Source organism: Agelaius phoeniceus, chromosome 37 (assembly GCF_051311805.1).
Source record: "Agelaius phoeniceus isolate bAgePho1 chromosome 37, bAgePho1.hap1, whole genome shotgun sequence".
Lineage (NCBI taxonomy): Eukaryota > Metazoa > Chordata > Aves > Passeriformes > Icteridae > Agelaius > Agelaius phoeniceus.
In genome coordinates this window covers 1,685,146-1,752,694 of record NC_135302.1, presented here as the reverse complement: position 1 = coordinate 1,752,694, position 67,549 = coordinate 1,685,146, and the positions used below count along the sequence as shown (strand labels likewise).

The window sequence follows — 67,549 nt, the reverse complement described above, 5'->3', positions numbered from 1 at the left end:
GCCCAGAGTGACCTGGGACCCCAAAACGGCTCAGAGTGAGCCCAGAGTGACCCCAAAAACGGCACAGAGTGGCCCAAAAGTGACCCCAAAACCGGCCCAGAGTGACCCAAAAATGGCACAGAGTGAGCCAAAAGTGACCCAAAACAGCCCAGAGTGAGCCTAAAGTGACCTGGGACCCCAAAAACGGCCAAGAGGGACCCCAAAACTGGCTCAGAGTGACCCAAAAGTGAGCCCAAAACCAGCCCAGAGTGAGCCAAAAATGGCCCAGAGTGAGCCCAAAGTGACCCCAAAACCAGCCCAGAGTGACCCAAAACCGGCCCAGAGTGACCCAAAACTGGCCCAGAGTGACCCAAAAATGGCCAAGGTGAGCCCAAAACCAGCCCAGAATGACCCCAAAACCAGCCCAGAGTGACCCAAAAATGGCCCAGAGTGACCCAAAACAGCCCAGAGTGACCCAAGAGTGACCCCAAAACAGCCCAGAGTGACCTGGGACCCCAAAAATGGCCCAGAGTGACCCAAAAGTGACCCCAAAACCGGCCCAGAGTGACCCAAAAATGGCCAAGGTGAGCCCAAAACCAGCCCAGAATGACCCCAAAACCAGCCCAGAGTGAGCCAAAAATGGCCCAGAGTGACTCAAAAGTGACCCCAGAAGAGCCCAGAGTGACCCAAAACCGGCCCAGAGCGAGCCAAAAGTGACCCCAAAACCGGCCCAGAGTGACCCAAAAACCCCAAAACGCCCCAGATTTCCCCGTTGTTGTCACCTCATGACCTCGATGTAGCCCTTGGCGGCCGCCACGTGCAGGGCGCTGGCCCCGGTGGGGACAGACCCCAAAAACCCTCAAAAAATCCTCAAAAATCCCGGAAAAAAATCCAAAAAAATTATATAAAATACCAACACCCTCAACAGCCCCAAAACGCCCCAAATTTTCCCAATTTTTGTCACCTCATGACCTCGATGTAGCCCTTGGCGGCCGCCACGTGCAGTGCGCTGGCCCCGGTGGGGACAGACCCCAAAAACCCCCCAAAAACCCCCAAAACATCCCGGAAAAAAATCCCAAAAAATTCCTAAAAAATCCCAGAACACCCAAAATCCCCCAAAACGCCCCAAATTTGCCCGTTTTTGTCACCTCATGACCTCGATGTAGCCCTTGGCGGCCGCCACGTGCAGCGCGCTGGCCCCGGTGGCCGGGTGGGGACAATCCCGGAGCTGCCCCGAGTCCAACCAGAGCCGCGTGTCCCGCAGCATCCGCTCCTCCTCGGCCCGCTTGGCTGCTGCCACCTCCACACCTGGGCAGGGAGAGCACAGGTAACACACCTGGGCACAGCTGGACACACCTGGGTACACCCTGAGTACACCTGGGTACACCTGGGTACAGCCTGACCCTGCCCAGGTACACCTGACCCCAACCAGAGCCGCGTGTCCCGCAGCATCCGCTCCTCCTCGGCCCTTTTAGCTGCTGCCACCTCCACACCTGGGCAGGGAGAGCACAGGTAACAACAGCTGACACACCTGGGCACAGCTGGACACACCTGGATGTACCCTGAGTACACCTGGATATACCCTGAGTACACCTGGATATACCCTGAGTACACCTGACCCCACCCAGAGCCGCGTGTCCCGCAGCATCCGCTCCTCCTCGGCCCTTTTGGCTGCTGCCACCTCCACACCTGGGCACAGGTAACACACCTGAGCACAGCTGGGCACACCTGGATGTACCCTGGGTACACCTGGATATACCCTGGGTACACCTGACCCCAACCAGAGCCGCGTGTCCCGCAGCATCCGCTCCTCCTCTGCCCTTTTGGCTGCGGCCACCTCCGCACCTGGGCACAGGTAACACACCTGACACACCTGGGCACAGCTGGACACACCTGGATATACCCTGAGTACACCTGAGTACACCTGACCCCAACCAGAGCCGCGTGTCCCGCAGCATCCGCTCCTCCTCGGCCCTTTTAGCTGCTGCCACCTCCACACCTGGGCACAGGTAACAACAGGTGACACACCTGGGCACACCTGGGCACACCTGGATATACCCTGAGTACACCTGGATACACCCTGGGTACACCTGACCCCAACCAGAGCCGCGTGTCCCGCAGCATCCGCTCCTCCTCAGCTTGTTTGGCTGCTGCCACCTCCACACCTGGGCAGGGAGAGCACAGGTAACAACAGGTGACACACCTGGGCACACCTGGGCACACCTGGGCACACCTGGATGTACCCTGAGTACACCTGGATATACCCTGGGTACAGCCAGAGCCGCGTGTCCCGCAGCATCCGCTCCTCCTCGGCTCGTTTGGCTGCTGCCACCTCCACACCTGGGCACAGGTAACAACAGGTGACACACCTGGGCACACCTGGGTACACCCTGAGTACACCTGGGTACAGCCTGACCCTGCCCAGATACACCTGGGCACACCCAGACACACCCTGAGCACACCCAGATACACCTTGAGCACACCTGGGCACATCTGGGTACACCTGGGCACACCCTGACCACATCCAGATACACCCTGAGCACACCTGACACACCTGGGCACACCTGGATGTACCCTGAACACACCTGGACACACCTGAACACACCCGAACACACCTGAACATGCCTGAACACGCCACCTCCACACCTGGGCATAGGGGGAGGGCACCTGAGCACACCCAGACACACCTTGAGTACACCTGGGCATGCCTGGACACGCCCTGAGCACACCTGAGCATGGAGAGCACACCTGAGCACAGGTAACACATCTGGGCACACCTGACCACACCCTGACCACACCCAGATACACCTGGACACACCCTGAGTACACCTGGGCATGCCTGGACACGCCCTGAGCACACTTGAGCACACCTGGGCATGGAGAGCACACCTGAGCACAGGTAACACATCTGGGCACACCCTGACCACACCCAGACACACCCTGAGCACACCCAGATACACCTGAGCACACCTGGACACGCCCTGAGCACACCTGGGCACACCTGGACACACCCTGACCACACCCAGATAGACCTGAGCACACCTGGACATGCCCTGAGCACACCTGGGCACACCTGGACACGCCCTGACCACACCCAGCCACGCCCACTTGCAGACCACACCTCAACCAACCCTAACCCCAACCCATGGCCCCGCCCACCCCAAACCACGCCCCCAACCCTATGCCCCGCCCACCACTGTGAGGCCCCACCTTCCCCAAATGAGGCCCCGCCCACCCCTGCACTGTAGCTCCGCCCTCAGCAGCCCCGCCCACCCCTGAGGCCCCGCCCACCCCTGCGCTTTAGCTCCGCCCTCAGCAGCCCCACCCACCCCGGTAAGCCCCGCCCACCCCTGCGCTGTAGCTCCGCCCTCAGCAGCTCCTCCAGGGCCTCGTCCTCGGCCACCTCCAGCGGCAGCTCCAGGTCACAGGTGACAGCGGCAGCGTCTGCGCCGTGATCCAGCAGGTACCTGGGGACAGGTGAGGGGCACAGGTGAGGGGGACAGGGAGGGACAGGGGAGGGACAGGTGAGAGGGACAGGGAGGGACAGGTGAGCACAGGTGAGGGACGGGGGGACAGGGGGGTCACAGGTGACAGCGGCGGCATCGGCACCGTGATCCAACAGGTACCTGGGGACAGGTGGGGACAGGTGAGGGACAGGGAGGGACAGGTGACCTTGGGGGGGGACAGGTGAGGGACAGGGGAGGGGGACAGGTGACCTTGGGGAAGGACACAGGGGGGTCACAGGGGGGTTTGGGGGTCACAGGTGACAGCGGCAGCGTCTGCGCCGTGATCCAACAGGTACCTGGGGACAGGTGGGGACAGGTGAGAGGGACAGGGGGGACAGAGGAGGGACAGGTGAGAGGGACAGGGGGATTTGGGGTCACAGGTGAGCACAGGTGAGGGACAGGTGAGGGACAGGGAGGGACAGGGGAGGGGAGGGACAGGTGAGCAAAGGTGAGGGACAGGGGGGTTTGGGGTCACAGGGAGGGACAGGGAGGGACAGGTGAGGGACAGGGGGGTCACACAGGGGGGTTTGGGGTCACAGGTGAGCACAGGTGAGGGACAGGGGAGGGACAGGGGGGTCACAGGGGGGCACAGGTGAGGGACAGGGAGGGACAGGGGGGTCACAGGTGACCTTGGGGGGTCACACAGGGGGGTTTGGGGGTCACAGGTGAGGGACAGGTGAGCACAGGTGAGGGACAGGGAGGGACAGGTGAGGGACAGGGGGGTCACAGGTGACCTTGGGGGGGTCACACAGGGGGGTTTGGGGTCACAGGTGACCTTGGGGGGGTCACAGGTGACCTTGGGGGGGCACACAGGGGGGTTTGGGGGTCACAGGTGGGGCTGGGGGGGTTCCAGGTGAGTCTCCAGTGATTCCGGGGGGGTTTCAGGTGTTCTGAGCTGGTTTCGGGGGTTTTTGGGTGTGTTTTGGGTGGTTTTGGGTGTTTTTTGGGGTGGTTTTATGGGTGTTTTTTGGGGTTTTTTTGGGTGGTTTTGGGGTGTTTTTTGGGGGTTTTTTTGGGTGTTTTTTGGGTGTTTTTGGGGGTGTGTTTAGAGTCATTTTGGGGTATTTTTGGGGACGTTTTCAGAAAATTTTGGGGTGTTTTACAGGGTATTTTGGGGATATATTTGGGATATTTCCAGGATATTTTGGGGGATGATTCAGGGATATTTTGGGGATATTTGGGGGATATTTCGGGGATATTTGGGGGATATTTCAGGGATATTTTGGGTGTATTTCGGAGCTATTTGGGGCTCTCACTGGGTGATGTGCCGGCAGCCGCAGGCCGCAGCCACGTGCAGGGGTGGGGGATTTTGGGGATATTTTGGGGGATTTTGGGAACATTTCCAGGATATTTTGGGGGATATTTTGGTGGATATTTTGGGAATATTTCCAGGATATTTTGGGGACATTTCCAGGCTATTTTGGGGGGTATTTTGGGGATATTTTGGGGGATATTTCGGGGGATATTTTGGTGGATATTTTGGGGGATATTTTGGGGGTATTTGGGGGATATTTTGGGGGATGTTTCAGGGATATTTTGGGGGATATTTCCAGGCTATTTTGGGGATATTTTGGTGGATGTTTCAGGGATATTTGGGGGATATTTCAGGGATATTTTGGGTGTATTTCGGAGCTATTTGGGGCTCTCACTGGGTGATGTGCCGGCAGCCGCAGGCCGCAGCCACGTGCAGGGGTGGGGGATTTTGGGGATATTTTGGGGGATTTTGGGAACATTTCCAGGATATTTTGGGGGATATTTTGGTGGATATTTTGGGAATATTTCCAGGATATTTTGGGGACATTTCCAGACTATTTTGGGGGGTATTTTGGGGATATTTTGGGGGATATTTTGGGGGATATTTTGGGGGTATTTGGGGGATATTTTGGTGGAAGTTTCAGGGATATTTTGGGGGATATTTTGGGGCTATTTTGGGGATATTTTGGGGATATTTCAGGGATATTTGGGGGATATTTGGGGGGATATTTGGGGGATGTTTTGGGGATATTTGGGGGATATTTGGGGCTCACTGGGCGATGTGCCGGCAGCCGCAGGCCGCAGCCACGTGCAGGGGTGGGGGATTTTGGGCATATTTTGGGCATATTTTGGGGGATGTTTTGGGGATATTTTGGGGATATTTTGGGGATATTTTGGGGATATTTTGGGTGCATTTCAGGGGTATTTGGGGCTCACTGGGCGATGTGCCGGCAGCCGCAGGCCGCAGCCACGTGCAGGGGTGGGGGATATTTCCAGGATATTTTGGGGATATTTTGGGGATATTTTGGGTGCATTTCGGGGGTATTTGGGGCTCACTGGGCGATGTGCCGGCAGCCGCAGGCCGCAGCCACGTGCAGGGGTGGGGGATATTTCCAGGATATTTTGGGGATATTTTGGGGGTTATTTTGGGTGTATTTCAGGGCTATTTGGGGCTCACTGGGCGATGTGCCGGCAGCCGCAGGCCGCAGCCACGTGCAGGGGGGTCCAGCCCTCGTTGTCGGCCTGGTTGACGTCGGCGCCGCTCTCGACCAGGAACTGCACGACCTCCATGTTCTCATCTATGCAGGCCTGGGGACATTGGGGACACCATTGGGGACAATGGGGACACCTCTGGGGACACCCCCAGGAACTGCACGACCTCCATGTTCTCATCGATGCAGGCCTGGGGACAATGGGGACATCATTGGGGACACCATTGGGGACAATGGGGACATCAGGGACACCCCCAGGGACAGCCCCAGGAACTGCACGACCTCCATGTTCTCATCTATGCACGCCTGGGGACAATGGGGACACCATTGGGGACATCAATGGGGACACCCCCAGGAACTGCACGACCTCCATGTTCTCATCTATGCAGGCCTGGGGACACCATTGGGGACAATGGGGACATTGGGGACACCATTGGGGACATTGGGGACATCAATGGGGACAATGGGGACACCCCCAGGGACAGCCCCAAACCCCCCCAGGAACTGCACGACCTCCATGTTCTCATCGATGCAGGCCTGGGGACACCATTGGGGACATTGGGGACACCATTGGGGACAGTGGGGACATCATTGGGGACAGTGGGGACACCCCCAGGGACAGCCCCAGGAACTGCACGACCTCCATGTTCTCATTGATGCAGGCCTGGGGACATTGGGGACATTGGGGACATTGGGGACATCAATGGGGACAATGGGGACACCCCCAGGGACAGCCCCAGGGACTGCACGGCCTCCATGTTCTCATCAATGCAGGCCTGGGGACAATGGGGACAATGGGGACATTGGGGACACCATTGGGGACAATGGGGACAGTCCTGGGGCCATCATTGGGGACACTGGGGACACCCTTGGGGACCTTTAGGACCTTGGGGACGCCCCCAAGGCCCCCCCAGGCCTACCCATGGACCGCCCAAAGCTCCGCCCACTCCACCTCAAGCCCCTCCCACTCCTGGCAGAGCTGTCGCTCACACAGAAGCCACGCCCCAGCAGCTTGGAGACCACGCCCACCCACACGGTGCCCGCTGTGGAACCACGCCCCATTTAGACCACGCCCACCAAACACATTGGAAGTGTTGTGACCTCAATAACCACGCCCCTTTTCTCGGACCACGCCCCAATTTTACCCATGCTCCGCCCCTTTTACAGGCCCTGCCCACCAAGCAGACAACACTTCCCCGTGACCACGCCCCCTTTGCAACAAGCCACGCCTTTTTCTAACCAAGCCCCGCCTCTTTCAACATGCCCCACCCCCAATACAGACGGCGGTCCCTTTAAATCTAACCACGCCCCTTCTCCAAACTCCGCCCACCTTATGCAGAAGCCTGTTGTATTGCCCCGCCCCTCTCCATTTTAGCCCCGCCCACCTGGTGCGGCGCGCTGAACCCATCCGCGTTAGCTCCGCCCGTTCGCTTTAGCCCCGCCCCTCTCCCCTTTAGCCCCGCCCACCTGGTGCAGCGCGCTGATCCCGTCCGCGTTGTCCCCGCCCTTTCGCTTTAGCCCCGCCCCTCTCCCCTTTAGCCCCGCCCACCTGGTGCAGCGCGCTGATCCCGTCCGCGTTGTCCCCGCCCGTTCCCTTCAGCCCCGCCCCTCTCCCTTTTAAGCCCCGCCCACCTGGTGCGGCGCGCTGATCCCGTCCGCGTTGTCCCCGCCCGTTCCCTTTTAGCCCCGCCCCTCTCCCCTTTAGCCCCGCCCACCTGGTGCAGCGCGCTGATCCCGTCCGCGTTGGCCCCGCCCAGCAGCGCGCGCCCCCCGCCCTCGGGCGCCATGACCATGGCGCGCGCCTCGGCCAGCTCCGCGCCTGCGCAGACCGCTCGGAACTCGGCCTGGCGCTCGAAGCGCACCCGGGGCGGGCCCGGCCTCGCCGCCGCCTCCCCCGCGCCCGGCGCCGCCGCCGCCGCCTCCTCCCAGCGCCGCAGCTGCTCCCGACGCCGCTCCCGGGCCGCCGCCGCCGCCGCCGCCGCCGCCGCCGCCGCCATGGCGGGGCCGGGGCCGCCGCTCCGGGAGGGGGCGGGGCCGGAAGCGGCGGGGGCGGGGTCGCCATGGCAACGGCGCGCGCGCGCGCGGGGGGCGACGGGAAAGGGAGGAGCGGAAGTGACGCGGAGACCGGTGCGAGTGACGTAATGGTTTTTATTGGCGTGACGCGCTGGGTGACGCGGCGTGACGTCACGAGGGGCGGGGTCACTTCCAGCGCCCGCCCACGCGGCCCTTGGCGACCTTCTTGCTGTGGGGGAGGGGCGGGCCGCGGTCAGCCGGGGACGGAGGCCGAAAAACCCCAAAAATACCCCAAAAACCGCCCCAAAACAGCTGAAACACCCCAACCCCCCCCCCAAAATACCCCAAAATACCCCCAAAACAGCTCAAACACTTCCAAATCACCCAAAATACCCCAAAAATACCCCAAAAACAGCCCCAAAACAGCTAAAACACCCCGAAACCACCCAAAACCACCCCAGAATACCCCAAAACCACCCCCAAAACAGCTCAAACACCCCAAAACCACCCAAAATACCCCAAAATACCCCCAAAACAGCCCCAAAACAGCTAAAACCACCCAAAACCCCCCAAAATACCCCCAAAACAGCTAAAACACCCCAAAACCACCCAAAATACCCCAAAAATACCCCAAAACCAGCCCCAGAACAGCTAAAACACCCCGAAACCACCCAAAATACCTCAAAAATACCCCCAAAACAGCCCCAAAACAGCTAAAACACCCCAAAACCCCCCCAAAATACCCAAAACCAGCCCCAAAACAGCTGAAACACCCTAAAACCACCCAAAATACCCCAAAATACCCAAAACAGCTCAAACACCCCAAAACCACCCAAAATACCCCAAAAATACCCCCAAAGCAGCTAAAACACCCGAAAATATCCAAAACCCCCCCAAATCCGCCAAAAACTTCAAAAGCCACCCAAAAAACCCAAATTCCCCCCCAAAAAACCCAAATTCCCCCCCAAAAATCCCAAGGACCCTCCATGACCAAAAAAACCCCAAATTCCCCCCAAAAATTCCCTGAGACCCCCCCCAAAAAAACCCAAATTCCCCCCCCAAAAAAGCCCTCGAGAACCCCCCCCCCAAAAAAACCCCAGAACCTCCAAAATCCCCAAATCCGCCCCAAAAGCCCCAAATCCACCCCAAAATCCCCAAATCCGCCCCAAAATCCCCAAATCCGCCCAAAATGCCCCAAATTTACAATTTCTGGGCGTGGCTGATCCGGTTGTACAGGACGTTGATCTGGGGGGAGGGGCGGGGTCAGTGCGGGGGGACCCCAAAATTTGGGACCCCAAAATGCCCCCAAAAACCCAAAAATTGGGGAATTGGGACCCCAAAATCCACCCCAAAAACCCCAAAAAATGGGAAATGGGGACCCCGAAATTCGGGACCCCAAAATCCCCCCCAAAAACCCCAAAAACCCCAAAAATGGGGACCCCAAAATCCACCCCAAAAACCCCAAAAATAGGAAATGGGGACCCCGAAATTTGGGACCCCAAAAACCCCAAAAATGGGGACCCCAAAATCCCCCCCAAAAATGGGAAATGGAGACCCCGAAATTTGGGACCCCAAAAACCCCAAAAATGGGAAATGGGGACCCCAAAATCCACCCCAAAAACCCCAAAAATGGGAAATGGGAACCTGAGAATTCAGGACCCCAAAAACCCCAAAAATGGGGACCCCAAAATCCACCCCAAAAACCCCAAAAATGGGAAATGGGGACCCCGAAATTCGGGACCCCAAAAACCCCAAAACTGGGAAATGGGAACCCTGAAATTCGGGTCCCCAAAATCCACCCCAAAAACCCCAAAAATGGGAAATGGGGACCCCAAAATCCACCCCAAAAAAACCCAAAAATGGGAAATGGGGACCTGAGAATTTGGGACCCCAAAATCCATCGGGGACCCCCAAAAATGGGAACCAGGAAATTCGGGGCCCCCCAAAAATGGGAAATGGGGACCCGGAAATTCGGGACCCCAAAATCCCCCCAAAAAACCCCAAAAACCCCAAAAATGGGGACCCCAAAATCCACCCCAAAAACCCCAAAAACGGGAAATGGGGACCCCAGAATTCGGGACCCCAAAAACCCCAAAAACCCCAAAAACGGGAAATGGGGACCCCAAAATTCGGGACCCCAAAATTCGGGACCCCAAAAACCCCAAAAATGGGAAATGGAGACCCCAAAATTCCCCCCAAAAACCCCAAAAATGGGGACCCCAAAATCCACCCCAAAAACCCCAAAAATGGGAAATGGGGACCCCGAAATTTGGGACCCCAAAAACCCCAAAAATGGGAACAGAAGCCCCAAACTGGGACCCCCAAATTTGGGGCTGGGGGATTTGGGGTCCCAAAGTTTGGGGTTTTGGGGCCTCAGAATTTCGGGTTTGGGGTCCCATTTTTGGGGTTTTTTGGGGGTCAATTTTTGGGGATTTGAGGTCCCAAATTTTGGGGATTTTTTGGGGTCCCATTTTCGGGGTTTTGGGGTCCATTTTTGGGGATTTGGGGTCCCATTTTTGGGGTTTTTTTGGGTTTTTTGAGCTCCCATTTCTGGGGTTTTTTGGGTCCCATTTTTGGGGTTTTTTTGGGTTTTTTGAGCTCCCATTTTAGGGGATTTGGGGTCCCATTTTCGGGGTTTTTTAGGGTCCCATTTTTGGGGTTTTTTGGGGTCCATTTTCGGGGATTTAGGGTCCCATTCTTGGGGTGTTTTTGGGGTTTTTTTGGTCCCATTTTAGGGGATTTAGGGCTCCCATTTCTGGGGTTTTTGGGGTCCCATTTTTGGGAATTTGAGATCCCATTTTTGAGGTTTTTCGGGTCCCATTTTTGGGGATTTTTTGGGTCCCATTTTAGGGGATTTGGGGTCCCATTTTAAGGGATTTGGGGCCCTATTTTTGGTGTTTTTAGGGTCCCATTTTTGGGGATTTTGGGTCCCATTTTGGGGTTTTTTGGGTCCCATTTTTGGGGTCCCATTTTTGGGGATTTGGGGTCCATTTTTGGGGTGGTTTTGGGGTTTTGGGATTTTTTGGGGTCCCATTTTAGGGGTGTTTTGGGGTCACATTTTGGGTTTTTTTGGGGTCTTTTGGGTCCCATTTTTGGGGTGTTTTTGGGGTTTTTTTGGTCCCATTTTAGGGGATTTAGAGTCCCATTTTGGGGTTTTTTGGGGTCCCATTTTGGGTTTTTTGAGCTCCCATTTTTGGGGATTTGGGGTCCCATTTTTGGGGTTTTTTGGGTCCCTTTTTTGGGGTTTTTTGGGTTTTTTGAGCTCCCATTTTTGGGGTTTTCTGGGTCCCATTTTTGGGGTTTTTTGGGATCCATTTTCGGGGATTTAGGGTCCCATTTTGGGGTGTTTTTGGGGTTTTTTTGGTCCCATATTAGGGGTGTTTTGGGGCCCCATTTTCGGGTTTTTTGGGGTCCCATTTTAGGGGATTTGGGGTCCCATTTTTGGGGTTTTCTGGGTCCCATTTTAGGGGATTTAGGGTCCCATTTCTGGGGTTTTTTGGGTCCCATTTTAGGGGTTTTTGGGGTCCCATTTTTGGGGTTTTTTGAGGGCCAATTTTTGGGGGTTTTTTTGGGTTTTTTTAGGGTCCCAATTTGGGTTTTTCTGGGGTATTTTTGGGGTGTTTTTGGGGTTTTTTTGGGGTCCCATTTCGGTTTTTTTGGGGGGTTTTTTGGGTCTCATTTCTGGGGTTTTTAGGGTCCCATTTTTGGGGTTTTTTGGGGTCCCATTTTAGGGGATTTAGGGTCCCATTTCTGGGGTTTTTAGGGTCCCATTTTGGGTTTTTTTTGGGGTGTTTTTGGGGTTTTTTGGGGGTTTTTTGGGGTCCCATTTTAGGGGATTTGGGTGCCATTTTTGGGGTTTCTAGGGTCCCATTTTAGGGGTTTTTGGGGTCCCATTTTTGGGGTTTTTTGAGCTCCCATTTTGGGGTTTTTTGGGCTCCCATTTTAGGGATTTAGTGTCCCATTTTTGGGGTATTTTTGGGGTTTTTCTGGGGTATTTTTGGGGTGTATTTTGTCCCCACCTCGTAGCGCTGCCGCCGCAGTTTCTCGGTCAGGTCGAATTTCTCGGACTCGAGCTGCTGGATCCAAGCGTGGAGCTCCTCAGCCTTGGCCCTAAAAAATGGGGATTTTGGGGCTTTTATGGCATTTTGGGGTTTTTCTGAAATTTTGGGTTTTTTTGGAGTTTTTTGGGGTTTTAATTGGGTTTTTATGGGGTTTTAATTGGGTTTTAATTGGGGTTTATGGGGCACTGGAGCTGCTGGATCCAAGCGTGCAGCTCCTCAGCCTTGGCCCTAAAAACGGGAATTTTGGGGCTTTTATGGCATTTTATGGGGTTTTTATGGGATTTTTCTGAAATTTTGGGGTTTTTTGGGTTTTTTTGGGGTTTTTTTTGGGTTTTTTGTAGGATTTTATGGGGTTTTATTGGGTTTTAATTGGGTTTATGGGCACTGGAGCTGCTGGATCCAAGCGTGGAGCTCCTCAGCCTTGGCCCTAAAAACGGAATTTTGGGGCTTTTATGGCATTTTGGGGATTTTATGGGGTTTTCTGAAATTTTGGGGATTTTTGGGTTTTTATAGGATTTTATGGGGTTTTAATTGGGTTTTAATTGGGTTTTAATTGGGGTTTATGGGCACTGGAGCTGCTGGATCCAAGCGTGGAGCTCCTCAGCCTTGGCCCTAAAAACCGGAATTTGGGGTTTTTATGGCATTTTGGGCATTTTATGGGATTTTATGGGATTTTTCTGAGATTTTGGGGTTTTTTGGGGGTTTTTATTGGGTTTTAATTGGGTTTTAATTGGGGTTTATGGGCACTGGAGCTGCTGGATCCAAGCATGGAGCTCCTCAGCCTTGGCCCTAAAAACGGGGATTTTGGGGCTTTTATGGCATTTTGGGGATTTTATGGGATTTTATGGATTTTAGGGATTTTATGGGATTTTTATGGGATTTTTCTGAGATTTTGGTTTTTTTGGGGTTTTTGTGATTTTTTATGGGGTTTTAATTGGATTTTATGGCGTTCTGGGGTTGATTTGGTGGGGATTTTTGGGCTCTTTTGGGGCGGTTTTTAAAGGGATTTTTTGGGCTATTTTTGGGGTGAATTTGGGCTATTTTGGGGCTGTTTTTGAGGGATTTTTGGGGATTTTTTGGGCTATTTTTGGGGTGAATTTGGGCTCTTTTGGGCTGTTTTTAAGGGGATTTTTCTGATATTTTGGGATATTTTGGGGCAGTTTTTAAGGGGATTTTGGGGATATTTTCGGGCTATTTTTGGGTGAATTTGGGCTATTTTGGGGCGGTTTTCGAGGGGATTTTGGGGATGTTTCTGAGATATTTTTGGGCTCTTTTGGGGCAGTTTTCGAGGGGATTTTTTAGGGATTTTTTGGGATGAATTTGGGCTATTTTGGGGCTGTTTTTAAGGGGATTTTTGGAGGGCTGTTTCTGAGATATTTTTGGGATATTTTGGGGCAGTTTTTGAAGGGATTTTTTGGGGGATGTTTCGGGATATTTTTGGGATATTTTTGGGATATTTTGGGGCGGTTTTTGAGGGGATTTTTGGGGGATATTTTGGGGCGGTTTTTGAGGGGATATTTGGGCTGAATTTGGGCTCTTTTGGGGTGGTTTTTAAGGGGATTTTTTGGTCTATTTTTGGTCTATTTTTGGGGATATTTTTGGGCTATTTTGGGGCTGTTTTTGAGGGGATTTTTGGGGATATTTTGGTCTCTTTTGGGCCATTTTCAGCCCCACCTGAGCCCGTCCTCGCGGAGCCCCTCGATCTCCAGCAGGGGGATTTTTTGGGTTATTTTTGGGGATATTTTTGGGATGTTTTTGGGGATATTTTGGGCTATTTTGGGGCTGTTTTTAAGGGGATTTTTGGGGCTATTTTAGGGCATTTCCAGCCCCACCTGAGCCCGTCCTCCCGGAGCCCCTCGATGTCCAGCAGGGGAATTTTTGGGTTATTTTTGGGCTATTTTGGGGCTGTTTTTGAGGGGATTTTTTGGGGATTTTTTCAGGTTATTTTTGGGGATATTTTGGTCTCTTTGGGCCGTTTTCAGCCCCACCTGAGCCCGTCCTCGCGGAGCCCCTCGATGTCCAGCAGGGGAAATTTTTGGGCGATTTTTTGGGTTATTTTTGGTCTCTTTGGGGCTGTTTTTTGAGGGATTTTTTTGGGATTTTTTCAGGTTATTTTTTGGGGTGAATCTGGTCTCTTTTGGGGCTGTTTTAAGGGGATTTTTGGGGATATTTTGGTCTATTTTTGGGGGTAATTTTTTGGCTATTTTTGGGGTGAATTTGGTCTCTTTTGGGGCCGTTTTCAGCCCCACCTGAGCCCATCCTCCCGGAGCCCCTCGATGTCCAGCAGGGGGATTTTTGGGCTATTTTGGGTGAATCTGGGCTATTTTGGGGCTGTTTTTAAGGGGATTTTTTGGGCTATTTTTGGGGATGTTTTTGGGGTGAATTTGGGGTATTTTGGGCCGTTTCCAGCCCCACCTGAGCCCGTCCTCGCGGAGCCCCTCGATGTCCAGCGGGCGCCGTCTCTCGGCCAGGATCCGCAGCTTCATCTCCCGCCCCGTCTGGCGCCGGCCCCGGCGCTGCTCGGCCTGGGCCCGTTTGGGGGAAATTGGGGGGATTTGGGGAAATTTGGGGGGAATTTGGGGGAAATTCGGGGGAATTTTGGGGGAATTGGGGCCAAATCAGGGGGATTTGGGGCATTTGGGGGAATTCAGGCATTTTGGGGGGAATTGGGGTGAAATTGGGGGAATTTGGGGCATTTGGGGGGAATTTGGGGGAATTGGGGCCAAATCGGGGGGATTTGGGCATTTGGGGGGAATTCGGGAAATTCAGGGCATTTTGGGGGAATTGGGGTGAAATCGGGGGGAATTTGGGGCATTTGGGGGGGAAATCAGGGGGAATTTGGGGCATTTGGGGGAAATTTGGGGGAATTTGGGGGAAATCGGGGGAATTTGGGCATTTGGGGGAATTTGGGGGAATTGGGCCTTTTGGGGGGAAATCAGGGGGATTTGGGACATTTGGGGAACTTTGGGGGAATTCAGGGCATTTTGGGGGGAATTTGGGGCATTTTGGGGGAATTCAGGGCATTTTGGGGGAATTTGGGGGGATTTGGTGGGAATTGGGGCCAAATCGGGGGATTTGGGGCATTGTGGGGGAAATTCAGGGCATTTTGGGGAAAATTGGGGCAAAATCGGGGGAATTTGGGGCATTTGGGGGAATTTGGGGGAAATTTGGGGCATTTTGGGGCATTTGGGGAAATTCAGGGCATTTTGGGGGGATTGGGGAGAAATCGGGGAGATTTGGGGCATTTTGGGGGGAATTTGGGGAATTCAGGGCATTTTGGGGTGAAATCGGGGGAATTTGGGGCATTTTGGGGAAATTCAGGGAATTTGGGGGGAATTGGGGCGAAATCGGGGGAATTTGGGGCATTTTGGGGGAATTTGGGGGGAATTGGGGCCTTTTGGGGAGAAAATTGGGGGATTTGGGGGAAATCAGGGGGATTTGGGCATTTGGAGGGAATTCAGGGAAGCTCTGTGGGGCCCCCATGGGGTTCATGGGGTCTGTGGGGTTTCTATGGGGTCTGTGGGGTTTCTATGGCGTCTATGGGGTCCCTATGGGGTTTTGGGGGTTTCTATGGGGTTTTTGGGGTTTTTGGGTCCCACCTTGGCCAGGTACCCCCCGAAATGGGGCATTGCTGACAGAACCCTCTATGGGGTTTATAGGATTTCTATGGGGTTTCTATGGGGTCTATGGGGTTTTTAGGGTCCCTATAGGGTTTCTCTGGGGTTTTTGGGGTTTTGGGGCCCCACCTTGGCCAGGTACCCCCCCGAAATGGGGCATTGCTGACAGAACTTTCTGTGGGGTTTCTATGGGATCTATGGGGTTTCTATGGGGATTATAGGATTTCCATGGGGTTTCTATGGGGTTTTTGGGTTTTTGGGTCCCACCTTGGCCAGGTACCCCCCGAAATGGGGCATTGCTGACAGAACTTTCTGTGGGGTTTCTATGGGGTTTCTATGGGTTTCTATGGGATCTATGGGGTTTCTATGGGGATTATAGGATTTCCATGGGGTTTCTATGGGGTTTTTGGGGTTTTTGGGTCCCACCTTGGCCAGGTACCCCCGAAATGGGGCATTGCTGACAGAACTTTCTTTTTCTTGGCGTCGTCCTCCGCTCTCTTCTTGGCCTCCTCCTCCTCCTTGCGCAGCTTCTCCTCCTGGGCCGGGAATTGGGGAAATTGGGGAAATTTGGGGGAAATTTGGGGGAAATTTGGGAATTTTGGGGAAATTGGGGGAAATTTGGGGGAAATTGGGAGAAATTGGGGGGAAATTCAGGAAATTTGGGGGAAATTCAGGGAAATTTGGGTTGGATTCGGGGTTGGATTTTTGGTGGATTTGGGGTTGGATTTGGGGTGGGTTTAGGGCCAGTTTTGGGGTGGGTTTTGGGGCCGGATTTTTGGTGGATTTAGGGTCAGATTTGGGGTGAGATTTGGGGTGGGTTTTGGTGGATTTGGGGCCGGATTTGGGGTCAGATTTGGGGTTGGATTTGGGGTTGGATTTGGGGTCAGATTTGGGGTGGTTTTTGGTGGATTTGGGGTGGGTTTAGGGTCAGATTTGGGGTGAGATTTGGGGCCTGTTTAGGGCCAGTTTTGGGGTGGGTTTTGGTGGATTTGGGGCCAAATTTGGGGCCGGATTTTTGGTGGATTTGGGGTTGGATTTGGGGCCGGATTCGGGGTGGATTTGGGGCCTGTTTAGGGCCAGATTTGGGGTGGCTTTTGGTGGATTTGGGGTTGGATTTGGGGTGAATTTTGGGGTGAGTTTTGGTGGATTTGGGGTCAGATTTGGGGTGAATTTTGGGGTGGGTTTTGGTGGATTTGGGGTTTCTGGTGGTGATTTCAGAGTCCCAGGGGATTCAGGGGCACCGAGCGGGATTTTGGGTGGATTTGGGGGATTTTGGGCAGATCCAGGAGGGGATTTTGAGGCAGATCCCAGCCGTTATTTTGGGGTAAATCCAGGTGGTTTTGGGGCAGATCCAGGAGGGGATTTTGGGGCGGCTCCCAGGTGTTATTTTGGGGTAAATCCGGGCATTTTTGGGGCAGATCCAGGAGGGGATTTTGGGGTGAATCCGGGCAGTTTTGGGGCAGCTCCCAGGTGTTATTTTGGGGTGAATCCGGGCGGTTTTGGGGCAGATCCCAGGTGTTATTTTGGGGTGGATCCCAGGTGTTATTTTGGGGTGGATCCCAGGTGTTATTTTTGGGGTGGATTTGGGGGATTTTGAGGCAGATCCCAGTCGTTATTTTGGGGTAAATCCCAGGCGTTATTTTGGGGTGGCTCCAGGAGGGGATTTTGGGGCGGATCTGGGGGATTTTGGGGCGGTTCCCAGGTGTTATTTTGGGGTAAATCCAGGTGGTTTTGGGGCAGATCCAGGAGGGGATTTTGGGGTGAATCCAGCCGTTATTTTGGGGTGAATCCAGGCATTTTTGGGGTGAATCCCAGTCGTTATTTTGGGGTAAATCTGGGCAGTTTTGGGGCGGATCCCAGGTGTTATTTTGGGGTAAATCCGGCGGTTTTGGGGCAGATCCAGGAGGGGATTTTGGGGTAAATCCGGGCAGTTTTGGGCAGCTCCCAGGTGTGATTTTGGGGTGAATCCGGGCATTTTTGGGGCAGATCCCAGGTGTGATTTTGGGGTAAATCCAGGCAGTTTTGGGGTAAATCCCAGGTGTGATTTTGGGTAAATCCAGGCATTTTTGTAGTAAATCCCAGCCATTATTTTGGGGTGAATCCAGGCAGTTTTGGGGTGAATCCCAGTCGTTATTTTGGGGTAAATCCAGGGCATTTTTGGGGTGCTCCAGGAGGGGATTTTGGGGTGAATCCCAGCCATTATTTTGGGGTGAATCCGGGCATTTTTGGGGCAGATCCCAGGTGTTATTTTGGGGTAAATCCGGGCAGTTTGGGGTAGATCCCAGGTGTTATTTTGGGTAAATCCGGGCATTTTGGGCAGATCCAGGAGGGGATTTTGGGGTGAATCCCAGCCGTTATTTTGGGGTGAATCCTGGCAGTTTTGGGGCACATCCCAGCCGTTATTTTGGGGGTAAATCCTGGCATTTTTGGGGTGAATCCCAGGCGTTATTTTGGGTGAATCCGGGCATTTTTGGTGCTCACCGCCAGCCGCGCCTGCCGCTCCCCGCTCCTTCTCGGTGCGGCTCCGCAGTTGCTCATTGCGCTCGGCACGGCGCCGCTCCTGGGGGCAAAAACACCCAAAAACGCCCAAAATCAACCCAAAACCGACCCCAAAATTAACACAAAATCAACCCCAAAATCGACCCCAAAATCCACCCAAAATAGACCCCAAAAACTGCCCCAAAATCGACCCAAAAACGCCCAAAATCAACCCCAAATTAACACAAATCAACCCAAAATAGACCCCAAAACTGCCCCAAAATCAACCCCCAAAATTAACACAAAATCGACCCAAAAATTAACCCCAAAAACTGCCCCCAAAATCGACCCCAAATTAACCCAAAATTAACCCCAAAACTACCCCAAAATCAACCCCAAAACTGCACCAAATCAACCCAAATCAACTCAAAATTAACCCCAAAACCGCCTCAAATCAACCCCAAATCGACCCAAAATTAACCCAAAATCAACCCCAAAACTGCCCTCAAAATCAACCCCAAATTAACCCCAAAACTACCCCAAAATCAACCCCAAAACTGCACCAAAATCACCGAAAATCAACCCCAAAATCGGCCCAAAATCAACCCCAAAACCACCCAAAATCGACCCCAAAACTGCCCCAAATTAACCCCAAAATTAACCCCAAAAACTGCCACAAAATCAACCCCAAAACTGCCTCAAAATCGACCCAAAATAACCCCAAAACTGCCCCAAAATCACCCCAAAAATCCCCCAAATCCCCCCAAAATTGCCTGAAATGATCCCCAAACTCCCCCTAGAAGAACCCAAAACCCCCCAAATTACATCTCCAGACCCCAAAAAAACCCCCCCAAAAAAACACCCAAAAAAACCCCAAAAAACCCCCAAAACGCCCCCAAAAACCCCCAAATTTGCCCAAATTGCCCAAAATGCCGGGAATTGCCCCAAAAGCGCCCACGATTCTCTCCATGAGCCCCTGCAGCTCCTCCTCCTCGCGGCGCCGCTGCTCAAAGTGGGCGTCAATGAGGGTCGCAGCTCCAGCAGTCCTTCTCCATCCGCTTCCGTGGATGATCCTGCCCCAAAAGGACCCAAAATAGCCTAAATTTACCCCAAAAAATCACCTCGAAAAAACCCCACCCAAAAAACCCCCAAAAAATCCCAAAAAAATCAAAAAAAACCCCAAAAAAACCCCAAAAAAACCCCCAAAAATCCCAACCCAGCAGGTCCTTCTCCATCCGCTTCCGGTGGATGTCCTGGCCCAAAAGGACCCAAAACAGCCCAAATTTACCCCAAAAAATCACCTCGAAAAAACCCCACCCAAAAAACCCCAAAAAATCCCAAAAAAATCCAAATAATCCTCAAATAATCCCTCCCATAGGGACCCTTCTCCATGCGCTTCCGGTGGATGTCCTGCCCAAAAGGACCCAAAATATCCTAAATTTACCCCAAAAATCCCAAAAGAATCACCTTGAAAAAACCCGACCCAAAAAACCCCAAATAAACCCAAAAAAATCCCAAATAATCCCAAAAAAACCCCAAAAATCCCTCCCAAAGGGACCTTCTCCATCCGCTTCCGGTGATGTCCTGCCCCAAAAGGACCCAAAATATCCCAAATTTACCCCAAAAAATCACCTCGGAAAAACCCGACCCAAAACACCCAAAATAAACCCAAAATAAACCCAAAAAATCCCAATAACCCCAAAAAACCTCCAAATAGGGACCCTTCTCCATGCGCTTCCGTGGATGTCCTGGCCCAAAAGACCCAAAATATCCCAAATTTACCCCAAAAAATCACCTTGAAAAAACCCCACCCAAAAAACCCAAAAAATCCCCAAAAAACCCCAAATTCTCCCCAAAATCCCACCTCAAAAATCCCCCCAAAAAAACCCATAAAAACCCCCAAAAAACCCCAAAAATTCCCCCAAAAAAACCCCAAATTCTCCCCAAACTCCCACCTCAAAATCCCCCCCCAAAATCCCCCCCAAAAACCCCATAAATCCCACCCAAAAAAACCCATAAAAACCCCAAATAAACCCAAAATCCCACCCCCAAAACCCCCCCCCAAAAAACCCATAAAAACCCCCAAAAACCCCAAAAACCCCCCAAAAAACCCTCAAAACCCCCCCTCAAAAAAACCCCAAAAACCCCCAAAATCCCCCCCAAAAAACCCATAAAACCACAAATTCTCCCCATAATCCCACCTCAAAATCCCCCTAAAAAAACCCAAAAAACCCACCAAAAAACCCATCAAAACCTCCCCAAAATCCCCCCCAAAACCCGCAAATTCTCCCCAAATTCCCACCTCAAATCCCCCCAAAAACCCTCAAAATTTCCCCAAAAAACCCCCAAAAATCCCCCCAAAAAACCCCAAAAAAACCCCCAAATTCTCCCCAAAATCCCCACCTCAAAATGCCCCCAAACCCCCCCAAAACAACCCCATAAAAACCCCAAATTCTCCCCAAAACCCCCTCAAAAAAAACCACCCAAAAAACCAAAAAACCCCCAAAATCCCCCCAAAAACCCCCCCAACCCCCCCCAAAAAACCCCCATAAAACCCCAAAATCTCCCCGAAACCCCCCAAAACCCCCCTCAAAAAAACCCCAAAAAACCCAAAAAACCCCAAAAAACCCCAAAATCCCCCCAAAAAGCCCAAACCCCCCAAATTCCCCCCCAAAATCCCCAAACCCCGCCGTGCTCACATCGAAGTCCACGCGCTCTCGCCCTCGGGGATTTTGGGGGGCGCCAGCTGGGACAGCATCGGCCTGGGGGAGGGGCGGGGTCAGCACCCCAAAAATGCACGAAATGTACCCCAAAATACACAAAAACACCCCAAAATCACCCCAAATACACCCCAAAATACACCCCAAAATACACGAAATACACCCCCAAAATACACCCCAAAATACACGAAATCCACCCCAAAATACACAAAATACACCCCAAAAATACACAAAATACACCCCAAAATACACGAAATTCACCCCAAAATACACCAAAAATGCACAAAATACACCCCAAAATATACACCCAAAATACACGAAATTCACCCCAAAATCCACCCAAAATACACGAAATACACCCCAAAAATCCACCCCAAATCCACCCAAAATACACAACATCTACCCAAAACCCACCCCAAAATCCATTCCAAAATCCACCCAAATCCACCCAAAATACACAACAATGTACCCAAAACCCACCCCAAAACCCACCCCAAAACCCACCCCAAAATACACCAAAATACACAAAATATACCCCAAAATCCATCCCAAAATGCACGAAATGTACCCCAAAATCCACCCCAAAATCCATCCCAAATCCACCCAAAATACACAAACTTCACCCCAAAATGTACCCCAAAATCCACGAAATGTACCCCAAAATCCAGCCCAAAATCTACCCCAAAATATCCCCCAAAATACACGAAATACACCCCAAAATATACACCCAAAATACACAAAATGTACCCCAAAATCCATCCCCAAATCCACCCCAAAATCCACCCCAAAATCCATCCCAAATACACTAAATACACCCCAAAATCCACCCTAATCCATCCCAAAATACACGAAATCCACCCCAAAATCCACCCCAAAATACACAAAATACACCCCAAAAATCCATCCCAAATCCACCCCAAATACACAAAATGTACCCCAAAATCCACCCCAAAATCCATCCCAAATACACAAAATGTACCCCAAAATCCACCCCAAAAATCCATCCCAAATACACAAAATGTACCCCAAAATACACCCCAAATCCACCCCAAAATCCATCCCAAAATCCACCCCAAAATCCACGAAATGTACCCCAAAATCCACCCCAAAATCCAAAAAATTCCACCCAAAATCCACCCCAAAATACACATCCAAAATACACGAAATGTACCCCAAAATCCAGCCCAAAATCCCCCAAAATCCCCCAAAACCCCCAAAATCCACCCAAAACCCACCCCAAATACATGAAATCCACCCCAAAATCCCCCCCAGAAACCCTCCCAAAATACCCCAAAAAAAACCCCCAAAACCCCAAAATCTCCCCCAAAATCCTCCCCAAATTCCGCAGAATTCCCCAAATTCCCAAAATTCCCCAAATTCCCCCAAATTCTGCTCACCGGGGCCGGGGCCCGCTCCTCCTCTGGGGGAGAGAAAATGGGGAAATTTGGGGAATTTGGGGATTTTGGGGTTTTTGGGGAATTTGGGGAATTTGGGGGATTTGGGGATTTTGGGGAATTTGGGGAGAATTTGGGATTTGGGGGAAATTGGGAATTTGGGGAATTTTGGGGATTTGGGGGAAATTTGGGGGATTTGGGGGAATTTGGGGATTTGGGGAAATTTGGGGAATTTTGAGGATTTGGGGGAAATTTGGGGGATTTGGGGGATTTTGGGAATTTGGGGGGATTTTGGGGGCATTTGGGGGAAATTTGGGGAAATTGGGGGAAATTTGGGGGATTTGGGGGGGATTTGGGGGAAATTGGGGATTTGGGGAATTTTGGGGAAATTGGGGGAAATTTGGGGGAAATTTGGGGGATTTCGGGGATTTGGGGGAAATTTGGGAAATTTGGGTTTTGGGGGGGATTTGGGGGTCCCAGGGCTGTTTTTGGGTATTTTGGGGCGGTTTTGGGAGTTCCAGGGGGATTTTTTGGGGTCCCAGGGGATTTTTGGGGTTAATTTTGGGGTATTTTGGGGCAGTTTTGGGCTATTTTGGGGCAGTTTTGGGGGTATTTTGGGGCAGTTTTGGGGTTATTTTTGGGGCTCTTTTAGGGCAGTTTTTGGGGCGTTTTGGGGCAGTTTTTGGGTCATTTTTGGGGTATTTTTGTGCAGTTTTTGGGTTATTTCGGGGCAGTTTTTGGGTGATTTTCGGGCAGTTTTGGGGTTATTTTTGGGGTATTTTGGGGCAGTTTTTGGGGCAGTTTTTAGGGTTATTTTTGGGGTCATATTGGGGGTGTTTTTGGGCGTTTTGGGTCATTTTTGGGTCATTTTTGGGTCATTTTTGGGTGATTTTGGGTCATTTTTGGGTCATTTTCAGGGCAGTTTTTGGGTCATTTTGGGCTGTTTTTGGGTCATTTTTGGGCCATTTTTGGGTGATTTTGGGTCATTTTTGGGTCCCTACCTGGCTCCTCCGGGGCTTTGGCGGCTCCGAGGCTGCGGGGGAGGAACAGGGAGGGGTCAGAACTGGGGCTTTTGGGGCAAATTCCCAAATTTGGGGTTTTTTGGGTTAATCCCCCAAATTTTAGGGGGTTCTGAGGGAATTTCCCCAAATTTTGGGGTTTTTTGGGGGGAAAATTCCCCAAATTTTGGGATTTTTGGTGGAATTTTCCCCAAATTTTGGGGGTTTTGGGGGATTTGGCTTCCCCCCAAAATTTGGGTTTTTTTGTGGTAGGATCCCCCAAATTTTGGGTTTTTGAGGGAAATTCCCAAAATTTTGAGGGAAATTCCAAATTTGGGAATTTTTTTTTGTGTATTTCTCCCAAATTTTGGGATATTTTGGGGACAATCCCCCAAAATTTTGGGATTTTTTTGAGGGAATTCCCTCCAAATTTTGGGGTTTTTGAGGGGAATTACCCAAATTTGGGATTTTTGAAGGAATTTCCTCCAAATTTTAGGGTTTTTTGGGGGAAAATTCCCCAAATTTTGGGGATAATTTTGGGGAGAATCTCCCAGATTTTGGGGTTCTTTTTGTGAATCTCTCCCAGATTTTGGGGTTTTTGAGGGGAATTCCCCCAAATTTGGGATTTTTTGAAGGAATTCCCCCCCAGATTTTGGGATTTTTTTTTTAATTTTTGGGGATTTTTTTGGGATTTTTTGGGGATTTTTTTGTGGATTTTTTTGGGATTTTTCTTGGATTTATTTGCGGATTTTTTGCGGATTTTTTGGGATTTTTTTGGGATTTTTTTTTCGATTTTTTGGGGATTTTTTTTGGATTTTTTGGGGGGATTTTTTTGGAATTTTTTTTTTTTTTTTTTTTTTTGATTTTGTTTTTTTGGGGGGATTTTTTTTTGGTTTTTTTTTTTGATTTTTTTTGGATTTTTTTGGATTTTTTTGTGGTTTTTTTGAATTTTTTTTGGGATTTTTTTTGATTTTTTTGGATTTTTTTGGGTTTTATTTGGGTTTTTTTGGGTTTTTCCTTCCTCACCTTCCTCCTCCTCCTCCTCCTCCTCCGGCTCCGCCTCCTCTGGGGGGGGAATTGGGGGAGGGGCGGCAGCGCCCCGCCCCCCGCGCTAATTAGCATACGGAGTATGCTAATGAACCCTAATTATGCTAATTAACCCAGTAATTATGCTAATTACACCCGGTAATTATGCTAATTACACCCATTATTTATGCTAGTCAGCCCGGTGAATATGTCAATTAGCCGATAATTATACTAATTAGCCCGTTAATTATGCTAATTGCACCCCGTAATTATGCTAATCAGCCCTTAATTACACTAAGTAGTCCGGTGATTATGCTAATTAGCCGATAATCATGCTAATTATCCCAGTAATTATGCTAATCACGCCTGGTAATTACACTAACTAGCCCGTTAATTATGCTAATTAGCTGATAATCACGCTAATTCTCCAGGTAATTATGCTAATTACACCCGTTAATTATGTCAATTAGCCGATACTTATACTAATTAGCCCGTTGAATATGCTAATTAGGCGATATTTAGCCAATCAAGCTAATTAGCATTAGTATCGGCTAATTAGCCCATTAAGCATGCTAATTATCTTGGTAATTATGCTAAGCACACCTGTTAATTATGCTAATCAGCCCGTTAATTACACTAATTAGCCCATTAATTATGCCAATTAGCCAAGAACCATGCCATATAGCCATCTAATTGCGCTAATTAGCATGATTATCGGCTAATTAGTCCGTTAATTATGCTAATTAGAAGATAATCATGCTAATTAGCCAGCTAATCATACTAATTAGTCATATAATTATGCTAATTAGCCCATTTAGCCACGCTAATTAGCCCGGTGATTATGCTAATTACACGCATTAATTATGCTAATTAGCCGATATTCATGCTGATCTACCAGCTAATCAACCAGTTAATTATGCTAATTAGTCGGTTAAATATGTTAATTAACCGATTATTATGCTAATGAGCCGCACCCCAGGCCTTTCCATTCGGGCTCCAGGGGAATTTTGATGTCAATTAATTAAGGATTAATTAAGGATTAATTAACGGGGTTGGGTTAATCATGGCGATTTTAAGTTCTAGAAGGGTTTAATGGTAATGAATTAATTACTAATTAACGGCTTGGGGTTAATTAAGGGGATTTCACGTTCTATAGAGGGTTAAGTGTTAATTAGCCCATTATTAATTAACGATTTGGGGTTAATTAATGGGGTTTCACCTTCTGGAGAAGGTTTAATGTTAATTAACCCGTGACTAATTAATGCTTTGGGGTTAGTTAAAGGGGCTTCAGGTCCTGTGGGTGGGATTAATGTTAATTAACCCGTTATTAATTAACGGTTTGGGGTTAATTAGGAGGGTTTGGGGGCAGTTTTGGGGCATTTTGGGGCAGTTTTGGGGGCTGGCTGGGGTTAATCAGCGTTCATGAGCATTAACGATCGTTAATTAGCATTAATTAGCGTTAATGATGGTTAATTAGCATTAATGATGGTTAATGATGTTAATTAGCATTAATTAGCATTAATGATGGTTAACGATGGTTAATTAGCATTAATGATCGTTAACGACGGTTAATTAGCATTAATGATCGTTAATGATGGTTAATTAGCATTAATGATGGTTAATGATGGTTAACGATGGTTAATTAGCATTAATGACGGTTAATTAGCATTAATTAGCATTAATGATGGTTAATTAGCATTAATGATCGTTAACGATGGTTAATTAGCATTAATGATGGTTAATGATGTTAATTAGCGCTAATGATGGTTAACGATGGTTAATTAGCACTAATTAGCGTTAATGACGGTTAATTAGCGCTAATTAGCATTAATGATCGTTAATTAGCATTAATTAGCGTTAATGATGGTTAATTAGCGCTAATTAGGGTTAATGATCGTTAATTAGCATTAATTAGCAGTAATGACCGTTAATGACGGTTCATTAGCATTAATTAGCGTCAATGACGGTTAATGAGCATTAATGATCATTAATTATCGCTAATTAGCATTAACGCTGGTTAATTATCGCTGATTGTTGGCGCTGCTCAGGGTCCCCGGCTCTCTCACCCTCCTGGGGTTCCCTGCAAGGGAGAACGGGCTGAGGGGGATTGGGGAATTTGGGGGGAATTTTGGGGAATTTTGGGGGATTTGGGCATTTTGGGGGATTTGGGGGGGATTTGGGGAATTTGGGGGGAATTTGGGGGATTTTGGGGCATTTTGGGGGAATTTGGGCATTTTGGGGGAATTTGGGGGATTTTTGGGGGAATTTGGGGGAATTTGGGGCATTTTGGGGGATTTTGGGGGAATTTGGGGGAAATTTGGGGGAATTTGGGAAGGGGAATTTAGGGCATTTTGGGGAAATTTGGGGCATTTTGGGGCAGATTTGGGGCATTTTCGGGGAATTTTGGGGAATTTGGGGGATTTTGGGGAATTTTGGGGAGATTTTGGGGAGGATTTGGGGGGATTTTAGGGGATGGGCATTTTGGGGAATTTTGGGGAATTTGGGGCATTTGGGGAAATTTGGGGCATTTGGGGGAATTTGGGGGAATTTGGGGCATTTTGGGGCATTTTGGGGAATTTGGGGAATTTGGGGAATTTGGGGGGAATTTGGGGGAATTTGGGGAGAATTTGGGGGGATTTGGGGCATTTTGGGGCATTTTGGGGAATTTGGGGAGATTTGGGGGCATTTGGGGCATTTGGGGGAATTTGGAGAATTTTGGGGGATTTGGGGAATTTTGGGGGTCCCAGGGAATTTGGGGCATTTTGGGGGATTTGGGGAGGATTTGGGAATCCCAGGGGGATTTGGGGGGATTTTGGGTCATTTTGGGGCATTTGGGAGGATTTGGGGGAATTTGGGGAATTTGGGGAGGATTTTGGGCATTTTGGGTGGGTTTGGGGCATTTTGGGGCAGATTTGGGGCATTTTGGGGAATTTTGGGGAATTTTGGGGGAATTTGGGGCATTTTGGGCATTTTGGGGGATTTTGGGAGGATTTGGGAATCCCAGGGGAATTTGGTGGATTTGGGGGTTCCAGGGGGATTTTGGGGGGTCCTGGTTGGATTTTGGGGAGGTTTTGGGGCATTTTGGGGAATTTTGGGGGAATTTGGGGAGGATTTTGGGGCAGGTTTGGGGCATTTTGGGGGTCCCAGATGAATTTGGGGAGGATTTTGGGGAGGTTTTCAGGAATTTCGGGTTTTTTTTGGGGTGGGTTTGGGGAATTTTGGGGTCCCAGGGGGATTTTGGGGAGGTTTTGGGATCCCGGGTGAATTTTGGGTCAGTTTTGGGGGATTTTGGGGGTCCTGGTTGGATTTTGGGGAGGTTTTGGGGAATTTTGGGGGAATTTGGGGAATTTGGGGTGGATTTTGGGGGTCCCGGGTGAATTTGGGGGGTATTTTGGGGAATTTTGGGGTTTTTTGGGGTGGATTTTGGGGCGGTTTTTGGGGTCCCAGGGGGATTTTGGGTCGGTTTTGGGGCATTTTGGGTTTTTTTGGGGTGGATTTTGGGGATCCCGGGTGAATTTTGGGGAAGTTTTGGGGGTCCCAGGGGGATTTTGGGGAGGTTTTGGGGGATTTTGGGGAGGTTTAGGGGGTCCCAGGTGAATCTGGGGAGGTTTTGGGGGTCCCGGAGGATTTTGGGGAGGTTTTAGGGAATTTTGGGTTTTTTCAGGGTGGATTTTGGGGGTCCCGGGGGGATTTAGGGAGGTTTTTGGGGGTCCCAGATGATTTTGGGGCAGTTTTGGGGCATTTTGGGGCCGTTTTGGGGTATTTTGGGCCATTTTGGGGCAATTTTGGGGGATTTTGGGCCATTTTGGGGCAGTTTTGGGCCATTTTGGGGCAGTTTTGGGGCCATTTTGGGGCAGTTTTGGGGGATTTTGGGGCCATTTTGGGGCCGTTTTTGGGCAGTTTGGGGCATTTTTGGGGGATTTTGGGGCAGTTTTGGGCCGTTTTGGGCATTTTGGGGCCATTTCGGGGCAGTTTTGGGGCATTTTGGGCCATTTTGGGGCATTTTGGGGCAGTTTTTGGGGGATTTTGGGGCAGTTTTGGGCCGTTTTGGGGCATTTTTGGGCCATTTTGGGGTCACTCACTCGATCTCCTCCTCGGGCTCTGCCATGGCTGCGATTTGGGGGCTCCTGGGGGGGGGGTCGGGGTCTCAATCCCCCCCAAAAAACCCCAAAAAACCCCCAAATTTCCCCCCAAAAAAACCCAAAATCTCCAATCCCCCCATCCAAAAACCCCAAAATCCCCCCCAAAAAACCCCAACTCATCCCAAAAAACCCCAAATTCACCCAAAACCCCCCAAAAAAACCCAAAATTCTCCAAACCTGCCCCCAGGAACCCCAAAATCCCCCAACCCCCCCCCCAAAACCCTAAAAATAGAAAATCTACCCCAAATTCCCCCCAAAAACCCCAAATTCCCCCCAAACTTTCCCCAAAATCCAAATTCCCCCCAAATTCCCCCCAAAAAACCCCAAAATTCCCCCAAATCCCCCCAAAATTTCCCCAAATTCCCCCCAAATTCACCCAAATCCCCCAAATTCCCCACCCAAAACCACCCCCAAAACCTCAAATTCACCCCAAATTTTCCCTAAAAATCCCAATTCACCCCAAATCTCCCCCCAAAACCCCCAAATTTCCCCCCCAAAAACCCAAATTCCCCCCAAATCGCCCCCAAATCTCCCCAAATCTCCCCAAATTTCCCCAAATCCCCCCAACCCCCCCCCCAAATTCCCCAAATTTCCCCCCCCAAATTTCCCGCTCCCCTCCCCCACCGCTCTCCTCTCCCGGGTCCCTCTCTCGCCCCTCCCCCCCCTTGGGGTCCCTTTATCCCCCCCCGCCCCTCCCCCCGCCGGTGACGTCACCGCCCATTGTCCCCGGCTCTGTCGCGACATCCGACACCGCCCCTCCCCCCCCCCCGGGGCCTTTTTGGGGTGAAAAAGACAAAAGGGGGTGGGGGAGGGGCGCGCGGTGACGTCACGGAGCCGCCCCTCCCCCACCCCGCACCTGTCGCGGCTTTTTTGGGACCCCCCCAAAAAATGACAAAAGGTGGGGGAGGGGAAGGGGGGGAGGGGAAAGGGGGGGAGGGGGGGGAGGGGTCACCTTCACCCATCCCCCACCCCCACCCCGAAGCCTCCGCAGCCGCTTTTGGGTCCAAATTTCTTTATTTTGGTACAAAAAGGGCCCCGAAATTCCCCTCCCCCCCACACAAAAAAAATAAAAATAAAAATAAAAATAAAAATAAAAATAAAAATAAAAAATAAAAATATAAAATAAAAATAAAAAAAAAAAAAATAAATAAAAATGAAAATAAAAATAAAAAATAAAAATAAAAATAAAAATAAAAATAAAAATTAAAAATAAAAATAAAAATAAAATAAAAATAAAAATAAAAAATAAAAATAAAAAAAAAAATAAAATAAAAATAAAAATAAAATAAAAATAAAAATTAAAATAAAAAATAAAAATAAAAATAAAAAATAAAAGTAAAAATAAAAAATAAAAATAAAAATAAAAAATAAAAATAAAAATAAAAATAAAAAATAAAAATAAGAAATAAAAATAAAAATAAAAAATAAAAATAAAAAATAAAAATTAAAAATTAAAAATAAAAATAAAAATTAAAAATAAAAAATAAAATTAAAAAATAAAAATAAAAATTAAAAATAAAAATAAAAATAAAAATAAAAATAAAAATAAAAAATAAAAAAAGCACCAGGGACCGACCCCTCCCCCACCCCCAGCCCCTCCCCCACGCCCTCCCCAAAATGGAACCGGGGGGGGGAGGGGAAAGGGGGGAGGGGATCAGCTCCAAAATTGGGGTCCGGAGAACAAAAATTGGGGGAAAAACCCCAAAAATTGGGGGAAAAACCCCAAAAATTGGGGTGAAAATCCCAAAATTCGGATCCAGAGAACAAAAATTGGGGTGAAAACCTCAAAATTCGGGTCCAGACCCCAAAAATGGCGGGTCCGACCCCAAAAATTGGGGTGAAAATCACAAAATTTGGGTCCAGAGCCCAAAAATTGGGGTGAAACCCCCAAAATTCGGATCCAGACCCCAAAATTTGGATTCAAATGCCAAAAATTGGGGTGAAACCCCCAAAAATCGGGTCCAGACCTCAAAAATTGGGGTCCAACCCCAAAATTCGGGTCCAGACCCCAAAAATTGGGGTGAAACCCCCAAAATTCAGATCCAACTCCCCAAAATTCGGGTCCAGACTCCAAAACCGGGGGGTTTAACCCCAAAAATTTGGGTTTGTTCCCAAAACCGGGGGGTTTAACCCCAAAATTCAGGCCCAGACCCCAAACCTGGAGATCCAACCCCAAAAATTCGGGTCCAGACCCTAAAATCAGGGTTCTAACCCCAAAAATTTAGATCAAGACCCCAAAACCGGGGGGTTTAACCCCAAAAATTTGGGTTTGTTCCCAATACCGGGGGGTTTGACCCCAAAATTCGGGCCCAGACCCCAAAACTGGAGATCCAACCCCAAAAATTCGGGTCCAGACCCTAAAATCAGGGTTCTAACCCCAAAAATTCGGGTACAGACCCCAAAACCAGGGGGTTTAACCCCAAAAATTCCCATTGGACCCCAAAACCCGGGGTTTAACCCCAAAAATCCGGGTTTAACCCCCCAAAATCTGGGTCTAACCCCAAAATCCGTGTCCAGACCCCAAAATCCGGGTTTAACCCCCCAAAATCCACCTCTAACCCCCCAAAATCCAACTCTAATGCCCCAAAATCCGGGTCTAACCCCAAAATCTGGGTTTAACCCCCCAAAATCCAGGTTTAACCCGCCCAAAAATCCAGGTCTAACCCCAAAATTCAGGTACAGACTCCAAAATCTGTGTTTAACCCCAAAATCTGTGTTTAACCCCCCAAAATCCAGGTTTAACCCCAAAATCCAGGTCCAGACCCCCAAAATCCAGGTTTAACCCCCCAAAATCCAACTCTAATGCCCCAAAATCTGGGTCTAACCCCAAAATCCGGGTTTAACCCACTAAAATCCAGGTTTAACCCCCCAAAATCCAGGTTTAGACCCCCAAAATCCGGGTTTAATCCCAAAATTCAGGTACAGACCCCAAAATCCAGGTTTAACCCCCCAAAATCCAACTCTAATGCCCCAAAATCCAGGTCTAACCCCAAAATCTGGGTTTAACCCCCAAAATCCGGGTTTAGCCCCCCAAATCCAGACCCTTCCCCAAACCAGGGGGGTTCCCCCTCCCCAAAATCCATCCCTGCCCCCCGCCCAGAGGGATCCAGCCCCCCAAAATGTCCCCAAAATTCCCCCAAATTTGGGGCGCTCACAGCTGGGCGGGGTTTGGGGGGCAGTGCCAGCTCCAGCCCCCCAAATTCCCCCCAAATTCCCCCCAAAATTCCCCAAATTTGGGGCACTCATGGCTCGATGTGGGCAGGGGGCAATGCCAGCTCCAGCCCCCCAAATTCCCCCAAATTCCCCCCAAAATTCCCCAAAATTTGGGGAATTCGGCTGGGTAGGGTTTGGGGGGCAATGCCAGCTCCAGCCCCCCCAAATTCCCCTAAAATTCCCCCCAAAATTCCCCCAAATTTGGGGCACTCATGGTTCGGTGTGGGCGGGGGGCAGCGCCAGCTCCAGCCCCCCAAATCCCCCCCAAAATTCCCCCAAATTCCCCCCCAGTTTTGGGTCTGGGGGCTCCGCCGGGGGCCGCGGCCGCTTTGGGGGCGGCCCTGGGGGGCTCGGGGCGGCTCCGCAGCCGCACCACGGGGACCCCGGCCCGCAGCTTGCAGCGCCCCCCGCAGGACACGCAGTCGTGCAGGGACACGCGGGGCTGCGCCGCAGGGGGGCGCCCGGCTCCCGGCGAGGGGGCGCCGCTTCCGGTTCCGGTCGCGCTTCCGGTTCCGGGGGCGCCGTTTCCGGTCAGGGGTCCCGGACTGGCCAGGCCCCGCCCCCCGGCGCATGCGCACCTCGGTCTCGCGCAGTTCGTATTTGGGGGGGGGGGTCCTGAGGGGGGGGGAGGGGGAGGGGGCGGCTTGGCCCCTCCCCCCCCCGCGGCCACGGAAGGCGCCCTTGCCGAGCCTGGGGGGAGGGGACGGGAATCAGGGACCCCAGACCCAAATTGGGGACCCCAGACCCAGATTGGGGGAGGGGATGGGGAATGAGGGACCCCAGACCCAAATTGGGGGACCCCAGACCCAAATTGGGTTACCCCAGACCCAAACTGGGGGGGGAACGGGAATTAGGGACCCCAGACCCAAATTGGGGGACCCCAGACCCAAATTGGGGGGGGGAACGGGAATTGGGGACCCCAGACCCAAATTGGGGGGGAGAACAGGAATTGGGGACCCCAGACTAAAATTGGGGGGGGGGACAGGAATTGGGGACCCCAGACCCAAATTAGGGGGGGGACGGGAATCAGGGACCTCAGACTCAAATTGGGGACCCCAGACCCAAACTGGGGGGGGGGGGGACGGGAATTGGGGACCCCAGACCCAAATTGGGGACCCCAGACTCAAATTGGGGACCCCAGACCCAAATGGGGGGGCGGGGACGGGAATTGGGGGACCCCAGACCCAAATTGGGGACCCCAGACCCAAACTGGGGACCCCAGACCCAAATTGGGGGGGGGGGGTGGGAACAGGAATCAGGGACCCCAGGCCCAAACTGGGGACCCCCCACCTTGGAATTAGGGATACCAACCCCAAATTAGGGACCCCAGACCCAAATTGGGAGCAGAAATCGGGAATGAGGGACCCCAGACCCAAACTGGGGGGGGATGAACGGGGATGAGGGACCCCAGACCCAAATTGGGGACCCCAGACCCAAATTGGGAGGGAGGGAACGGGAATGAGGGACCCCAGACCCAAATTGGGGATCCCCACACAAAACTGGGGACCCCCACCCAGAATTGAGGAGCCTCACCCTGAACTGGGGACCCCCACCCAAAATTTTGGGGTCCCTCTGAGGTTTTTAGGGTCAGGATTCTGGGATCCCCGTGGGTATTTTGGGGATTTTGGGGTCCCTCTGGGATTTTGGGGGGTCAGGTTTTTGGGGTCCCCGTGGGTATTTTGGGGTCCCCGTGGGTAATTTCGGGGTCCCCGTGGGGTTTTTGGGGTACCTCTCGCAGGTGCGGCACTCGCAGCCGCGGTTGCCCTCTCCGAAGAAGCCGTCGCCATAGAAACAGGTGATTTCTGCCCGGGGGGGGATGTCCCGCAGCGCCTGCACCCGCGCCCCCGCCCGGCGCCGACACGAACTGCGCCCCAAAACGGGAGAGAAACGGTGAGGCCGAAAATGGGACCCCAAAAAATGGGACCCCGAAAAGGGGAGAGAGACGTGAGACCGAAAACGGGACCCCAAAAATGGGAGAGACCCGAAAACGGGACCCTGAAAACGGGACCCCAAAAATAGGAGAGAAACAGTGAGGCTGAAAACGGACCCCGAAAATGGGACCCCCAAAAATGGAGAGACCCGAAAACGGGACCCCGAAAATGGGAGAGAAACAGTGAGGCTGAAAACGGGACCCCGAAAATGGGAGAGACCCAAAAACGGGACCCTGAAAATGGGGAGAGAAACGTGAGACCGAAAACGGGACCCCAAAAACGGGGACCCCGAAAATGGGAGAGACACAGTGAGGCCAAAAATGGGACCCCCAAAAACGGGACCCCAAAAACGGGACCCCGAAAATGGGAGAGACACAGTGAGGCCAAAAATGGGAAACCAAAAACGGGACCCCAAAAATGGGAGAAACCCAAAAACGGGATCCCGAAAATGGGAGAGACACGGTGAGACCAAATACGGGACCCCAAAAACGGGAGAGACACGGTGAGACTGAAAATGGGAAACCAAAAACGGGACCCCGAAAATGGGAGAGACCCAAAAATGGGAGAGAAACAGTGAGGCTACGGACCCCAAACGGAGAGACCCAAAACTGGGAGAGACCCGAAAACGGGAGAGACCCGGAAAATGGGAGAGACACGGTGAGACCAAAAATGGGAACCCAAAAATGGACCCCAGAAAACGGTGAGACCGAAAATGATCCTGAGAAGACCTGAAAATGGGAAACCCGAAAACTGGGATCCTGAAACTGGAGAGACCGAAAACAGGAGACCGAGAGACGTAGAGACCAGAAACCAGGAAAACGGAACCAAAACGGAGAGAAATGTGAGACCAAGAAAATAGGGACCCCGAAAACAGGGAGAGAGACCATTTCCCCCCTCATGTTTCCCCCCCTCTTTCTCCTCACGTTTCCCCATTTTCCCCTCAAGTTCTCTCCATTCCCCTCATCACGTTTCCCTCACTTTTCCCCCCTCACTGTTCCCCTCCATTTTCCCCTCGCATTTCCCCTCATTTCCCCATTCCCTCACATTTCCCTCCATTTTCCCTTAACGTTTTCCCCCCCTTTCCCTCACGTTCCCTCCATTTCTCCCCTCACGTTTCTCTCCCTTTTCCCCTCACATTTCCCTCCATTTTCCCTTAACGTTTTCCCCCCCTTTCCCCTCACGTTCTCACCCTTTCTCCCCTCACATTTCCCTCCATTTTTCCCCTCACCTTCCCCGCCCTTTTCTCCCCTCACAATTCCCGCCCTTTTCTCCCCCTCACAATTCTCTCCCTTTTCCCCTCACATTTCCCTCAATTTTCCCTTAACGTTTTCCCCCCCTTTCCCCTCACGTTCTCACCCTTTTTCCCCCTCACATTTCCTCCATTTTTCCCCTCACATTTCCCCCGCCCTTTTCTCCCCTCACAATTCCCGCCCTTTTCTCCCCTCACATTTCTCTCCCTTTTCTCCTCACATTTCCCTCCATTTTCCCTTAACGTTTTCCCCCCCTTTCCCCTCACGTTCTCACCCTTTCTCCCCTCACCATTCCCCGCCCTTTTCTCCCCTCACAATTCCCGCCCTTTTTCCCCCCTCACAATCCCCGCCCTTTCTCCCCTCACAATTCCCGCCCTTTTCTCCCTCACAATTCCCGCCCATTTCCCCCTCACACTCCCCACCCCAAACCCAACCTTTTTTCACCCCAAAACCCCAAAAAAAACCCCAAAAAACCCCTTTTTAAACTCACCCTGCAGTTTCGGCCGACAATCTGAGGACAAAGCAGCACCATCAGCACCCGCTGGAGGCCCCCACAGCGCCCCGGGTGCGTCCTGAGGGCGCTCGGGGGCCTTGAGGGGTGGGTGGGGAAGGGGCGGGGGGTGGAACTACAGGAGGGAATTTTTTTGTGTTTTAGCCGCATTTGGGGGGCAGTTTCGGGCTCCCACCGTGGTTGATGAAGGCGGCCGGCCCCAGCCACAGCTGGGTTTTCCTGCGGCGGGTGGAGTACATGAGGCTGAAGTCGTTGTCCCCCGCCCGCAGCAGCGCCCGGTCCGAGCCCCGCAGCTCCACGCTGCAGCCGCCCAGCAGCTCCAGCGTCTCGTGTTTCTGCCTGCACGGCCAAAAATAGGGGAAAAACCTCAAATTTTGAGGAAAAATTTAAAATTTAAAGGGTTTTTGGGGAAGTTTAGAAGGTGGATTTTAGAATATCGGGGCTGTAGAGTTAGGCCCCATAGGCCCCACAGCTCCATGCTGCAGCCGCCCAGCAGCTCCAGCCTCTCGTGTTTCTGCCTGCACGGCCAAAAATAGGGGAAAAAACTCAAATTTTGAGGAAAAATTTAAATTTAAAGGGTTTTGGGGAAGTTTAGAAGGTGGATTTTAGAAATATCGGGGCTGTAGAGTTAGGCCCCATAGGCCCCACAGCTCCACGCTGCAGCCGCCCAGCAGCTCCAGCGTCTCGTGTTTCTGCCTGCACGGCCAAAAATAGGGGAAAAACCTCAAATTTTGGGGTTTTTTAAAAAATTTAAAGGGTTTTGGAGAAGTTTAAAAGGTGGATTTTTGTAGAGATATTGGGGCTGTAGAGTTGGGCTCCATAGACCCCACAGCTCCACGCTGCAGCCGCCCAGCAGCTCCAGTTTTTGGGGTGGATTTGGGGTTTTTGGGGTGGATTTTGGGGTTTTTGGGGCAGTTTTTGGCGGTTTTTGGGGCAGTTTTTGGGGGTTTCTGGCTCACCACATGAGCGTTGCCACCACCCTGGCGCCGTTGGTGTCCCGGCTGTAGCGGGCTGCAGCGTTTTTGGGGCGGTTTTGGGGTTTTTGGATATTTTGGGATATCAGGGCAGTTTTTGGGGGTGGATTTTGGGTATTTTTTGGGGTTTTTGGGCTCACCACGTGCGCGTTGCCACCACCCTGGCGCCGTTGGTGTCCCGGCTGTAGCGGGTGCAGGGGTTTTGGGGATTTTGGATATTTTGGGATATCAGGGCAGTTTTTGGGGTGGTTTTTGGGGCAGTTTTTGGGGTTTTTGGCTCACCATGTGCGCGTTGCCACCGCCCCTGGCGCTGTTGGTGTCCCGGCTGTAGCGGGGGTGCAGCGTTTTTGGGGCGGTTTTGGGGTTTTTGGATATTTTGGGATATCAGGGCAGTTTTTGGGGTGGTTTTTGGGGTTTTTGGGCTCACCATGTGCGCGTTGCCACCACCCTGGCACCGTTGGTGTCCCGCTGTAGCGGGTGCAGCGCTGGATGCTGAAGCCGCTCTCGGGCAGGAGCGTCCGCAGGTACCGGAACACCTGGGGGGGGGGAAAAGGGGGAAACCAGGGGGGCTCGGGACCCCCACAGGGACCCCACAAAACCCCAAAAACCCTGCCCTGACCCCATTGAGACCCCACAGAGACCCCAAAACCCCCTCCCTGTGCCCCACAGACCCCCCTGTGCCCCCCTTAGGGACCCCCCCAAAGACCACCACCAGACCCCCCTATACCCCTCAGGACCCCCCAAATCCCCCCAGGACCCCCCCAAATCCCTCCCCAGACCCCCCCAAACCCCTCCAGGGACCCCCCAGACCCCTCCAGGGACCCCCCAAACTCCCCCTAGGACACCCCCAAACCCCCCCAAACCCTCCCCAGGACCCCCCAAACCCCTCTAGGGACCCCCTAAACCCCCCTTAGGACCCCCCCAGCATCCCCCAGATCCACCCAGGACCCCCCCAAACCCCCCCCAGGACCCCCCCAAACCCCCCATAGGACCCCCCCCAAACCCCCCATAGGACCCCCCACCAAACCCCTCCAGGGACCCCCAAACTCCCCCCAGACACCCCCCAAACGCCCCCCAGGACCCCCCAAACCCCCCCTAGGACACCCCAAACCACCCCCCAGATTCCCCCCAAACGCCCCCCAGGACCCCCAAACTCCCCCCAGACCCCCCCTAGGACACCCCAACACCCCCCTAGGACCCCCCAAACCCCCCCTAGGACCCCCCAAACCCCCCCCATAGGACCCCCCAAACCCTTCCAGGGACCCCCAAACTCCCCCCAGGACCCCCCAGATCCCCCCAGGACCCCCCAAATCCCCCCCAGGACCCCCCAAATCCCCCCCCTAGGACCCCCCAAACCCCCCCCAGGACCCCCCCAAACGCCCCCCAGACCCCCCAAACCCCCCCAGGACCCCCCCAACCGCCCCCCGGTTCCCCGTACGTGGTTTTTGAGCGCTGCCCGCTGCGCCGGGCGCCGCTGGCGGAAGAACGCGGGGGCCCAGGCCCCGCTCAGCGTCCGCCAGGCGGCCTCGAGGTCCCGGCGCTGCCGGAAGGCGGCGATGGCCGCGCGGAGCTGGGCCCGGCGCCGCAGCGCCGGTAACGGGCTGGGAACGGGGCAGAATCGGTAACGGGAACGGGACAGGGGGAACGGGACAGACCCGGGACGGCCGCGATGGTAACGGGCTGGGAACGGGGGAGAATCGGTAACGGGAACGGGACAGACCCGGGACAGCCGCGATGGTAACGGGCTGGGAACGGGGGAAAATCGGTAACGGGAACGGGACAGGGACACCGGGACAGGGACACCGGGAACGGGACAGGGACAGCAAACAGCGAGACCGGGAGAGACTCGGGACCGGGACCGGGACCAGGGAGAGAATCGGGACCGGGATGGGACAGCGGGAACGGGAGGAGACTCGGGACCGAGACCGGGGAGAGAATCGGGACCGGGACTGAGACCGGGGAGAGAATCGGGACCGGGATGGGACAGCGGGAAGCGGGACCGGGAGAGCGGGCACTGGGATGGGGAGGGATTCAGGAGCGGGACGGGACAGCGGGAACCGGGACCGGGAGAGACTCGGGACAGCGGGAACGGGAGAAAGTCGGGACCGGGGACACCGGGACGGGGATCCCACACACCGGGACAAGGTCTCCGCACTCCCGGCCCCGGCACAGGGACCCCCCTCAGCACCCCCCGCCCCGCCCCGTTCTTCCCCTCCGGGTGTTCCCCGCCTCGTCCCCCTCAGGAGCGCGGTTCTCCCTCCCGGTGCCCGCTCCCGGTGTCCCGGGGCTCACCTGACGCCCATTTTGTGCGTTCGGAAGCCGAGCACCGAGTCCAGCACGAGGCTCGTGGCCAGGTCATCGTTCTCGCAGAGCTCCCGCGCCGTCACCGCCGTCCCCCGCCGCCCGGGCCCGCATGGGCTGCGGCCGCCGCCGCCGCCTCCGCCGCGCCTGCAGCACCGGGAGCAGCACCGGGAGCGTCACCGGGAGCTGCCGCGGCGCGGGACCCCGAGCACGGGGCGAGCCCCGGGAGCCCCGTCCCGGCCGTTACCGCAGCGCCGCGGCTGCGGGACCGGCCGGGGCCGCCGCCGGTACCGGGCCCGGCGCGGCCCCGGCGCCGCCGCCCGCCCGCTCCCGCCGCCCGCTCCGCCATCCCCATTGGCCGCCCGCCTCCCGCGCCGCCGCTCCGATTGGCTGCCCGCGGGGAGTCCCCGCCCCCTCCGTGAGGCGCTCGGCGAGATGATTGGTGGAAGCGGCGGCGCCACCGCATTGGTCAGCGGCGTTACGGGCGTTCTATTGGTCCAGAGAGAGGCCGCTCAAGCCGCGCTATCTTTTCATTGGCTAAAACCGCGCGGGTCCCTCCCTTTCCCTTCCATTGGCTAGACCCCACCGCCCTCCTCTTTTCCTATTGGCCTTCTCCTTACCAAGCTTCCCTCGTATTGGTGAAACGCGCTGTCACTCATCACCACAGCCTCACAATGAGCCCAGCGTGTGGCCGGCCATAAACAATACACTTGAGGCCCCGCCTCTTCCGCCGCCAGGCCCCCGCCTCTTCCGCCACCGGGCTCCGCCTTTTCCAAGATGGCGCCCGCCAGGCGCGGCGAGCGGCATTAGCGGGGCCGGGCGGTACCGGGCGGGACCGGGGCGGTCCCGGAGCGCTCCCGGCGGGGCCCGGAGCGGCCGCGAGGCCTCTGCGAGCGGCGATGGCGGCGGCGGCGGGCGGCGGGGCCGGCGGGGGGCCGGCGGGAGCCGCCTCACACGCTGCAGGGGCTGCTGGAGATGGCGGTGGTGGCCGGGGAGGCGCAGCCCCGAGCCCCGGCAGCCCATGGCCGAGGAGGTGAGCGACGCTTTTGGGAGGCTTTGGGGCTTTTGGGGGATTTTTGGAGCTTTTTGGGGCTTTTTGGATCATTTTGGGGCAGCTCCGGGGGTCCCTGAGGGGCTTGGGGGGGTCCCGGGGATGATTGAGGCTCCCAGAGGCTGATCCTGAGGTAAATTTTGCTGATTTTGAGGTAATTTTTGCTCATTTTGGGTTAACTCCGCCTCATTTTGTGGAAATTTGGGCTCCCAGGGACCCATTTTGGGCTTTTGGGCCTTTTGGGCTCTTTGGGGCCGCTCCGGGGCTCCCTGAGGCGTTTGAGGCGTCCGAGGGACGATTCGGGGTCCCAGGGGCTGATTTCGAGGTAATTTTTGCCGATTTTGAGGTAAATTTTGCCGATTTTGAGGTAAATTTTACTGACCCGCCCCATCTCGCAGAAATTTGAGGTCCCGGGAGGCGATTTTGGGGTAATTCTGGTCGATTTTGGGGTCATTTTGAACAATTTCACCCAATTTTCCCCTCAGAGGCAGCGGTGGCTCCGTGCTGGGACATCCAAGGCTCTGGGTTAATTCCAGTGGAACTTTATTACAATTTTGAATAATTTTATGATAACCTTTAATAATTTTATGATAACCTTTAATAATTTTATGATAATTTTGGACAATTTCACCCATTTTCCCCCTCAGAGGCAGCAGTGGCTCCGAGCTGGGACATCCAAGGCTCTGGGTTAATTCTGGGTTTATTCCAGCGGAACTTTGGGATATTTTTGGGTAATTTGGGATATTTTTCGGTAATTTGGGATATTTTGGATAATCTGGATAACTTTGGGATATTTTTATGATCATTTCGGGTGATTTTTGTCGTTTCTGAGGCCCTCTCAGGCCCTGGCTCCACCGGGGCCGAGGCTCCAGCGGGCCCTGGGCCTCTCTCTGGCTTCATTTCTATGCTAATTTATGCTAATTTACCCTAATTTTTATTAATTTCTCTCTCTCCAGAGGCAGCAGTGGCTCCATGAGGCCGTGTCCCAGGCCCTGGGTTCATTCTGGGTTAACCTCATATAACTTTTAGATAATTTTATGCTAATTTATGCTAATTTATGCTAATTTGGCCCCGTTTTTCCCCTTCAGAGGCAGCAGTGGCTCCGTGAGGCCGTTTCTGAGGCCCTTTCGGGCTCTGGCTCCATCAGGCCCCAGCTCCAGCGCTGCCTGCGGCTCTGGGCTCATTCCTATGCTAATTTATGCTAATTTCATGCTAATTTCTCCCCGTTTTTTCCCCTCCAGAGGCAGCAATGGCTCCGTGAGGCCGTTTCTGAGGCCCTTTCAGGCTCTGGCTCCATCCGGCGCCCAGCTCCAGCGCTGCCTGCAGCTCTGGGCTCATTCCTATGCTAATTTTATGCTAATTTATGCTAATACCTCCCCATTTTTTCTCCCTCTAGAGGCAGCAGTGGCTCCGTGAGGCCCTGGGTTCATTCTGGGTTAACCCCATGGAACTTTTAGATAATGTCACATAATTGTATGGTAATTTTAGATACTTTTACGGTAATTTATGCTAATTTATGCTAATTTCCTCCCCGTTTTCTCCCCTCCAGAGGCAGCAGTGGGCTGTGTGAGGCCGTGTCCCAGGCCCTGTCGGGCTTGGGCTCCATCAGGGCCCAGCTCCAGCGCTGCCTGCGCCTCTGGGCTCATTTCACTGTAACTTTATGCTAATTTATGCTAATTTGACCCCATTTTTCTCTATTTTCAGAGGCAGCAATGGCTCCGTGAGGCCGTTTCTGAGGCCCTGTCGGGCTCAGGCTCCATCAGGGCCCAGCTCCAGCGCTGCCTGCGGCTCTGGGCTCATTTCACTGTAACTTTATGCTAATTTATGCTAATTTAAACCCCTTTTTCTCTATTTTCAGAGGCAGCAATGGCTCCGTGAGGCCGTGTCCGAGGCCCCTGTCGGGCTCAGGCTCCATCAGGGCCCAGCTCCAGCACTGCCTGCGGCTCTGGGCTCATTCCTATGCTAATTTATGCTAATTTATGCTAATTTAACCCATTTTTCTCTATTTTCAGAGGCAGCAGTGGCTCCGTGAGGCCGTGTCCGAGGCCCTGTCGGGCTCAGGCTCCATCAGGGCCCAGCTCCAGCGCTGCCTGCGGCTCTGGGCTCATTCCTATGATAACTTTATGCTAATTTATGCTAATTTCTCCCTGTTTTTTCCCCTCCAGAGGCAGCAATGGCTCCGTGAGGCCGTGTCCGAGGCCCTGTCGGGCTCAGGCTCCATCAGGCCCAGCTCCAGCGCTGCCTGCGGGGTCCTGGCCGGGCCCTGTCCCGGGGAGGCGGCGCCCGAGCGGGGCCTGGGGGACACCGGGGCCACGAGGGGGCGCTGGAGGAGCTGGCGGAGCTCTGCGAGAGCCTGGACTGCGCCAACGGTGACAATGGGGGCGTTTGGGGGGCATTGGGGTCACTCTGGGGTCATTGGGGTCAGTCAGGGGTCATTCAGGGTCATTGGAGTTATTGGGGTCACTCAGGGTCACTCAGGGCTGCTTTGGGGTGGATTTTGTGCCATTTTTGCCCCTTTTAACCCCATTTTCCCCCAGAATTCTGCTCCCTGGGCGGCCTGGAGGTGGCGCTGTCCCTCCTGGGATGATTTGGGGCTGAATTTTGGGTCATTTTCCCCATTTTTAACCCATTTTAACCAATTTTCACCATTTTAACTCCGTTTTTTCCCATTTTGACCCAATTTTTGCTCTTTTCTCCCCAGAATTCTGCTCTTTAGGGGACCTGGAGGTGGCTCTGTCTCTCCTGGGTCACCGCTGGCCCCCTCTCTGTGCTGGGGCTGAATTTGGGGCTGAATTTGGGGCTGAATTTGGGGCTGAATCTGGGGCCATTTTCCCCATTTTAACCCCGTTTTTTCCCATTTTAACCCAATTTTTTGGTTTTTCTCCCCAGAATTCTGCTCTTTAGGAGGCCTGGAGGTGGCCCTGTCCCTGCTGGGTCCCCTCTGATCCCCTCTCCATGCTGGGGCTGAATTTGGGGCTGAATTTGGGTGATTTTGGCCCATTTTAACCCCGTTTTTTCCCATTTTAACCCATTTTTTCCCATTTTGACCCAAATTTCCCATTTTTCTCCCCAGAATTCTGCTCTTTAGGAGGCCTGGAGGTGGCCCTGTCCCTGCTGGGTCACCGCTGGCCCCCTCTCCGTGCCGGGGCTGAATTTGGGGCCATTTTCCCCATTTTTAACCCATTTTAACCCCGTTTTTTCCCATTTTTTCCCATTTTGACCCAATTTTTTGGTTTTTCTCCCCAGAATTCTGCTCTTTAGGAGGCCTGGAGGTGGCCCTGTCCCTCCTGGGTCACCGCTGGCCCCCTCTCTGTGCTGGGGCTGAATTTGGGGCTGAATTTGGGTGGTTTTGGCCCATTTTAACCCCGTTTTTTCCCATTTTAACCCCGTTTTTTCCCATTTTGACCCAATTTTTTGGTTTTTCTCCCCAGAATTCTGCTCTTTAGGAGGCCTGGAGGTGGCCCTGTCCCTCCTGGGTCACCGCTGGCCCCCTCTCCGTGCTGGGGCTGATTTTGGGTGGTTTTGGCCCATTTTAACCCCATTTTTTCCCATTTTAACCCCATTTTTTCCCATTTTTCCCCCATTTTAACCCAAATTTCCCATTTTTCTCCCCAGAATTCTGCTCTTTAGGAGGCCTGGAGGTGGCCCTGTCTCTCCTGGGTCACCGCTGGCCCCCTCTCCGTGCTGGGGCTGAATTTGGGTGGTTTTGGTCCATTCTAACCCCATTTTTACCCCGTTTTTTCCCATTTTTTTCCCATTTTAACCCAATTTTTTGGTTTTTCTCCCCAGAATTCTGCTCTTTAGGAGGCCTGGAGGTGGCCCTGTCCCTGCTGGGTCACCGCTGGCCCCCTCTCTGTGCCGGGGCTGATTTTGGGTGGTTTTGGGCCATTTTCACCCCATTTTAACCCCGTTTTTTCCCATTTTTTTTCCATTTTGACCCAAATTTCCCATTTTTCTCCCCAGAATTCTGCTCTTTGGGCGGCCTGGAGGTGGCTCTGTCCCTGCTGGGTCCCCTCTGATCCCCTCTCTGTCCCGGGGCTGAATTTGGGGCTGAATTTGGGGCTGAATTTGGGTGGTTTTGGGCCATTCTAACCCCATTTTCACCCCGTTTTTTTCCCATTTTTTTCCCATTTTAACCCAAATTCCCCATTTTTCTCCCCAGAATTCTGCTCTTTGGGCGGCCTGGAGGTGGCCCTGTCTCTCCTGGGTCACCGCTGGCCCCCTCTGCGTGCCGGGGCCGCGCGGCTCCTGGGCTGCTGTGCCCAGAACCTTCCGGAAGCTCAGGGCCGGGCGCTGGCCCTGGGGGCTCTGCCCGCGCTCCTGGGGCTGCTCCGCGCTGACCCCGAGCCCCGCGTGGCCCCAAACGCGCTCTTCGCGCTCTCCTGTGAGTAACGGGGGGATTGGGGGGTTTTGGGGGGTTTTGGGGCATTTTGGGGGGTTTGGAGGGTTTGGGGCATTTTGGGGGGTTTGGGGGAATTTTTTGGGATTTTTTTTGGGTTTTTTTGGGGTTTTTTTTGGAGAATTTTGGGGAATTTTTAGGGATTTTTTGGAGATTTTTTGGGGAATTTTTTGGGGATTATTTTGGGATTTTTTTGGGGGTTTTTTGGGTTTTTTTGGGGTTTTTTGGGGATTTTTTGGGGATTTTTTGGGGAATTTTTTGGGATTATTTCAGATTTTTTTGGTGATTTTTTTGGTGATTTTTGGGGGGGTTTTGGGGTTTTTTTGGGGATTTTTTTGGGGTTATTTCGGATTTTTTTTGTGATTTTTTGGGCATTTTTTGAGCGATTTTTTTTGATTTTTTGAGGGATTTTTTTGGGATTTTTGGGGAATTTTTAGGGATTTTTTTGGGGAATTTTTAGGGATTTTTTTGGGGGATTTTTTGGGGATTTTTTGAGGATTATTTCGGGATTTTTTTGGGGAACTTTTAGGGATTTTTTTTGGGATTTGTTTGGGATTTTTTTGGGATTATTTCGGATTTTTTTGTGATTTTTTGGTGATTTTTTAGGATTTTTTGGGGTTTTTTTTAATATTTTTGGGATTTTTTTGGACTTTTTGGGGGATTTTTTGGGGAATTTTTTGGGATTTTTTTGGATTTTTTGGGGATTTTTGGGGGGTTTTTTGGGTTTTTTGGGGGTTTTTTTGGGATTTTATTGGGGATTTTTGGGGGGTTTTTTGCGATTTTTTAATATATTTTTGGGGATTTTTTGGGGGTTTTTTTGGGGTTTTTTTTTGGGGGAATTTTGGGGAATTTTTGGGGATTTTTTGGGGAATTTTTAGGGATTTTTTGGGGATGTTTTTGTGATTTTTTGGGGATATTTTTGTGATTTTTGGAGATTTTTTTGGGATTTGTTGGGGATTTTTTGGGATTTTTTGAGGGATTTTTGGGAAATTTTTAGGGATTTTTTAGTGATTTTTTGGGTATTTTTTGGGGTGGATTTTTAGGGATTTTTTGGGATTTTTTGGGGTTTTTTTTGGGGAATTTTTTTATAAATTTTTGTGATTTTTTGGGGATTTTTTGGGGTGGTTTTGGGGGATTTTTTGGGATTTTTTAGTGATCTTTTGGGATTTTTTGGGGATTTTTGTGTCATTTTTCCCGTTTTTGGCCGTTTTAACCCCGTTTTTCCACCCTCCAGGCCTGGTGAGGGACCAGCCCCAGGGGGCTGCAGGAGCTCGAGGCTCTGGGGTGGATTTGGGGCAGATTTTGGGGTTTTTGGTGCAGATTTGGGGGTTTTTGGGGCAGATTTGGTGCAGATTTTGGGGTTTTTGGGTTTTTGGGGGTGGTTTTTTATCGATTTTTGTGTCATTTTTCCCGTTTTTGGCCGTTTTAACCCCGTTTTTTCCCCGTCCAGGCCTGGTGAGGGCCCAGCCCCAGGGCCTGCAGGAGCTCGAGGCCTCCGGGTGGATTTGGGGCAGATTTTGGTGCAGATTTTGGGGTTTTTGGGGTGGATTTTGGGGTTTTTGGTGCAGATTTTGGGGTTTTGGGTTTCTGGGGTGGTTTTCTGTCGATTTTTGTGTCATTTTTCCCGTTTTTTGGCCGTTTTAACCCCCGTTTTTTCCCCGTCCAGGCCTGGTGAAGGCCCAGCCCCAGGGGCTGCAGGAGCTCGAGGCTCTGGGGTGGATTTGGGGCAGATTTTGGGGTTTTTGGGGTGGATTTTGGGGTTTTTGGTGCAGATTTTGGGGTTTTTGGGGTTTCTGGGGTGGTTTTTTATCGATTTTTGTGTCATTTTTCCCGTTTTTGGCCGTTTTAACCCCGTTTTTCCCCCTCCAGGCCTGGTGAAGGCCCAGCCCCAGGGGCTGCAGGAGCTCGAGGCCCTGGGGTGGATTTGGGGCGGATTTTGGGGCAGATTTTGGGGTTTTTGGTGCAGATTTTGGGGTTTTTGGGGTTTCTGGGGTGGTTTTCTGTTGATTTTTGTGTCATTTTTCCCGTTTTTGGCCGTTTTAACCCCGTTTTTCCCCCCTCCAGGCCTGGTGAGGGCCCAGCCCCAGGGCCTGCAGGAGCTCGAGGCTCTGGGGTGGATTTGGGGTGGATTTTGGGGTTTTTGGTGCAGATTTTGGGGTTTTTGGTGCAGATTTTGGGTTTTTTTTCCCGTTTTTGGGGTTTCTGGGGTGGTTTTTTATCGATTTTTGTGTCATTTTTCCCGTTTTTGGCCGTTTTAACCCCGTTTTTCCCCCTCCAGGCCTGGTGAGGGCCCAGCCCCAGGGCCTGCAGGAGCTCGAGGCCCTGGGGGGGCTGGAGGTGCTGGGGGGGGCCCTGCAGAGCCCCCACCCCCCCCTGAGGGCCCGCGCCGCCTTCCTGCTGCACTGCCTGCTCAAGGAGCACCCCCGCCTCAAAGGTCAGCCCCAAAACCGCCCAAATTCACCCCAAAAACTGCCCTGAAACACCCTCAGTTCCATCCTGACAGGGAGACCCCAAAAAATCCCGAAATTCCCACAAAATTCCCACAAAATTCCCACAAAAATCGCCCCAAAACCGCTCAGATTCACCCCAAAAACCGCCCCGAAATCCCCTTGGTGCCAGCCCTGGAGTGAGACCCCAAAAAACCCCGAAATTCCCACAAAATTCCCACAAAAATCGCCCCAAAATCCCCCAAATTCACCCCAAAAACCGCCCTGAAATCCCCTTGGTTCCATGCCGGCAATGAGACCCCAAAAAGCTCCAAAAAACCCCAAAATTCCCCCCAAAATCCCCCAAATTCACCCCAAAAACCGCCCTGGAACCCCCTCAGTACCACCCCAGCAATGAGACCCTAAAAAATCCCAAAATTCCCACAAAAATCGCCCCAAAATCCCCCAAATTCACCCGAAAAACTGCCCTGGAATCCCTTTGGTGCCAGCCTGGGAGTGAGACCCCAAAAAACCCAAAATTCCCACAAAAATCGCCCCAAAATCCCCCAGATTCACCCCAAAAACAGCCCTGAAATACCCTCGGTGCCACCCCCACAGGGAGACCCCAAAAAAAACCCGAAATTCCCACAAAATTCCCACCAAAATCGCCCCAAAATCCCCCAGATTCACCCCAAAAACCACCCTGAAATCCCCTCAGTTCCACCCCCACAGGGAGACCCCAAAAAACCCCGAAATTCACACAAAATTCCCACAAAAATCGCCCCAAAATCCCCCAGATTCACCCCAAAAACCGCCCTGAAATACCCTCAGTTCCATCCTGACAGGGAGACCCCAAAAAACCCCGAAATGCCCCCAAAATTCCCACAAAAATCGCCCCAAAACCGCCCAAATTCACCCCAAAAACCGCCCTGAAATACCCTCAGTTCCACCCTGGGAGTGAGAGCCCAAAAAACCCCGAAATTCCCACAAAATTCCCACAAAAATCGCCCAAATTCACCCCAAAAACCGCCCTGGAATCCCCTCGGTTCCATCCTAGGAGTGAGAGCCCAAAAAACCCCAAAATTCACACAAAAGTTGCCCCAAAATCCCCAAAATTCACCCCAGAAACCGCCCTGGAATACCCTTGGTACCACCCTGGGAGTGAGGCCCCAAAAAACCCTGAAATTCCCACAAAATTCCCACAAAAATACCCCAGAATGGACCCAAAATCCCCGGATTTCACCCCAAATTCCCCATTTTTCACCCCAATATCCCAGAATTGCCCAAAATCCCCGGTTTTCACCCCAATTTCCCAGAATTGACCCAAAACTCCCGGATTTCCCCCCAATTTCCCTCTATTGCCCAAATTCCCCCGATTTCACCCCAAATTCCCCATTTTTCACCCCAAATTCCCCGTGTTTCACCCCAACATCCCAGAATTGCCCAAAATCCCCGTTTTTCACCCCATTTTTCCCTCAGTTCCCCTGGTGCAGCAGGGCCTGGTCCCACAGGGTTCCCTCTATTGCCCAAAATCCCCATTTTTCACCCCAAATTCCCCAGATTTCACCCCAAAATCCCAGAATTGACCCCAATTTCCCCGTTTTTCACCCCAACATCCCGGAATTGCCCAAAATCCCCGTTTTTCACCCCATTTTTCCCTCAGTTCCCCTGGTGCAGCAGGGCCTGGTCCCACAGGGTTCCCCTCTATTGCCCAAATTCCCCCAATTTCACCCCAAAATCCCCATTTTTCACCCCAATTTCCCCATTTTTCACCCCAATTCCCCAGAATTGACCCAAAACTCCCGGATTTCCCCCCAATTTCCCTCTATTGCCCAAATTCCCCAGATTTTTACCCCAAATTCCCCATTTTTCACCCCAAATTCCCCAAAATTGACCCAATTTCCCCATTTTTCACCCCAATATCCCAGAATTGCCCAAATTCCCTGAATTTCGCCCCAAATTCCCCAGAATTGACCCCAAATTCCCCCATTTTTCACCCCAAAATCCCCATTTTCACCCCAATATCCCAGAATTGCCCAAAATCCCCGTTTTTCACACCCAATATCCCAGAATTGCCCAAATTCCCTGAATTTCGCCCCAAATCCCCAGAATTGCCCAAAATCCCCGTTTTTCACCCCATTTTTCCCGCAGTTCCCCTGGTGGCAGCTGGGCCTGGTCCCACAGGGTTCCCTCTATTGCCCAAATTCCCCATTTTTCACCCCAAATTCTCCCATTTTTCACCCCAATTTCACCCCAATTTCACCCATTTTCATCACCCCAATTTCACCCGGAATTGCCCAAAGATCCCCGTTTTTCACCCCATTTTTCCCTCAGTTCCCCTGGTGCAGCAGGGCCTGGTCCCACGGGTTCCCTCTATTGCCCAAATTCCCCATTTTTCACCCCAAATTCTCCCATTTTTTCACCCCAATTTCACCCCAAAATCCCGTGTTTCACCCCAATATCCCGGAATTGCCCAAAATCCCCGTTTTTCACCCCATTTTTTGCAGTTCCCCTGGTGCAGCAGGGCCTGGTCCCGCGGGCGGCGGCGCTGCTGCGCTCCGAGCACGACGGGGCCCACGAGCACGGCCTGGGCACCCTCTGCAGGTACTGAGGACCCCTCCCCAAATTCACAAAAACACCAAAAATCCCAAAAAACACAAAAAAAATGAAATTTGGGGAAAAAACTCCCGAAATCCCGGGGAAAATCCATGAAAATTTGGGGAAAAAACATTGAAATTTGGGACCATGGAATGGGATTGGGCTCATGGGCATGGCCTGGGCACCCTCTGCAGGTACAGAGACCCCTCCCCAAATTCACAAAAACACCAAAAAACCCAAAATTCCAAAAATTGGGGAAAAAACACACCAAAAAACCTGGGAAAAAAACCTCAAAATTTGGGGAAAATCCATCGAAATCTGGGACAATGGGAATGGGATTGGGCCCACGAGCACGGCCTGGGCACCCCTCTGCAGGTACAGAGACCCCTCCCCAAATTCACAAAAACACCAAAAATCCCAAAAACACAAAATCCCAAAATCCCTGGGAACTAACCCCAAAAAACCTGGGAAAAAAACCTCAAAATTTGGGGCAAAAACCTCAAAATTTGGGGAAAAAAACATCGAAATTTGGGGGAAAAACATCGAAATTTGGAAGGAAAAAGGGGAGGGGATGGGGGCACTGAGGGGGTGGAGACCCCTCCCCAAAATCCTAAAAACCCCAAAAAACCCAAAAATCAAAAAAAATGAAATTTGGGGAAAAAAACCCCGAAATCCAGGGAAAATCCATCAAAATTTGGGGAAAAAACATCGAAATTTGGGCAAAAGGGAATGAATGGGATTGGGCCCATGGGCATGGCCTGGGCACCCTCTGCAGGTACTGAGACCCCTCCCCAAATTCACAGAAACACCAAAAAACCCAAAAAACACAAAATCCCAAAAATTTGGGGGAAAAAAAACCAAAAAACCTGGGAAAAATCCATCAAATTTGGGGAAAAAAACTCAGAATTTGGGGAAAAATCATCAAAATCTGGAAGGAAAAAAGGGGAGGGGATGGGGGCACTGAGGGGGTGGAGACCCCTCCCCCAAATTAACAAAAACACCAAAAAACCCCAAAAAACACAAAATCCCAAAAATTTGGGAAAAAAACCCAAAAATCCTGGGGAAAAAACATCAAAAATTTGGGAAAAAATCATCAAAATTTGGGGCAAAAACCTCAAAATTTGGGGCAAAAGGGAATGAATGGGATTGGGCCCACGAGCACGGCCTGGGCACCCTCTGCAGGTACAGAGACCCCTCCCCAAATTAACTAAAACACCAAAAATCCCAAAAAACACAAAATCCCAAAAATTTGGGGAATAAGCCCCAAAAAACCTGGGGAAAAAACCTCAAAATTTGGGGCAAAAACCTCAAAATTTGGGGGAAAAACATCGAAATTTGGAAGGAAAAAGGGGAGGGGATGGGGGCACTGAGGGGGTGGAGACCCCTCCCCAAATTCACAAAAACACCAAAAAACCCAAAAAACCAAAAAAAACCAAAAATTCTGGGAAAAAAACCCAAAATTCTGGGGAAAATCCATCAAAATTTGGGGAAAAAACATCGAAATTTGGGGCAAAAACATCGAAATTTGGAAGGGAAAAAGGGGAGGGGATGGGGGCACTGAGGGGGTGGAGACCCCTCCCCAAAATCCTAAAAACCCCAAAAAAACCCAAAAAACACAAAATACCAAAAATTTGGGGAAAAAAACCCCGAAATCCCGGGGAAAAAACCTCAAAATTTGGGGCAAAACCATCAAAATTTGGGCAAAAGGGAATGAATGGGATTGGGCCCACGGGCACGGCCTGGGCACCCTCTGCAGGTACAGAGACCCCTCCCCAAATTCCTAAAAATCCCAAAATCCCAAAAAACACAAAATCCCAAAAATTTGGGGGAAAAAACCCCGAAATCCCGGGGAAAAAACATCAAAATTTGGGGAAAATTCATCAAAATTTGGGGAAAAAACATCGAAATTTGGAAGGAAAAAAGGGGAGGGGATGGGGGCACTGAGGGGGTGGAGACCCCCTCCCCAAATTCACAAAAAACCCAAAAAACCAAAAAACCAAAAAAACCAAAATCCTGGGAATAAACCCCAAAAAAATCTGGGGAAAAAAAAAATCAAAATTTGGGGAAAAATCATCAAAATTTGGGGCAAAAACCTCAAAATTTGGGCAAAAGGGAATGAATGGGATTGGGCCCATGAGCACGGCCTGGGCACCCTCTGCAGGTACTGAGACCCCTCCCCAAATTCACAGAAACACCAAAAAACACAAAATCCCAAAAATTTGGGGGAAAAAACCCCAAAACCTGGGAAAATCATGAAAATTTGGGGAAAAAACATCGAAATTTGGGGGAAAAACATCGAAATTTGGAAGGGAAAAAGGGGAGGGGATGGGGGCACTGAGGGGTGGAGACCCCTCCCCAAATTAACAAAAACACCAAAAAAACCCCAAAAAACCCAAAAACCCAAAAAATGAAATTTGGGGGAAAAAACCACAAAAAACCTGGGGAAAAAACATCAAAATTTGGGGATAAAAACATCAAGATTTGGGGAAAATCCATCAAAATTTGGGACAAAGGGAATGAATGGGATTGGGCCCACGAGCACGGCCTGGGCACCCCCTGCAGGTACTGAGACCCCTCCCCAAATTCACAAAAACACCAAAAAACCCAAAAAACACAAAATCCAAAAATTTGGGGAATAAGCCCCAAAAAACCTGGGAAAAAACATCAAAATTTGGGGGAAAAACATCGAAATTTGGGGCAAAAATCATCGAAATTTGGAAGGAAAAAAGGGGAGGGGATGGGGGCACTGAGGGGGTGGAGACCCCTCCTCAAAATCCTAAAAAGACCAAAAATCCCAAAAAACCCAAAAAATGAAATTTGGGGAAAAAAACCCCAAAAAACCTGGGGAAACAACTTCACAATTTGGGGAAAAATCATCAAAATTTGGGGCAAAATCATAAAAATTTGAGGGGAAAACTCCAAGAAAGGGGAAAAAAAAATCCAAAATTTCCCATTAAAAAATCCCAAAATTCAGGGGGAAATCCCAAATTTTGGGGGGTCTTGGGATGGATTTGGGGGGGATTTTTGGGGGATTTTGGGAAATTTTTGGGTGATTTTCAGGTGATTTTGGGGGAATTTTTGGGGGATTTTGGGGCAGTTTTTGGGGGGATTTTTGGCTGATTTTTGGGGCATTTTTTGGCTGATTTTTGGGGCATTTTATCAGGGATTTTTGGGGCATTTTTGGCTGATTTTTGGGTGATTTTTGAGGGATTTTGGGTCAGTTTTTGGGGGGATTTTTGCCTGATTTCAAGGGATTTTTGGGTGGTTTGGGGGAGTTTTTTGGGTGATTTTGGGGCAGTTTTTGGGGTGATTTTGGGGCATTTTTTGGCTGATTTTGGGGTGGTTTTGGGGCAGTTTTGGGCTGATTTTGGTGCAGTTTTTGGCTGATTTTGGGGCAGTTTTTGGGGTGATTTTGGGGCAGTTTTTGGCTGATTTTGGGGTGGTTTTGGGGCAGTTTTTGGCTGATTTTGGGGCAGTTTTTGGCTGATTTTGGGGCAGTTTTTTGGGTGATTTTGGGGTGGTTTTGGGGCAGTTTTTGGCTGATTTTGGTGCAGTTTTTTGGCTGATTTTGGGGCAGTTTTTGGGGTGATTTTGGGGCAGTTTTTGGCTGATTTTGGGGCAGTTTTTGGGCTGGTTTTGGGGCATTTTTTGGGTGGTTTTGGGGCCGTTTTTTGGGGTGGTTTTGGGTGGTTTTTGGCTGATTTTTTGTGTGGTTTTGGGGCAGTTTTTGGCTGATTTTGGGGCAGTTTTTTGGGTGGTTTTAGGGGAGTTTTTTGGGTGGTTTTTGGCTGATTTTGGGGCAGTTTTTGGGGCAGTTTTAGGGCAGTTTTTGGCTGATTTTGGGGCAGTTTTTTGGCTGATTTTGGGGCAGTTTTTGGGGTGGTTTTGGGGCAGTTTTTGGCTGATTTTGGGGCAGTTTTTGGGGTGGTTTTGGGGCAGGCAGTTTTTGGCTGATTTTGGGGTGGTTTTGGGGCAGCTTTTGGCTGATTTTGGTGCAGTTTTTTGGCTGATTTTGGGGCAGTTTTTGGCTGATTTTGGGGCAGTTTTTGGCTGATTTTGGGGCAGTTTTTTGGGTGGTTTTAGGGGAGTTTTTTGGGCAGTTTTTGGCTGATTTTGGGGCAGTTTTTGGGTGGTTTTGGTGCTGATTTTGGGGTGATTTTGGGGCAGTTTTTGGCTGATTTTGGGGCAGTTTTTGGCGTGGTTTTAGGGGAGTTTTTTGGGTAGTTTTGGGCTGTTTTGGGGCAGTTTTTGGCTGATTTTGGGGCAGTTTTTGGGCTGATTTTGGGGCAGTTTTTGGCTGATTTTGGGGTGGTTTTGGGGCAGTTTTTGGCTGATTTTGGTGCAGTTTTTGGCTGATTTTGGGGCAGTTTTTGGCTGATTTTGGGGTGATTTTGGGGCAGTTTTTGAGCTATTTTTGGGCTCTCTCTGTCTCCTGCTCTTCTCCACTTTGTGATTTTCCCAAAATCCCGGTTTTTTCGCCCCAGCCTGGCCTCGGGCTGCCCCGAGGGGCTCCGGGAGTGCCGGGACCCCGCGCTGGGGCTGGAGGAGCTGCTCAGGGAGCGCCGGGAGCTGCTCCGGGGCCGCGACGAATTCCAGGTGGGTTTGGGGCAAATTCCAGCGATTTTGGGCAAAACACAAAAATGGGGCAAATCCTGGGCGGGTTTGGGTCGGAAATTCCTGGAATTTTGGGGCAAATCCCTTAAATTTGGGAGGGTTTTGGGTGGGGGAGATTCAGGGGGTTTTGGGGGAAAATCTCGGGATTTTGGGGGTGGGAATTCCTGGAATTTTGGGGTTAATCCCTAAAATTTGGGAGGGTTTTGGGTGAGGGGAATTCACGGGGTTTTTAGGGTGGAAATTAATGGGGTTTGGGGAGGAAGTTCCTGGAATTCTGGGGGGAAAATTCCTGGGATTTTGGGGCAAATCCTTGGGATTTTAGGAGGAGAAAACCGCGAGATTTTAGGGCAAATCCCAAGGATTTTATGGGGGGCGAAATTCGCAGGATTTTGGGGCAGATCCTCGGGATTTTGGGGGCGAAATCCCCTGGAATTTTGGGGCGATTATCCATGGGATTTTAGGGGGTAAAATCTCTGGGATTTTGGGGAGAATCTGGGAGATTTTGGGGGTAAATTCCCGGGAGATTTTGGGGTAAATTCCCGCGATTTCCTCCCCACAGGAAGAGCTGGAATTCTGCGAGCGGCTGCTGCAGCTCTGCTTCGAGACCCCCCCCGAGGAATCCACCATGGACCGATGACCCCAAAACCCCCCAAAATTCCCCCAAAAATGCCCCCAAAAACCCCCGAACGCTGCGAGCCCCCCGAGCCAGGGGGGAATAAACGCTCCGGACCCGACCCTGGCTGAGATTTGGGGGGAAAAAACGGCGCTGGATGACGTCAAAAAGGAAAAAATGGGGAGAAAAATCGAAATTTTCTTCAAATTCAGCACCGGCAGCGCGGACAGCGCAGGGGGCGGGATTATGCTAATTAAGAGGCGTTGTTATGTTAATGACACTGTGTGGAGGCGTGGTTATGTTAATGAGCGTTGTGGGGGAATTGCCCTGGCAACCGCGTCCCGGTGGGCGGGGCTTCTCCGGCGTTCTGGCCTCTCATTGGTCCGTTGAAGTTTCCCGCTGTTTCTCTGGTTTTTCATTGGTCGGCGTGCTGAGCACCGGCGCCGTTCTGGCTCGTGATTGGTCAGCGGCGTTGCCGGGGCTCCGTGAGGGCTCGGCCATGGCGGCCGCGCTGGAGGAGGCCGTGGGGCACCGTGTGCTGGTGGGGGCTGTCCCCGGCCATCGATCTCCGCCTTCACCGTGAGCCCACAACCCCCCCTGGCCCTCCCGGTGTTACCGGCGCCGCTCCCGGTGCTCCCGGTGACCGCGGTCCCCTCATGATTTCCCGCAGTCCCGCCGGAACCGGAGGCCTCGGTGCTGCTGGTGGGGGCGGCTGAGGGGCGGCACCTCCTCATGACAGCGGCCCGGGCCCGGCGGGGGACCCCCCCGGGACATCACGGTACGGACCGGGACGGGGAGGCGACACCGGTTTGGGGTTCTCCCGGGTTTTACCGGAGCTCTCCCGGTGTTACCGGAGCTCTCCCGTAGCTGTTCGTGGCCGAGCAGAGCCCCGAGACCGTGGCTCGCCAGCTCCTGTTCCTGCTGCTGGCGCTGGAAGCACCGGAGAGGCCCCGGCCCGCAGGTACCGGTACACCCGGTAACCCTCCCGGTGACCCTCCCGGTGTCCCCGTTACCTCTCTGGGATGTCCCCAAGGCTTCCCCGGTGTCCCTCCCGGAAACCCGGATGCCTCCCGGTAACCCCGCTGTCCCTCCCGGTAATTCCCGATAAATTCCCGGTAATTCCCGGTAAATTCCCGGTGTCCCTCCCGTTGTCCCAGCCCGCGCCGCCGCCATCCTGGAGCTGCTCGGTTCGGGCTCGCTCCGCCCGGGCACGGCCGCGCTGCTGCGGGGGGCGGCGGGGCGGCTCCGCCGATGGATCCGAGCCGGCACCGAACCGGAACCGGGACAGAACCGGGACCGGGATGGACCCGCGGATCTGCGGCTCATGAAGGCCAGAACCGGCAGCGGGACCGGGGGGAAGCGGGGCCGGACGGGAGTGGGGAGGAGCGGGGCTGGGACACCGGCACTGCCCGGTACCGGGGTTCTGAGGGCACCGGGAATGGCCGGTACCGGGGTTCTGAGGGCACCGGCACTGCCCGGTACCGGCGTTCTGAGGGCACCGGGACTGCGCGGTACCGGCGTTCTGAGGGCACCGGGACTGTCCGGTACCGGGGTTCTGAGGGCACCGGGAATGGCCGGTACCGGGGTTCTGAGGGCACCGGGACTGGCCGGTACCGGGGTTCTGAGGGCACCGATGCGGTCGGGACCGGCTCTCATTGTCCCGGTACCGGCTCTCATTGTCCCGGTTCCCTCCGTTACCGCAGTGCCGGGACCGGGACGCGCTCGAGGCGGTTCTGCAGCGCTGGGAGCGATCGGTGCCGCTACCGGGGGCGGAACCGGAGGCGGTGCCGGTACCGGAGGCGGTGCCGGGACCCCCGGGCTGGGACCGGCGGCTGCGGCGGCGCCTCGGGGCCCGCTACGAGGCGAGGGCGGCGGTGGCGGATTGGGAGCTGCGGATGGCGCTGCACCCTCGGGGGGTAACCGGGGACACCGGGGGGACACCGGGGAGGTGTTGGGGACCCCCCAACATTGCCCCATTCCCGGTGTGTCCCCAAGGCCACGTCGGTGTCACCGGCGGAGTTCGGGCGCTGGCGGGAGAACGGCGACGCCTTCGGCGGAGGGGGAGCGACCCCGAACCCGACGGTGCTGAGCGACCCCAGACCCCGGGCCGTGAGTACCGGGAGGGACACCGGGACACCGGGAGGGGACAGACGGACACCGGGAGGGGACAGACGGACACACGGACACTGCTCTGCTCCCCTCCATTGTCCAGGACGGGCGCTCGGTGTCCCCCCCCTCCTATTGGGGGGACACGGTCACCGGACCCTTCCTCAGCTTCGGCCTCGGCCCCACCGGGACCCAGAACCCCCCCAAGGTACCGGGGAGGGGTCCCGGGGGTCCCTAATGAGGGGGGGTCCCGGGGGTGTTTAATGAGGGGGGGTCCCAGGGGTGTTTAATGAGGGGGGGTCCCGGGGGTGTTTAATGAGGGGGGGTCCCAGGGTGTTTAATGAGGGGGGGTCCCGGGGGTCCCTAATGAGGGGGGGTCCCAGGGGTGTTAAATGAGGGGAGGGGTCCCAGGGTGTTTAATGAGGGGGGGTCCCAGGGGTGTTTAATGAGGGGAGGGGTCCCAGGGGTGTTTAATGAGGGGAGGGGTCCCAGGGCTGTTTAATGAGGGGGGGTCCCAGGGTGTTTAATGGGGAGGGGTCCCAGGGTGTTTAATGAGGGGGGGGTCCCCAGGGTGTTTAATGAGGGGAGGGGTCCCGGGGGTGTTTAATGAGGGGAGGGGTCCCCAGGGTGTTTAATGGGGAGGGGTCCCGGGGGTGTTAAATGAGGGGGGGGTCCCAGGGTGTTTAATGAGGGGGGGTCCCGGGGGTGTTTAATGAGGAGGGGTCCCAGGGTGTTTAATGAGGGGAGGGGTCCCAGGGGTGTTTAATGACGGGGGTCCCGGGGGTGTTTAATGAGGGGAGGGGTCCCAGGGGTGTTTAATGAGGGGGGTCCCGGGGGTGTTTAATGAGGGGGGGGTCCCGGGGGGGTTTAATGAGGGGAGGGGTCCCAGGGTGTTTAATGAGGGGAGGGGTCCCGGGGGTGTTTAATGAGGGGAGGGGTCCCGGGGGTGTTTAATGAGGGGAGGGGTCCCAGGGGTGTTTAATGAGGGGGGTCCCGGGGGTGTTTAATGAGGGGAGGGGTCCCAGGGGTGTTTAATGAGGGGAGGGGTCCCGGGGGTGTTTAATGGGGAGGGGTCCCGGGGGTGTTTATTGGGGAGGGGTCCCGGGGGTGTTTAATGAGGGGAGGGGTCCCAGGGGTGTTTAATGAGGGGAGGGGTCCCGGGGGTGTTTAATGAGGGGAGGGGTCCCAGGGGTGTTTAATGAGGGGGGGTCCCCAGGGTGTTTAATGAGGGGGGGTCCCGGGGGTGTTTAATGAGGGGGGGGGGTCTCAGGGTGTTTAATGAGGGGAGGGGTCCCGGGGGTGTTTAATGAGGGGAGGGTCCCAGGGGTGTTTAATGAGGGGAGGGGTCCCAGGGGGGTTTAATGAGGGGAGGGGTCCCAGGGGTGTTTAATGAGGGGGGGTCCCAGGGGTGTTTATTGGGGAGGGGTCCCAGGGGTGTTTAATGAGGGGAGGGGTCCCAGGGGGGTTTAATGAGGGGAGGGGTCCCAGGGGTGTTTATTGGGGAGGGGTCCCGGGGACAGGGGATTATTTAGGGGGGTTATTTAGGGGGGGTTATTTAGGGGGGGTTCCCTATTTAGGGAGGGTTTATTTAGGGGTCCCTATTTAGGGGGGGTTATTTAGGGGGGGTTATTTGGGGGTTCCCTATTTAGGGGGTTTATTTGGGGGTCTCTATTGAGGGGGGGTCTCTCACGGGACCCCTCCCCACCCCAGACGGCCTCCGAGCTGTCCCTGGCCGCTGTCACGGAGCTGCTGCACGAGCTCCTCACCGGGGACACCCCCAGAACCGGGGACACCCCCGGGGACACCCCAAAAACCGGGGACACCCCCGGGGACACCCCCGGGAACGGGGACACCCCAAAAACCGGGGACACCCCCGGGGATGATCCCAACCCGCTGGGTGAGTTTGTGTCCCCCCCCTCCACCACCCAAGTGGCACCTGAGGGTCCCCAAGCCCACCAGGACCACTCCCCAAAATCGCCTCAAAATTCCCTCAAAATTCCCTCGAAATTCCCTCCAAAATTCCCTCCAAAATTCCCTCAAAATTCCCTCAAAATCCCTCCAAAATCCCCCCAAAATTCCCTCAAAATCCCCCAGAATTCCCTCAAAATCCGCCCAAATTCCCCTCAAAATCCCTCCAAAATTCCCTCAAAATTCCCCTCAAGATCCTCCTCAAAATCCCCTCAAATTCCCCTCAAAATCCCCCAAAATCCCCCCCAAAATTCCCTCAAAGTTCCCTCAAAATTCTACCAAAATCTCCCTCAAAATGCCCCAAAAATTCCCCCAAAATCCCCTCGAAATTCCCTCAAATCCCCTCAAAATCCCCTCAAAATTCCTCCCAAAAACCCCTCAAGATCCCCTCAAAATCCCCTCAAAATTCCCTCAAAATCCCCTCAAAATTCCCTCAAAACCCCCCCCAAAATTCCCTCAAAGTTCCCTCAAAATCCCCTCAAAATCCCCCCAAAATTCCCTCAAATCCCCCCCAAAAATCCCCTCAAAATCCCCCCAAAATCCCCCCCAAATTCCCCTCAAAATCTGCTCAAAATTCCCCCAAAATTCCCTCAAATCCCCCCCAAAATTCCCTTAAAATTCCCCCCAAAATCCCACCCAGACCCCCCAAATCTCCCCCCAGACCCCTTCAGGACCCCCCAAATTCCCCCAGACCCAATTGGGGCCCCCAAATCTCCCCATAGACCCCCCCCAGGACCCCAAATCTCCCCCCAAATCCCCCCCAAAATTGTCCCCAAACCCCCCCAGGACCCCCAAAATCTCCCCCCAAACCCCCCCAGACCCCCCAAATCTACCCCCAAATTGCCCCAAACGCCCCCAGGACCCCCCAAATCTCCCCCAGGACCCCCCAAAGTACCCCAAGATTCCCCCAAACCCCCCCAGGACCCCCAAATCTCCCCACAGACCCCTCCAGGACCCCCAAATCTCCCCCAAACGCCCCCAGGACCCCCAAATCTCCCCCCAAAATTCCCCCAAACACCCTCAGGACCCCCAAAATCTCCCCACAAAATTGTCCCCAAACCCCCCCAAACCCCCCCAGGTCCCCCAAATCCCCCCAGGACCCCCCAATTCTCCCCTTTCCCCTCCCCTTTCCAGGGCCCCTGGCCCCGCTCCCGCTCCGGGTTCGGTTCCTGCCCTTGGGGGGCCCCCCCGAGACCCCCGCCCGCCTCGGGGGGCGCTGCCGGCTGCTGGTGCTGGGCTGGAGGTGCCCGGGGGTCCCGGGGGGATTTGGGGGTCCTGAGGTGAATTTGGGGGGTCCCGGGGGGGTTTTGGGGGGTCCTGAGGTGAATTTGGGGGTCCTGGGGGGTTTTGGGGGGGGGGTTCAGAGGGGTTTTGGGGGGTCCTGGGGAGGTTTTGGGGGATCCTGGGGGTTTTGGGGGGAGATTTGGGGGTCCCGGGGGGGGTTTTGGGGGGGTCCTGGGGGGAGATTTGGGGGTCCTGAGGGGTTTGGGGGCTCCTTCGGGGGGGTTGGGGGGTCCTGGGGAGGTTTTGGGGGCTTTGGGGGAGGTCTTGGGGGGTCCTGAGGAGAATTTGGGGGCTCCTTGGGGGGGTTTGGGGGAGGTTTTGGGGGTCCTGGGGGGGTTCAGAGAGGTCCTGGGGAGATTTTGGGGGTCCTGGGGGGGGGGGTTGGGGGTCCTGAGGAGAATTTGAGGGGTCCTGGGGGTTTTGGGGGAGGTTTTGGGGGGTCCTGGGGGAGGTTTGGGCGTCCTGGGGAGGTTTTGGGGGTCCTGAGGAGAATTTGGGGGTCCTGGGGGAGGTTTTGGGGGTCCTGAGGAGAATTTGGGGGGTTTGGGGGTCTTGGGGAGTTTGGGGGAGGTTTTGGGGGTCCCGGGGGGGTTTTGGGGGGTCCTGGGGGAGTTTTTGGGGGCTTTGGGGGAGGTTTTGGGGGTCCCGGGGGAGTTTTGGGGGGTTCAGAGAGGTTTTGGGGGGTCTGGGGGGGTTTTGGGGGGTTCAGAGGGGTCCGGAGGGGGTTTGGGGGGTCCCGGGGGGGTTTTTGGGGGGTCCTAGGGGAGATTTTTGGGGATCTTGGGGAGTTTGGGGGAGGTTTTGGGGGTCCCGGGGGAGTTTTGGGGGTCCTGGGGGAGGTTTTGGGGGTCCTGGGGGAGGCTTTGGGGGGTCCTGGGGGTTCTGGGGGAGATTTGGGGGTCCTAGGGGAGATTTTGGGGGTCCTGGGGGGGGGGTGTTTGGGGGTCCTGAGGAGAATTTGAGGGGTCCTGGGGGGTTTGGGGGAGGTTTTGGGGGGTCCTGGGGGAGGTTTGGGGGGTCCTGGGGGGGTTTTGTGGGGGTTCAGAGGGGTCCTGGGGAGATTTTTGGGGGTCTTGGGGGAGTTTGGGGCAGGTTTTGGGGGTCCTGAGGAGAATTTGGGGGGTCCTGGGGGGGTTTTGGGGGGGTCTGGGGAGGTTTAGGGGGGTTCAGAGGGGTCCTAGGGGAGATTTTTGGGGGTCCTGGGGGGTTTTTGGGAGGTTTTGGGGGGTTCTGGGGGTCCTGGGTGAGGTGTTGGGGAGTCCTGGGGGAGGTTTTGGGGGTCCCAGGGAGGTTTTGGGGGGTCTGGGGGGGTTTTTGGGGGTCTTGGGGGGTTTGGGGGAGGTTTTGGGGGTCTCTGGGGGGTCCTTGTGGGTTCCCAGCTGGCCCCAATTGGGTCTGGGGTCTCTGGGGGTTCCCATGAATTGGGTCTGGGGTCTCTGAGGGGTTCCATCAATTGGGTCTGGGGTCTCTGGGGGGTTCCCATCAATTGGGTCTGGGGTCTCTGGGGTGGTTCCCATCAATTGGGTCTGGGGTCTCTGGGGGGTTCCATCAATTGGGTCTGGGGTCTCTGGGGGTTCCCATCAATTGGGTTTGGGGTCTCTATGGGTTCCCAATTGGGTCTGGGGTCTCTGGGAGTTCCCATCAATTGGGTCTGGGGTCTCTGGGGTTTCCATGAATTGGGTCTGGGGTCTCTATGGGTTCCCATCAATTGGGTCTGGGGTCTCTGGGGGTTCCATGATTTGGGTCTGGGGTCTCCTGGGTGGTTCCCATCAATTGGGTCTGGGGTCTCTGTGGGTTCCCAGTTGGGTCTGGGATCTCTGGGGGTTCCATCAATTGGGTCTGGGGTCTCTGGGGGTTCCCATCAATTGGGTCTGGGGTCTCTGGGGGGTTCCCATCAATTGGGTCTGGGGTCTCTGGGGGTTCCATGATTTGGGTCTGGGGTCTCTGTGGGTTCCCATCAATTGGGTCTGGGGTCTCTGTGGTTTCCATGAATTGGGTCTGGGGTCTCTGGGGTGTTTCCATGAATTGGGTCTGGGGTCTCTGGGGGTTCCCATCAATTGGTCTGGGGTCTCTGGGGGGTTCCATCAATTGGGTCTCTATGGGTTCCCAATTGGGTCTGGGGTCTCTGTGGGTTCCCATCAATTGGGTCTGGGGTCTCTATGGGTTCCCATCAATTGGGTCTGGGGTCTCTGGGGGTTCCCATCAATTGGGTCTGGGGTCTCTGGGGTGTTTCCATCAATTGGGTCTGGGGTCTCCCAGGTCTCTCCCATTGCTGACCCCCCAGCTGGGGGCTCTGGCGGCCCCGGGGGCGACGCTGCTGCTGGAGCTGCCCACGTGAGAGGAGACCCCTCCCCAAATTAACCCAAATTACCCCGAATTAACCCCAAATTAACCCCGAGACCCCTCCCCAAATTAACCCCAAATTAACCCCGAGACCCCTCCCCAAATTAACCCAAATTAACCCAAATTACCCCAAATTAACCCCAAATTAACCCGAGACCCCTCCCCAAATTAACCCTGAGACCCCTCCCCAAATTAACCCCAAATTAACTCCAAATTAACCCCGAGCTGCCCACGTGAGTGCAGCCCCCTCCCCAAATTAACCCCGAGACCCCTCCCCAAATTAACCTCAAATTAACCCTGAGACCCCTCCCCAAATTAACCCCAAATTCACCCCAAAATAACCTCAAATTACCCCCGAGACCCCTCCCCAAATTAACCCAAATTAACCCCGAGACCCCTCCCCAATTAACCCCAAATTAACCCCGAGACCCCTCCCTAAATTAACCCCGAGACCCCTCCCCAAATTAACCCCAAATTAACCCCTTGAGAAGCCCCCAGCCCCATTAACACCCCCTGCCCAAATTCCCCTTTCAGGAGCCCCCTCCTCAAATTCCCCTCAGTGAGGGGAGCCCCCAAATCCCCATTGACGCCCCCTCCCCAATATCCAGCCCCATTAATGCCCCATTAATGCCCCATTCCCCCCCCATTGACGCCCCCTCCCCAAATTCCCCAGCCCCATTCATGCCCCATTAATGCCCCACTGACGCCCCCTCCCCAAATTCCCCAGCCCCATTAACGCCCCATTAATGCCCAATTAATGCCCCCTCCCCAATTCCCCCAGCCCCATTAACGCCCCATTGATGCCCCACTGACGCCCCCTCCCCAAATCCCCATTGACGCCCCCTCCCCAATCCCCCAGCCCCATTAACGCCCCATTAATGCCCCATTGACGCCCCCTCCCCAAATCCCCATTAACGCCCCCTCCCCAATCCCCCAGCCCCATTCCCCTCCTCTGACGCCCCCTCCCCAAATTCCCCCAGCCCCATTAATGCCCCATTAATGCCCCATTCCCCCCCCCACTGACGCCCCCTCCCCAAATTCCCCAGCCCCATTAACACCCCATTAATGCCCCACTGACGCCCCCTCCCCAAATCCCCATTAACGCCCCCTCCCCAATTCCCCCAGCCCCATTAATGCCCCACTGAAGCCCCATTGACGCCCCCTCCCCAAATCCCCACTGACGCCCCCTCCCAATTCCCAGGTTCGTGCCCACCCTGCGCCCCCTCCAGCCCCATTAACGCCCCCTCCCCAATTCCCCAGCCCCATTAATGCCCCATTAATTCCCCATTCCCCCCCCACTGACGCCCCCTCCCCAATTCCCAGGTTCGTGCCCACCCTGCGCCCCCCCCAGCTCTATTGACGCCCCCTCCCCAATCCCCCAGCCCCATTAATTCCCCATTCCCCCCCACTGACGCCCCCTCCCCAATTCCAGGTTCGTGCCCACCCTTGGCCCCGCCCACCTGGACTCGTTCCGGGCCCGGGCTCTGGCGCTGGCCCGGGCCGGGGGCTTCGAGCCTGGGGGGGTCCCGGGGAGCCCCCGGCCCACGCGCGCTTCCGCAAGGCCCCGCCCCCTCCGCGCTGAGACCCCGCCCCAAATTATCCCCAAAATCCCCGAGACCCCTCCCCAAAAACCGGCCCCAAATTATTCCTAAATTCCCCGAGACCCCTCCCCAAAAACCGGCCCCAAATTATTCCCAAATTCCCCGAGACCCCTCCCCAAAAACCGGCCCCAAATTATTCCCAAAATCCCCGAGACCCCTCCCCAAAAACCGGCCCCAAATTATCCCCAAATTCCCCGAGACCCCTCCCCAAAAACCGGCCCCAAATTATCCCAAAATCCCCAGACCCCTCCCCAAAAACCGGCCCCCAAATTCTGTTCCGTGTGCCTGAGACCCCGCCCCAAATTATCCCCAAATTCCCCGAGACCACTCCCCAAAAACCGGCCCCAAATTATTCCCAAATTCCCCGAGACCCCTCCCAAAAACCGGCCCCAAATTCTGTTCCGTGTGTCTGAGGACCCCTCCCCAGAAATCAGCCCCAAATTCCCCTCCCTGTCCCTGAGACCCCTCCCCAAAAATCAGCCCCAAATTATTCCCAAATTCCCCGAGACCACTCCCCAAAAATCAGCCCCAAATTCCGTTCTGTGTGCCCGAGACCCCTCCCCAAATTATTCCCAAATTCCCCTTCCCTGTCCCCCGAGACCCCTCCCCAAATTGTCCTCTCAGTGCCTGAGACCCTCCCTCAAATCCCCCTCAAAATGCTCCCCCAAAATCCCCCCAGGACCCCCAAAATCCCCCCCCAAATTTCCCCCAAATCCTCCCCAAATTTCCCCCAAAATCTCCCCCAAATCCTCCTCAAATCCCCCCCAAATCCCCCTCCCTGTGCCCGAGACCCTTCCCCAAATTCCCCCCCTCAAATCCCCCCCAAAATCTCCCCAAAATCCCCCCAAATCCCCTCCCACGCCCCTCTAAGCCCCGCCCACTCCCATTGACAACTCCGCCCTGCTCTAAGCCACGCCCCCTCCCATTCACAACTCCGCCCCCGCTCGAGGCCACGCCCCCTCCCATTCATAAAGCGCCGCCGCTTTCCCACGGCTCCACTCCCGCAGTACCGAGGGGGGGTCCCGATTTGGGGAGGGGTCTTGGGGGGATTTTGGGGTTTTTTGGGGGGATTTTGGGGTTTTTGGGGGGTCTCGGGTCCCTCCTCGGCTGTTCCAAAGTCTCGGGGAGATTTTGGGGCGGATTTTTGGGGGGATTTTGGAGGATTTAGGGGTGGATTTGGGGGTCCCGGGGGGATTTTGGGGGGAATTTGGGGAGGGGTCCCGGGAGATTTTGGGGGAAATTTGGGGAGGGGTCCAGGGAGATTTTGGGGTGATTTTTTGGGGGATTTATTTTGTATTTTTTAGGTAATTTGGGGAGGGGTCCCGGGCGATTTTAGCCTGATTTTTTTTGGGGATTTATTTTATATTTTTTAGGTAATTTGGGGAGGGGTCCCGGGAGATTTTGAGGGAAATTTTGGGAGGGGTCCCGGGCGATTTTAGCCTGATTTTTTTGGGGATTTATTTTATATTTTTTAGGTAATTTGGGGAGGGGTCCCGGGAGATTTTGGGGGAAATTTGGGGGAGGGGTCCCGGGCGATTTTAGCCTGATTTTTTTGGGGATTTATTTTATATTTTTTAGGTAATTTGGGAGGGGTCCCGGGAGATTTTGGGGGAAATTTGGGGAGGGGTCCCGGGTGATTTTAGCCTGATTTTTTTGGGGATTTATTTTATATTTTTTAGGTAATTTGGGGAGGGGTCCCGGGAGATTTTGGGGGAAATTTGGGGAGGGGTCCCGGGTGATTTTAGCCTGATTTTTTTGGGGATTTATTTTATATTTTTTCGGTAATTTGGGGAGGGGTCCCGGGCAATTTTAGCCTGATTTTTTTGGGGGATTTATTTTATATTTTTTCGGTAATTTGGGGAGGGGTCCCGCGCAATTTTAGCCTGATTTTTTTGGATTTTATTTTATATTTTTTAGGTTATTTGGGGAGGGGTCCCGGGAGATTTTGAGGGAAATTTTGGGAGGGGTCCGGGCGATTTTAGCCTGACTTTTTTTGGGATTTATTTTATATTTTTTCGGTAATTTTGGGAGGGGTCCCGGGCGATTTTAGCCTGATTTTTTTGGGGATTTATTTTATATTTTTTCGGTAATTTGGGGAGGGGTCCCGGGAGATTTTGGGGTTGATTTGGGGAGAGGTCCCAGGAGGTTTTGAGGGAAATTTGGGGAGGGGTCCAGGGAGATTTTGGGGTGATTTTTTGGGGGATTTATTTTATATTTTTTAGGTAATTTGGGGAGGGGTCCCGGGAGATTTTGGGGTTGATTTGGGGAGGGGTCCCGGGAGATTTTGAGGGAAATTTTGGGAGGGGTCCCGGGCGATTTTAGCCTGACTTTTTTTGGATTTATTTTATTTTTTTTAGGTAATTTGGGGAGGGGTCCCGGGAGATTTTGGCCTGATTTTTTGGGGATTTATTTTGTATTTTTTAGGTTATTTGGGGAGGGATCCCGGGAGATTTTGGGGTTGATTTGGGGAGGGGTCCCGGAGATTTTGGGGGAATTTTGGGGAGGGGTCCAGGGAGATTTTGGGGTGATTTTTTGGGGGATTTATTTTATATTTTTTAGGTAATTTGGGGAGGGGTCCCGGGAGATTTTGGGGTAATTTGGGGAGGGGGTCCCGGGTGATTTTAGCCTGATTTTTTGGGGGGATTCATTTTATATTTTTTAGGTAATTTGGGGAGGGGTCCCGGGCGATTTTAGCCTGATTTTTTTGGGGGGATTTATTTTTTTTTAATTATTTTTTCGGTAATTTGGGGAGGGGTCTCCACGTCCTGGGTGCCCTTGGGGTTGTTTTTTTTGGGGGGGTGGGGGGAGGGGCGGCCCTGGCCCCGCGGGGTGGGGGAGGGGCTGATAACGGGGCTATTTTTAGCCCCCTCCTCTCCCTTATCAAACAGGGGGGGGGAGGGGAGGGTTGGAATTTGGGGGAGGGGTCCCGTGACCCCCCCATGACCTCCCGTGACCCCCCCATGACCTCTCGTGACCCCCCGGTGTTTTCCAGAAGCTTCCGGATGGCCGAAGAGTGAGTGGGGGGCTGGGGGGGGTGGGGAGGGGCTTTGGGGGACCCCTCACCCAAATTTGGGGACCCCCACCCCAATTCAGGGGTCTCTAGCCCCAATTCGGGGGTCCCTAACCTTATTTTGGGGGTCTCTAACCCCAATTCGGGGGTCTCTAAGCCCATTTCGGGGGTCTCTAACCCCAATTTTGGGGGTCCCTCACCCCATTTCGGGGGTCTCTAACCCCATTTTCGGACCCCCACCCCATTTTGGGACCCCCACCCCATTTTCGGGGGTCTCTAACCTCAATTCGGGGGTCTCTAACACCATTTTGAGCCCCCCACCCCAATTCGGGGGTCTCTAACCCCATTTTTGGGACCCCCACCCCAATTCAGGGGTCTCTAACCCCATTTCGGGGGTCTCTAACCCCATTTTGGGACCCCCACCCCATTTCGGGGGTCTCTAACCCCATTTTGGGGGTCTCTAACCCCATTTTGGGGGACCCCCACCCCATTTCGGGGGTCCCTAACCCCATTTCGGGGGTCTCTAACCCCAATTTAGGGGTCTCTAACCCATTTTGGGACCCCCACCCCATTTTGGGGGTCTCTAACCCCCATTTTGAGCCCCCCACCCCATTTCGGGGGTCTCTAACCCCATTTTGAGCCCCCCACCCCATTTCGGGGGTCCCTAACCCCAATTCTCTCCCCCCCCCCCTCCAGGGAGGACACCTCGGTGAGACCCCTCCCCCACTTCCCCTCCCCATTTCCCCATTTTGGGGACCCCTCCCCCCCCGTTTAACCCCTCCCTCCCCGTGTGACCCCAGCGACCCCCGGAGGAGGAGGGGGAGGGGGAGGGGCAGGTCCCGAGGCCCCTCCCCCGGCGCCGCCCCCCCTGCGCCGCAAATCCTCGGCCAATTACCGGGGCTACGCCGTGGAGCCGCACGCCAAGGTGGGCACGAAACACCCCTGGAAACCACAAAA

The 67,549-nt window shown here is 53.2% G+C and overlaps 6 protein-coding genes and 1 long non-coding RNA gene across 18 annotated transcripts in view; 3 read left to right on the top strand and 4 right to left on the bottom strand.

Moving 5' to 3' along the window:
• PPP1R12C (protein phosphatase 1 regulatory subunit 12C) overlaps positions 1-8,010 on the bottom strand; it is a 19,910-nt gene extending 11,900 nt beyond the window's left edge. For 2 of the 7 annotated variants that reach the window (XM_077193301.1, XM_077193304.1), the window contains exons 1-4: positions 7,666-8,010; positions 5,917-6,047; positions 3,328-3,446; positions 1,128-1,287 (exon numbers count right to left, since the gene is read on the bottom strand). In XM_077193301.1, the coding sequence (XP_077049416.1) occupies positions 1,128-1,287; positions 3,328-3,446; positions 5,917-6,047; positions 7,666-7,947 (692 nt within the window). In that variant the 5' untranslated portion in view covers positions 7,948-8,010. Of the gene's footprint in view, positions 1-1,127; positions 1,288-3,327; positions 3,447-5,916; positions 6,048-6,117; positions 6,142-6,463; positions 6,488-7,665 lie in introns of all 7 variants that reach the window. The other 5 variants (XM_077193305.1, XM_077193306.1, XM_077193302.1 and 2 more) reach the window with 4 other exon arrangements.
• A 68-nt stretch (positions 8,011-8,078) lies between these two features.
• TNNT1 (troponin T1, slow skeletal type) lies at positions 8,079-20,889 on the bottom strand (the record flags this gene model as incomplete). Its single annotated transcript, XM_077193308.1, is given in 12 exon segments — positions 8,079-8,192; positions 9,168-9,208; positions 11,983-12,073; positions 14,440-14,549; positions 15,909-15,955; positions 16,114-16,177; positions 18,123-18,143; positions 18,145-18,201; positions 19,078-19,154; positions 19,336-19,372; positions 20,819-20,836; positions 20,839-20,889. Coding segments are annotated over 12 exon segments (657 nt in total), but the record flags the coding sequence as incomplete, so codon positions are not given.
• Positions 20,890-23,171: 2,282 nt separating this feature from the next.
• LOC143691937 (uncharacterized) lies at positions 23,172-29,288 on the bottom strand. Its single transcript, XR_013179735.1, has 3 exons — positions 29,114-29,288; positions 28,340-28,384; positions 23,172-23,266 (listed from the first exon to the last, which is right to left on the bottom strand). It is a non-coding gene; the product is annotated as an uncharacterized LOC143691937 (long non-coding RNA).
• Positions 29,289-31,382: 2,094 nt separating this feature from the next.
• Positions 31,383-39,386, bottom strand: KMT5C (lysine methyltransferase 5C). The gene is made up of 10 exons (XM_077193249.1): positions 39,253-39,386; positions 38,571-38,726; positions 37,717-37,879; positions 36,734-36,814; positions 36,419-36,603; positions 35,480-35,643; positions 35,292-35,304; positions 33,342-33,506; positions 31,823-32,302; positions 31,383-31,395 (listed from the first exon to the last, which is right to left on the bottom strand). The coding sequence occupies exons 1-10, from the start codon at positions 39,384-39,386 to the stop codon at positions 31,383-31,385; spliced, it is 1,554 nt and encodes a 517-aa protein (XP_077049364.1).
• On the top strand, positions 38,485-54,558 carry LOC129134598 (hsp70-binding protein 1). 6 transcript variants are annotated; one of them, XM_077193293.1, is made up of 9 exons: positions 38,505-39,612; positions 41,489-41,549; positions 41,855-41,999; positions 43,246-43,271; positions 43,819-44,014; positions 46,308-46,463; positions 48,963-49,059; positions 53,538-53,649; positions 54,227-54,558. In XM_077193293.1, exons 1-9 carry the CDS (start codon positions 39,479-39,481, stop codon positions 54,302-54,304), a joined length of 1,005 nt encoding a protein of 334 aa, XP_077049408.1. In that variant the 5' UTR covers positions 38,505-39,478; the 3' UTR covers positions 54,305-54,558. The 6 variants fall into 6 exon arrangements, with proteins under 6 accessions (XP_077049411.1, XP_077049410.1, XP_077049408.1 ...); XM_077193294.1 differs by lacking the exon at positions 43,246-43,271 and adding an exon at positions 43,062-43,087; XM_077193292.1 differs by lacking the exon at positions 43,246-43,271 and adding an exon at positions 42,704-42,729 and having other exon boundaries at positions 38,506-39,612.
• A 116-nt stretch (positions 54,559-54,674) lies between these two features.
• DNAAF3 (dynein axonemal assembly factor 3) lies at positions 54,675-63,834 on the top strand. Its single transcript, XM_077193290.1, has 11 exons — positions 54,675-54,859; positions 54,951-55,058; positions 55,148-55,241; positions 55,438-55,610; positions 55,984-56,196; positions 56,276-56,389; positions 56,493-56,594; positions 58,097-58,283; positions 59,489-59,597; positions 61,898-61,972; positions 63,414-63,834. Exons 4-11 carry the CDS (start codon positions 55,605-55,607, stop codon positions 63,631-63,633), a joined length of 1,026 nt encoding a protein of 341 aa, XP_077049405.1. The 5' UTR covers positions 54,675-54,859; positions 54,951-55,058; positions 55,148-55,241; positions 55,438-55,604; the 3' UTR covers positions 63,634-63,834.
• A 2,687-nt stretch (positions 63,835-66,521) lies between these two features.
• Positions 66,522-67,549, top strand: part of TNNI3 (troponin I3, cardiac type) — a 10,461-nt gene continuing 9,433 nt past the window's right edge. The window contains 2 exon segments of the mRNA XM_077193248.1: positions 66,522-66,552; positions 67,393-67,517. Coding sequence (XP_077049363.1) covers positions 66,522-66,552; positions 67,393-67,517 — 156 coding nt within the window.

What these genes read in the sequence shown, in the direction of transcription:
- KMT5C (XM_077193249.1), bottom strand. Translation starts at nt 39,386, where the DNA reads ATGCCGCTCGCCGCGCCTGGCGGGCGCCATCTTGGAAAAGGCGGAGCC. An exon ending in GGCCACACGCTGGGCTCATT is followed by an intron (nt 38,727 to 39,252) that starts GTGAGGCTGTGG and finishes CCGGTGCTGCAG; the next exon opens with GCGCGGCGGAGGCGGCGGCG. An exon ending in GTGGTGGCAACGCGCACGTG is followed by an intron (nt 35,644 to 36,418) that starts GTGAGCCCAAAA and finishes TTGGCCGTGCAG; the next exon opens with GCAGAAACACGAGACGCTGG.
- LOC129134598 (XM_077193293.1), top strand. Translation starts at nt 39,479, where the DNA reads ATGGCGGCGGCGGCGGGCGGCGGGGCCGGCGGGGGGCCGGCGGGAGCC. An exon ending in CGCGCTCTTCGCGCTCTCCT is followed by an intron (nt 44,015 to 46,307) that starts GTGAGTAACGGG and finishes TTCCCCCTCCAG; the next exon opens with GCCTGGTGAGGGCCCAGCCC. An exon ending in GGAGCACCCCCGCCTCAAAG is followed by an intron (nt 46,464 to 48,962) that starts GTCAGCCCCAAA and finishes CATTTTTTGCAG; the next exon opens with TTCCCCTGGTGCAGCAGGGC.
- DNAAF3 (XM_077193290.1), top strand. An exon ending in TGGCGCTGCACCCTCGGGGG is followed by an intron (nt 56,197 to 56,275) that starts GTAACCGGGGAC and finishes TGTGTCCCCAAG; the next exon opens with GCCACGTCGGTGTCACCGGC. An exon ending in CTGCTGCTGGAGCTGCCCAC is followed by an intron (nt 61,973 to 63,413) that starts GTGAGAGGAGAC and finishes CCCCAATTCCAG; the next exon opens with GTTCGTGCCCACCCTTGGCC.